Here is a 53437-nt window from a genome sequence, read left to right as displayed (position 1 = left end):
TCGCATAAACAGAGATAACTTTAGTTTAAAGCCGCATTACGGCATCTTCCAATAGATGGCAACCTCTTTCTCGGAGTCATGAGCCGGGTCATTTAAGTCAGGAATGCTGAAACGGACCATATCCCGGGGAAACTCCCCCCTATGATCCTCCGGAACAAGGGCCTGATAAAAATGGTCCAAATATCCTACAAGTCGGACATCGGCCTTGGAACCTAATCTGGCCGATTCTTGAAAATCACTATCATTAGGATGCCCGGCACGGGGCACAACGGGGTCGAGTTCTCTTTTTTTTTTTGGGACCCTGCTGGATGAAGTCCCGGTAGAGAGCTTAACCCTCTTACTTGGAGGTTCTAATTCCTCCAACTCTTCTTCTTCTCCTCCTCTGACTTGTTGCTCCTCCATTTCGGGACTTGTCGTTTCCTCCTCACCTTCTTCAGAAGAGCTCGCCTAACCCGAGGTCGTTGCCTCACTATCATCTTCTGAGCCCGTACCACTACGAGCCTCCCTCACTTGACCTCGTAATTCATGGGGAGGAGGTATCATCGGACCTTTACCACCACCATAACGAGGAGGGGTAAATCGGAACCTAAAGTCCGCCTCTGGGCGACTTCTTCAGTCGACCGAGCTGGAGAGGCTTCTTGGAAAAAAAGACCCAGGGGCTATCGGATGAACCAGCCATGTCACTAGGTTATAAGACAGTAGAGGAACTGGTTTACTTCGATGTAAAGATGAACAAGTATGCTTTACGATAATTACATGGTTCGGGTCGGGTACTCCATACTTACTAAGGGTTCAAACTCGCAAGTGGAGGAACTTAACAAAAATATGGAAAATACGGGTTAGTAAAGAAAGTATTACCTCGAAGAAATGAGATCCGGGATCACTCGTTCGATGCGACCTGTAACCAAAAAGCTCTACTGACTGTTTCTCCGAGATAAGCAGTACGCAGGAAAGTAAAATGTTAACTAACGGGGGATAAAGGCCTTTATATAGTTCTGCCGCACAATTACGGCACGAACTTTGAGGACATGAATGTATAACATCTCCTCGGCGAACTCAGTGTACACGTGTCCCATCCGTATTGATAATACCGGTTGGCACGTGGCACTCCTTAACTCACCGTTGCAATAGCAATGACTCCTCCTCCTCGAGTTATGCATCGCGTCCTCTGATAGTTTGACTAATGCTTGATTGGACAGAGATTAACCTAACGCGCCCTTTAGAGTTCCCAAAGGCACAATTATATAAACACATCTTCCAAAAGTGAACTTCGACTCGAACCTTTCCTCTTATAAGAAATATACGTTTCCGGGATGAGTAACCCTAACCGACAACCCAACCATAACAGAGAGAAATGGAGGGCTTTCTTCGACTTTATCCTCGCGGGAGGTCCGGAGAATTGCCAAAAAGTGTTCAACACATTGTGCAAGATAGGGCATTCCGAGTTAGTGGTCGCCCAGGACCAGGGAGATGCTCCAGCCCCGGAAGTAATAGAGGAGGGGCAACATTAAGGATGTCCAGAGAACCTTCCTCGGGTAGAGATGGCGAGGACACTGGTCACCTCGGAAGTCACCGATCCGATGAATTTGAATAAATGCGCCCATTGTAAGTTAAGATGGCATTACCGGGATATGTTCACATGTGAGGGGTGTGAAAATAGCTTTCATCCCGGATGTGTTTTCGAGCAACTGCCCCGAGATAGGAATGATCCACGTTTTGGCACTAACTTGTGCCCGACTTGTGTCTCCCAGCGCCACCTCTTCCCTCCTTATAGTTTTGAGTAACTATATGTAATCCACTAAGCTTCAGTTTTTGATATGTAAACATAAGAAGCAATATATTTCGTTTTTCTGAATGTAAGCTCATTATCTTGAAATATATGCCAGGATGTACCCCGGGTTTACTTTATTTCGGTTGTACTTAGCTGTTGTGATTAGATACACACATTTCCCATCGTTATATTAATTTAATGCACAATGCTTCGATTTCTGAGTTCATTAAATACTTTCTGATAAACAGTCAAGTCAAACCTCAAAAATACGGAAACCTATTAAATCAATTTAATGTCGTCGCCTGGGAAAATTAAAAAGGTGACGTCTCGCTTCGATGCGACGATTGGGCATAGCTAGGTCCCACCACATTTATTACCAGCACAGTACCATTTTTTGCCTATAAATACCTCCTGCAACATCCCTCAAACTCGCACTAATCCTTTTCTTCCTATCTACATCTCGCACATTCCCACCTTATGACTTTCAAGCGCTTAGCCTGCAAAGGCAAATGCCTTGCGACAGAGCTCTAGAATCCCGTTCCCTCTCCTCTCGGGATAAGAGTGCGAATAACCCCAGAGAAGAAGAAGGGGTTATTACAATACTGGGATCCCGAGACCCTAGAATGGGTATTGGATAACGAGAATCTCCGACTAGGAGATCTCGTTGAATGGGGGATGGCAATAAATGAGGCCATCGACAATGATGAGATCGACTGGGCTGAACTCGAGAAAAGTAGCTCGGACGAAGCCAAGACCCCGAGTTCTGGCCCATGGGATGTTTATGGTGTCCCCATGGACACCTATGAAGTTTGTGGGAAGACCGATAGTCGAACCCGCATACCTTCCTGCTGGTTTTTTCACAAGAAGGCACATATCTCGTGCTTACGGTGGGTCGCTAGGGAAGATCCCCGCAAGCCGGGGCATTTTCTTTGGCAATGTCCACCCCCTTCGCGGGTTTGGTTCCTTGAAGGGTAAATGTGCCTTCATGCAACCTTCCCCTGTTATGCTCTTCTTGTCCGGTGTGTTTTTTTTTTGTTGTGCAAAAACGACATCACACTCGTCTTTTTGCTGACCATGGAAATCGTAGTGCATACGGAGTCTAATTATAGTCACTTTTGTTGTAGGCTAATAGGATTAGTCATTTTCTTTTATTGTAGGCTAATATGATTCCTCAAATGTATAGTGCAAATTATGACATAAGAATTTCTTTCTCTTATCGGTTTTGATCTGACTTATTAACGCTAAGTGACTATATAAGGCCCTTCTTTTCACAAGAAAAGGGCAAACCAAGAGATATAGACGCTTACCCTCTTACACACACACACATACACACACTCTCCGAGATATCAGACAGGAAAGAGTACGATATCTCTGAGGCTCATTCCCTTCTCTCCGAGGTAATCTATCGACTTCCGAGATTTGGGATCCGAGATCATCTCTTGATCTCCTCGAGTTGTTCATTTCTCAGCCTGCGACTTCTAGTAGGACGAGCCCAGTTCAGCCCATCAATAGCATACGGCCTGCTACCTCACATAGCCCGTATCAAAGTCATACAGAAGTTGAATGGTGTTATAGCAAGGTTCTTTTGGGGTAAAGTGGATAGCCCGATATATTTGGCATATTTGGCATATGTGACATGGGTTTAAAAATCTCAAAGCCATGAATAAAGCAATGCTACTAAAGCTATTATGGAAGCTAGCTTCGAGCTCAGAATCACAATGGGCATTATTGGTAAGAGCAAAGTACTTGCCAAGAAGCTCTCTTTGGACCTCCAAGAGAACCTATAACTGCACACTGTTTTGGAGATGTCTCATGGGGATTCGAGAAATACTGCTTCCAATGGTCAATTGGCAATTGGGGATGGTTGTACATGTTATGCAGTAAATGAGCCATGGTGCAATTTGGGGTTAATTCCACCATCCCAAACAGGTTAGAGAGGAAGGCTCAGAATAGTTGATCTGGTACAGAAAAGCACGGGTCAATGGGATATCGAAAAAAATCATCTAATTGGTGGGGCATGTCGACTGCCTTTACATAGTGGAAAAAATCAATCCTCCAAGAGTTGAAGCGGGTCCAGATAAGTTGATCTTTAAATTATACCCAAATGGTGAATATGTAGTTAATAGAGCATATAAGAGTATTATTGGTACAGAAAGGCAGCGAAATGCACCAGGGGCTAAGTTCTGGTCACTAATTTGGGATAAGGGAGACATTTTACCAAGGGTAAGAATCTTCATTTGGAAATTATGCAACAAGGCCCTCCCACTATCTGCTATTCTCGCTTCAAGATTAGGAGGTCCTAAATTGCAATGTGCCACTTGTGGGGAAGGAAAGGAAGACATACCTCATCTCATTTTCAATTGCCCGTTTTCTAGAAGCTGCTGGTTCGCTAGCCCTCTAGCAGTCAGATCAAACAGGATGTGGGAATTGTTTCAGGAAAATCCATAGCGGCAAATAGAACATCTATCAGACGACCAGTAGACCTCCATCAGATGACAAATGGACCTCCTTTGCGAATATATGCTGGGCAATTTGGAGATGCCAAAATGACAGGGCCTATGCGGACAAGAATCCAAATGTCAAGGTTTTTTTCAGGTACTTGAACCAAGTATCGGTGGAAACCCAGATGGCAAGCACAAAGAAATTGTCGGTTAATCAATGTAGGGCTGTACAACAGAGGCTCTCTTCAATCACATGCTTCTCAAATGGATCTTGGGTACGAAATTGGAAATGAGGTATTAGGGTTGTATTCAAAGAAGGGGATACTCTGAAACGGTACACCTCAAAGAGCGGTATAAGTATGCTGCTCAATGCAAGCAGAGGCGCAGGCTTTGAAATTAGGGATACAGCAGGCATCTAAATTGGGTATATCTCAATGTGATTTTTTCACTGATTGTAAGGAGCTGCAGGAAATAGTAACCAAATTGCAACCACCGACACAACTGGATTGGAGGGCCTGTAAGGAAGTTCTAGAGGTATGGAAGCTGTTGATGGATAACAAGGAGTACCAATGCCTTTTTGTGGATAGAGGCCACAATGAGATGGCTGATTATCTAGCAAAAAAGGGTAGAAAGGAGAAGTGGAATGTAACGGGTTTTACTTTACCATTGTTTCTGGAATAGGTTGTTTTTTCTATTTTGGTAGAAAGGGATTTAGGCAAATTGCATAACCAATCAGGGGAATGTAATACTATTAATGTATCTGGCCTACGGGCTTTTAAATGATAAAAAAAAAGAAGCATCAAAGTATTTATCTTGAATTTGCCAAGTATTAATCCCTTTGCAATGATCTCTATTTATGAAAGAATAAATCAATCCATCAATTGTCCCCGCACAAATTTTTTTTTTTTTAATCGTCCCCGCACAACTGGGGACCATTAAATAAACAATCCCCTCATAAATACTTGTCAGTTATCCCCGCATAAATTTTTTTTTTTTTCTAGATTGTCCCCGCACAACTGGAGACTATTAAATAAACAATCCCCTCACCCAATGATAAATACTCTTAGACATAAGGATAAATACTTTATGTTACATGGATAAATAATTTATGTTACATGGATAAATACTTCTCAGACATAACTGCAACTTTTAGTAAAACATCAATGATAAATACTCTCAAGAATAATGATAAATACTTTATATTAAATGGATAAATACTTTATGTTACATGGGTAAATACTTCTCAGACATAACTGCAATTTTTAGTAAAGCATCAATGATAAATACTCTCAAGCATAATGATAAATACTTTATGTTACATGGATAAATACTTTATGTTACATGGGTAAATACTTCTCAGACATAATTGCAATTTTCTTATGTATAAATATTTTTTTATAATTTTAGATGAAAATTTCAACTGAAATTTTTTATTCTCTATTATGTATGTATATATGCACATTATAATTTTCTTATGTATATATGCACATATATGTTGATCTTGTATTTTTTTCATTGGAGATGCAATTTTGTTGGAGACCTTTAACCAAGAGGTATCATGTCATGTATCACATGCACACTCCTTTTTTGATATGTTGGATCTAATACAACTAAGTATGTATGAAATTTTGGGCCAAACCTTGATCACATGGTTACTAAGTGGTAAGGACATAATTTTTATACAAACATTATATTGGATCTTGAGGAGTATATGTTATATGGATCATATAGAATTGCATGTGTACAAAATGCAATATGTGTATATGTTGCATGAATTGAAATCTGTTATGGTTTCATATGTTTTATATGAATTCATATATAATAATCGGTCCAACGGAAGTCTAATATATATTTTTCATATAAATAATTTAAACCATATAACGTTATTTTTTTTAATAATTGGTTGTCATCAATTTTTATCAACTTTAAATTGTAATTTTCAGTAAAATATATGTATGTTAAAGACAACGATAAATACATTTCAGAAGCAATGATAAATACTTTATGTTACATGGATAAATACTTTGCATTATATGGATAAATATTTTATGTTACATGGATAAATACTTTTCAGACATAATTATAACTTTTAGTAAAACATCAATGATAAATATTTCTCAAACATAATGAAAAATACTTTATGTTATATGGATAAATACTTCTCAGACATAATTGTAACTTACATTAAAACATCAATGATAAATACTCTCATATATAATGATAAATACTGTATGTTACATAGATAAATACTTTACATTACATGGGTAAATACTTCTCAGACATAATTGCAATTTTCAGTAAAACATCAATGATAAATACTCTTAGACATAATAATAATAAATACTTTATGTTACATGAATAAATATTTTATGTTACACAGATAAATACTTCTCAGACATAATTGCAACTTATAGTAAAATATCAATGATAAATACTCTTAGACATAATAATAAATAATTTATGTTACATGGATAAATACTTCTCAGACATAACTGCAATTTTTAGTAAAACATCAATGATAAATACTCTCAAGCATAATGATAAATAGTTTCTTGAACATCAATCAACAGATAAGCATTTATTAACGGGGATTATTATTAGATAACAGTATAATTAATGCGGGGATTGTTTTTAAAAGATAATATAATTAATGTGGGGATTCTTATTAGAGGAAAGCATAATTAATGCAGGGATTGATATTAAATGACAGTCTAATTTAATGCGAGGATAAATAAAATGTTTTAGCGAAATAAATAAGGAGATATATGACAATTAAGAAAGAGAGAGTGCAGGAAAAAATGGGAGACAGGGATGAGGGACTCCTTATAATTATTCTAAAATTTTAGAGGAATGAAGAGGCTATCTTTCTAGAGAAAATCATAGCTTTATATTCAATCAATCTCAAACGCATTAAACACTGTTTGATTGTATACAACTATTTTTATGTAGTCAAGAAGTATAAAATTAATTAAAAAATTATCCATTTTAATTCAAAGTGTAATCTCAACTATTGATAGTCGTTCACATTTTTTCCATTTTTTTTCTCTGTTACTGTGCATTTCCATGCGCGTGTTCATCTTTCTCCTTCTCCACACTGCGCTTTTTTTTTATCCTTCCCCGCGCGGAACCGACCTACGCGAGTAGCCCATCGATTCTTTCGCTTTCTCGTTTTCTGCTCCGTCGCTCGCCCTCTGTCGCTCTCTCACCTTGCTCTCCTCTGACCTCGCTGCTCCGTCGCTCGCTGGGTCGCTGCTCTTGCTCTCTCGCTGGGTCTCTAAGCTCTTCTCGCTCGGTCGCTCTTCTCTCGCTCAGGTGCGTTCTCTCTCTTTCTCTCTTTATCTGAGTTGTGGTAAATTGGTACTGGAATCGATCAGCTCTCGGTTCTGGTTCTGATTCCGTGAATTCATTTTGGGCTTGGTTCAATTTGAGGTTTTGGGTCTTTAGCGTTGTGTGATTTGGTTTAGTATCAATTTGGGTACCAGCTTGGTACCAGTTGGGTCAATTTCTCTTTCGTTTCTATTTACTTCATCACTTAGAAGTATTTGGTTGCATATAACAATTGATGCTGAAAGGCACATCAATTTTTGTTTGGCATGGTACCAGTTGGAAGTGTTCTATTTGCTTGCTAGGAAGTGTTCTATTTGCTTGGTTTAGCAAAAAATACTCTCACAAATCACATGACAGAAGTATCTGTTTTTCAATTTAGAACACCAGAATGTTAGTAAATTATGATGTAATGACGAGGTCTTGCCGAAATACTTTTTATTTTTATTTTTATTTTATTGAATTATTATAGCTTTATAAGACAAATTTTATACGTGCCTTTGAATCTACAATCTATATTAAGAAAGTGAAAATTAATAATTGTATCCTTTCGCAAATGTTATTTTTGATTTGCTATACAACTGTATCTTTTCATGAGTAAAGATACAAAGAAATTAAGGAATGAGTAAAGACACAAATATATAAGAGAATGAGAACTTTTCATGAGAAAAGACAAAGAATTGGTTTGCTTCAATTTAACATGAGTGGTCTAGGAAAAGGTATGAATACAGCTCAAACTTTCCTAAGTAAGCTACCTCGAGAAGTTACTTTTATCTGATACACTTAAAATAATTTTATTAGATAAATTGATTTTGTATATATGTGCAGAACTATATTGGACTGAGTGGAAGGCACCGGCTTCTTGTATCGGCAAGTGAGAAATATGGTATAGAGTTATTATTCTCCATTCTTTTACTGTTTAGTTTTAGTTTGCAATACCTAGCTTATATACTGGTGGGACCTGCCATTAGTACTTGCACGCCCATAATATCCCTTTCTCAGTTCTCCGTTAAATTTTTTCATTTTTTTACTAAAAATGCCCATAATTTTTGTGTTTGCAGAAGGTCCCCTGTATTTTTTAATAATTGTTAAAATTTATCACCTTACTGTATATGACCAGTTCATCAGTATAATCCTCTAGCCATGAACTACTGATACTGTTGTATTGTATTTGATTGATCTTTTCAATGACGAATTTGATCAAGCTTGACTTTCTGTACAATGGTCAATCTTAACTGCCTATGCAGTTTGAAAGAGTCTTATTTGTGGGTTTTTAGAAAAATAACTTTACACCGAGCTGCTGATTACATATTGACACTTCAAATGAGTTTTACATATTGACACTTCAAATATTTCTTCATTAGTAGACATTTGATTAACTCCGTTTGTACTTCATGCGTATATTTTAATTTCTTAATGGGTTTAAAGTGGTATTGTGTGCATCACTGTTTCAGTGTTTTGCCTTAGCAAGGATCAATTGAACGTTTTTTCTTTCTTTTTTGAAGGTTAGCCTTGCAAATTGCCAACTCACAATTTGTATTAAATTTTTTTGAAAGAAGGATCAGTAGACGTATCTTTTCCATGAGATGTATTGTGCACTGATAGGTTTTTCTCGTGTTTTATTGTCAAATATGACTTGGCACGATTGATTATTGAAAGTGAAGGCACGTTCTCATGCTATCTTACAGGTAATAATTACCTGCATCTTACTGCTCCATATGAAATAAATACCAGTACAACAATGATGCCATAATAATCTAAATTTTTTTTGGTTGAACTCCCTGACATTTTGGTCTCATTTAAATGTAAGCAAGATTATACTACAAATCTTGTTTAAGGCGAAGAACTTTTTTCTCCCTTTCTTCTATTTTAGGTTATTGCAGAGTACAAGGTAGAAGACCCAGCTACAAATGCCATATTAACCCGGGTTGGGAAGCTCTCTCTAATCGATCTTGCGGGGTCAGAGCGGGCACTGGCAACCGACCAGCGAAGTCTCCAGTCCATTGAGGGTGCCAACATAAACCGCTTGTTACTTGCCCTGAGTAGTTGCATCAATGCCTTGGTTAAAGGGAAGAAGCACATACTGTACCGCAACTCCAAGCTGACACAGCTGCTCAAGGACTCGCTTGGGGGTGCGTGCAACACAGTGATGATTGCAAATGTCAGCCCATCAAATCTGGTGTTTGGTGACACGCAAAACACACTGCACTGGGCTGACCGGGCCAAGGAGATCAAGAGTAAGGTATTATCTACATCATGTCCAGTTCGGTGATTAGGTCAAAACACCCTTTCAAGATAGATCCAGACTTGGATTGTGAGGTGGATAGAGAAGAGGAAGGGGAAGAGGTCAATATTTAGTGAACTGAATGATTATTTATATATTATCTGGAGTGTAGCTATAGTACTATGCATAACACGGATTGGTCCGTACTATGGATTAATATCTTTATTTTCAAAGTTCAAATAGTTCATCTCAACAATTAGATTTTTTAGATTTTTTAGAGTTCTTTTACTAATTTTCCAGATAGGTAAAAAATCATTACTTTTGAATTGTCTAGATGAAGTGATTTTCTATATATCTAAAAAATAAAAAATAGTAAAAAATTATAGATAGATATAAAATTGGATCTGCATGTACCATTAACATCACTCCTATTATATGTTATTTGTTGATGGAGTAATTAATTTGTAGCTTTCTCTTGATTTAGGAGGATTCTGACGAGAGTCTATTGGACTGTGAGAAGGATTAGGAAGAGGAATTAGAGGAAAAAACTCCGAAGGCCGAAGAAGAAGAGAGTGAGGATAGCTTTGTAGTACGGGATGGTTATCTCTCCGGAAGATGAGGTAGATTATTGTTCTTAAATCAAATATATGTATATTTTTTGTTTTATGTTTATATTTGATGCTGCAATTGACTTGCCTGTAACTCAAGCTACAGCAGTTGAGGATGGGGTGGTTTCTGAGTTACATGGAAAGAGTGTTACTACACCTTCAGCTTTCTGTGGTGGCAACTGGTTGAATTGTAATTTTGTTTTTCATATACGACTGGCCCCAAAAGAATAAGAAAAAATATCTTATAATCCCCCTCATAAATGAGTCCCTATCCTTTGAGATATCTCAAATTTTCAGTTTATCTAAAGTCGGGCCAACTTTATTTCTGTCTATTCGTAATACAGGGGGTCAGTATTATTTACTTTGAGATTCATGCAGAAAGTATTTAAACAGTTTGGATTTTCCACATATCTACACAAAGTTGGAGATATCTCAGGAGATGTTAATTCCTCATAAATAGGGACTGTTTTGTCCAATTAATTCCTTTAAACGTACCAACATTCGGTCTGATTTCTCACATATTATGCGGTTAACTTGTGAAGTGTTGCTTAGGTAGTATTAGAATGAGAAAAAAGATAAAGGATTTTTTCTCTTTATATTTGGTATTATGGTTTTTTGCTATGGTGTATTGAAAAGTGCCTGTATTGAAAAACAGTTTAGATAAAATATATTTAATTTTTTCATTTTGTTTTTATGGGTTCCGCTGATCAAATCCTACCCCCATGGGTTGAATAAAGTGGTTGATGCATTGCAACAAAAATTCACAAGCATTTCCAAGACAATTGAGAAACAAAGTGTGTGAAACTTCAAGTTTGTTGATAATCACTGGGAGGTAATAAATTTATTAAAAGTATTCAGTTTTATATTCATATGCTGACATAAATGCAGTCTTTTCACTCATTTGAAGTTATCGGCGATGTTTTTCTTGGGAAAATTGATTTTATATGTTAAAAGGAGGTGTCTTAGATGCCCTTGGATTACCTGTTGTTACTACATGTATCTTGATTATACATCGATACTATACTTTTATTGACCACATTAAGTTTTACATGTGTTAACAAAAGTAGAAATACCACTGCAGCAGGGGTCGAAATAGGCATAAAGAAAAGGGTGCCCATCCCCATTGGTTTTTTTTTATTTCTAACGGATATTTTTTCTTGTTTTGTTTATTCAGGTGATTTGTGATACAAATGTGAACCAATATATGGAGTGAAATGAGAAAAGAAACAAATTGGCGAATTAACAAAGGCAATGGTATGTTGTCCACTACAAGCTGATGCAACAATATTTAGAGAGGCTATCTCGAAGGTGTTGAAAACAAGGATATCAGTGTGTTGCTTCTATATTGTTAATAAATCTTGGAATTATGAGAGGTTTAGATATTCGTTGTTTAAGGATTATGATAGCTTTTAAATGAATTTTAGGGGATCTTTTATATTTACAATCAAATATGTGTATTCAAAATGGATTTAAGCCTCTTACGAATGTTTATAAGATCTCCTGATTTATATGTAATGGGGTACAAATTATCGATTTATGAGATTATAATTAGTTGAGATTAATTACTATGATATAATAATATCAATTCTCACTGCAACATGGACACTTGACTAGTACGTATATTGGGAGTCATACGAGCTGTCTATAGAACAAGTATACTTGTATTGAGGTTGTCTATGATATCCATTTAGAAGCCCAAACAGCAGTTTTATGAAATTTATTTATCAATAATTGGATTTTATAACTGGGTCAAGTGGGCAGGCCCAACTCGGTCCGTTTCTTTCTTTCTTTCTCCAAAGAAGAGCAATCTCTGACCTAACTTCACCGACTCCAGACCTGTGCGGTACCCTACCGTATAGAATGAGATCTCCATCGTTTGTTTTAACCTGACATGAATCTTAAAGCGTACCCCTATCATACAAATAGGCACTGTAATGATTCATTCTACTTTGGTACTCTCTCGTTTTGCTCTTTTCTTTTTTTTTTCCTCTGTGACATTTCCACAAACACCTTCCGCGCAAGCTATTGAACCTTTCTTTTGAATAATGCCAGTTCGAGTTCGAGCTCCCTTGAGGTCTACCAAGAAGAGAACAACATCTGCTACTGATTCTGGTAAAACCAAGTTCAGAGAAAACAAGAGAGATACAGATGAAACACTGAGTCAATCCACCAAGAGAGTCTCAAGGGAGAGAAAAGTAGAGAGAACCCACCACACTGACTCACCGGCTTTCGATTTCGATGACGAGGTTTTACAAACTGTCAAAGTAAAGTATTAAAGGGGGCAACAAGGTTGATTTCAAAAATAAAGAATTTTCAAAAAGGGATGTTCATTCAAAGAAACAAATTTCAGAAAAGGAGGATAGAGATAAAGAGAATCAGGGTTCTGCTACTGATACTGATACTGAACCAAAAGTTCGGAGGTTGCCATCTAGGGTTTTAGATAAATCTGGGAAGAAAGTTAGGGTTATTAGGAAGGAGTTAATAAGGGGTTCTGTTGAAAAAGGCGACCAAGTAAAGAGGAAACGGGCCATGAAAATCGATCCCTACGATGCATCAAACAAACGGCTCGATGATACCCCTTACCAGAAAGGTGAGAATTTCAAATAAATATCAGTAGTTTTTATCTAAAACCCTAAACCCTAAACAATATGCTGAAGTGAAGTCAGTAGTTTTTAATATCAGTAGCTAAATTTTATCTATGAACTTATATTGTATAATTTTTCCTAAGCCCTTTCTCAATTTGCAGTTGGTAATTGTTTTTCTTTTTTTTTCATGTGTGCCAGAAAATGTTGAAGAAAATGCTGAAGAAAATGTGGCCGAGATATCAAAGAATGCTCAGTTTCGTGCTATACAGCCTAGCACATCCATCCTTTCATTTGTTGAAGAAAATGTATGTAATTTACTTTATAATTTTAAGAGAAAATTTCGCAAAAAGTGGTTGCCAGTTACTGGTATTTGAATTAGGTGCCAGTGGTTTGTCTTATTTGCAGAGACATCTGACAATAAGCATTTTAGACTAAAAGAATGACCACATTACCCTTGAGTTGATAATCCAAACAAAAACTGTAAATCATTTGGATATCTTGTTGTAGTAAACAGAAGTGATTCTTCTCAATATCTAATTATCTTTTTAATTTCTTTTTTCCCCTTTAAGTTTGTCTTGTTTTTCTAAAAATTGTAACTCTGATCGCTTATAGTATGAGAACAAATTGAAACAAATAAAGGTTTTGTGCAATGATGATGAAATATGTGATTTTTTGCAAGAAAAATGGTTTCAAAGAGATATAAATAATTAATTAGAATATCAATCATAAATTCAGAACTTTGCAATGGCCAGTAACTATGTTTCTAGCAAATTCTGGTTGGTTGCGTTTGAACCATTCATTTGCATTTTGCTATATTATTTAGTTTCAATACCAAAGGGTAAATTCGGTATTACCCAGAACCTTTTACTACAAAATATTCAAAAAAATGAGTGAGGCTATGGTACTATCCTTAGCAATGATTCCTCCATGATATGGATCAATATCTTTGTTTTCAAAGTTCAAATAGTTGATATAAACCGTTCAAATGTTCTCTATATGAAAATGTACTTGCAAACTAAATTTTACATTTTTTGGAATTTTTTTTTTTTAGATAGGTAGAGATCACTACTTTTGAATGGTCTAGAATTTTAGATCAAGTGATTTTCTTCCTATAATAAAAATAGTAAAAAATTCTAAAAAATGTAAAATTTGATATACAAGTACTTTTTTATATGGAGACCATGTTGCACGGTTCAGATCGATTGTTTGGACTTTGAAAATGAAGATCAATATCCTTAGTACGGACCATTATGCGCTATGCATAGTACCATAGACTCCAAATAAAAATATATAAATATTAGAAAAGCTGCATTGAGACAAAACACCTGTTTCATTCAATTATGAAATGCCCTAATTAAACTGGACCAAACACTAAGACAACCATCACCTGCACCTGCACCAATCTTTCTAATTATTGTTCAGACCTGATTATTGTTTTTTTAAACTTTGGATAAAAATGCCGATCTAACTTGTACCACTAACCTGTGGTACAGTACTACCCACCAGAGTTACAAAATTGTGACCTAGATTTTACTGACAGCTTTTGGGGCGTAGACGGCTGAATGAATTAACAAATGCCGGTTACAATGTGAAGCTTTCTGCTCCTCTTGACAACATTCCCTTCTCTAAAAGCATCGAAAGAGAGCGAATTGAACACGCTGTATGTATTTCTTGTCTTTTTTTTATTTCTTCATAATTAAAAATAATGTTTTTTGGATTTGAAATCAGTTCCGAGTTAAGAGTTATTTGGGTTTTCGGGAAAATGGTTTAAACAAAATCTGTATTTATGATTTTGATAAATAAATTGTCAGGCATGCATCCATATTATATAGAACTTATACTGTTTACTTATGGACACCTCCATTGATTATGTAATTTGATTTCTTGAATATATTACAGGTATTTAGAAATAAGTTGGAGTTCTTTGCAGCTGCTAAGATTTCATCATCATTTCCTCCTCCTGTTCTTCCAGAAATAGCATTTGCTGGTAATCTTATAATGCAGACAAATTTCTTATATTATCTTCATATAGTTATAACTTAAATTTATATATATATATATTTTTTGGGATTAATTTGTGATGATCTGAAGTAACTTACTGCCTTGTTTTCTACCATGTTGCTTTCTTTCAATGCGTGCCTTTATCATATACAGTTTGATTAACAAATGTGATACTGATTTGTACTGGCTGTTTAGAATTCAAGCTATTTTTTTTTTCTATTTTTTTGGCTTTTTCTTTTTTTGTTTTTGTTTTTGTTTTAAGGTGCATATATAAGGACTATAATGCTCAACACAAGCCTTTACATATAATATTAGTGGAACATGTAAATATTCAATTTTGAGTTGAACTATGCTAGTTTTGCATAATATATAAAAAAATACTGTTAGAATCTTTAATTTGATGTTTGGTTTGTTTAGGTAGGTCAAATGTTGGAAAATCTTCTCTTCTGAATGCACTAACGAGGCAATGGGGTGTCGTTAGAACCTCAGATAAGCCAGGTCTTACTCAGGTATATAATAAATAATGAGGTGGGCTACGGTGAGTTGCGAAGTAAAACACGTTTCTACTTCACGCCATATTTTTATTTTGAAAGTCCAAACGATTGATCCGAACCGTTAGATGTTTAATCCATATTGAAATGTGCTTGGAGACCAAATTTTACATTTTTTGGAATTTTTTTACTATTTATTAAGCATTTTTGAAAATTTCTGTTTTGCTGTGAACAGTAAAATTTTCTGGACCATCAGATCAGTGACTTTCAAAATTACTTAATAAATAGTAAAAAAATTCGAAAAAATGTAAAATTTGGACTCCAAGCACATTTCAATATGGAGAACAAGATGAACGGTTCGGATCGACGTTTTGAACTTAAAAATCGCAAAATATGAGCATGAAGTAAAATAGTCGCTTTACTTCGCAACTCACCGTAGCCCATCTCATAAATAATTGTCAATAGTAATTGAAAAAAAAAATCATTCGACTCTTTAGTTGGTTTTATCTGGGATTTGTAAGTTGATTTAGACTCTTTAGTGAACTGATTGAATTCAATTTTACTTTGTACAGACTGTAAACTTTTTCAGACTTGCTTCTAAGCTTTGTATGGTCGATTTGCCGGGGTATGGTTTTGCATATGCTAAAGAAGAAGTTAAAGAATCATGGGAAGAACTTGTAAGTAATCTAAAATGTGTATGTGAGAACAACAAGCTGTGCAAATTTTTCATTGATTCTATTTTTCATTGTTTTTGTTTTTTTGTAGGTGAAGGAGTATGTGTCAACTCGGGTTGGATTACAAAGAGTGTGCCTCTTGGTTGATACCAAGTGGGGTATGAAACCAAGGGATCATGAGCTGATTGATCTTATGGAAAGGTAATTTTATTTTCATCTCATACAGTTGTTACAAAAGGTATTGTTTTTTGAGTGAGGCTACGGTAATATGCATAGCGCATATTGGTATGTACTATGGATCAATATCTCCATTTTCAAAGTCCAAACAATAGATTTGAACCGTTCAACATGATCTCCGACGGAAAATACACTTGTAGATCAAATTTTACATTTTTCTTAAAAAAAATTTTTACTATTTTTTTAGATTGGTAAAAAATCAATTTATCTAAAAAGATACCATTAAAAAGTAGTGATTTTCTATCTATTTAAAAAAATAGTAAACAAATTCTAAAAAATGTAAAATTTAGTTTGCAAGTACATTTTCATTGAAAATCATGTTTAATAGTTCAGATTGGCTATTTGGACTTTGTAAACGGAGATATTGATCCATAGTACAGACCAATGTGCGTTTGAATATAGTTAAAAAAAAAGTCGTGTTAAGTTCTCTTCTAGTTTCTATGATGAAAAGGAGAGAAAATGTTACATTTCTAATAGCTTGTATAAATTTTTTTTAACTCATCAGATCACAAACACCATACCAGATTGTATTAACAAAGAGTGACATAGTTTTCCCTATTGATGTGGCTCGCCGAGCTATGCAAATCCAAGAGGTATTTACCTCCTATAAATGTAGGCTGCCTATGTTGAAATTTTAATTATGTATATTGAAATTTAATTGAGCCAAACCGGTATTTACCTCCAACCAGTTAAAATCGAGCCAAACAAAATTTTTAAATCCATCTTTAACAAAATTCCAAAAATTAACAAAAAAATGTTTATTTTTATGATTAATATCCTATTTCAGTTCAACCAAACAAACTGAAATTTACTTCGGTTTGTTTGGGACTAAAGGCTTTGTTGTTGTTGTAGTTGTTCGGTTCTTATTCTATTTTGGTTCGGTTCGTTTCGGTTCGGTTTGATTTTTGAAAACTGGAAAAAACTTTAATTTGCCTATTTTAATTTGGTTTGGACCGAACCTATGAACACCCCTAGTTGTAGAAACTTAGGTTCAAACCCTACCTACTGTCTACTGTGCATTTTATGTTTCAGTCCCTCAATCTAAATTTTCTAGTTACGCCCCTGTTAATACCTTTACCTAGCCTAGAAATGGTTACCTTCTGGAGTATTCTTAAACTATTTTTATTTGAATTATATTTTGACATCATCTTATCAAATGCAGAGTTTGAAGAAAAACAAATCAGTTGTTAATCCTGTGGTAAGTCTTAATCTCCCCATGTTTAGAAGTTTTAGTTTCAAAAAATTATGTCGAAATTTCATATCTAATTTATATAATAAATGTAGATGATGGTGAGTTCAAAGACTGGAGGCGGCATCAGATGCCTTAGATCTGTTCTCAGTAAATTGGCTCGCTTTACCAAGCCGTAAAATTTCCAATGCAATTTGATACCCAAAAAAAAAATGATGGTCACTATCATATAACCTCAGCTATTAAATGACATTGATAATCTCCTACAGTTAGGAAGGATACTTGGAGATTTTTATGTGCTTTATATCTCATATCTTATTAAGAACTAAGAGAAATACTGTTAGTGTTTGTTTTGTTGTTCAATTAAAGGATGTGGGATTGAAATGTAAAGGCTTTTGCACCTTTTTTGAATAACGTACTTTTGAATGTGCAAATAGTTTGGCAAACTTTAAAGAAAATAAATTTTTGGAACAAACTTTTTTTTTTTTACTTGTAAAGTTTGAAGGAACTAGAAGTATTGCATTTTTTTTTCTTATGGAGTTGCAATTGTTGTCAACTGTTGTTTAGTAGCTCAAATTTATTGTTCTTGATCTAATTTAAGCTATATTTTAAAACAACAACGCAGCACATAGCATGCTGCTAGAGGACCAACAATTTTGGATATTTTAAAAAAGTTCAACGCAGGAGACCTGGGCTGTAGACACGGAAATATGAATTGAAGCCAAGACGTGATGTCCATAAAATTTGCAACGTTATCACCTTGACATTCCCTTGGAAATACTCATTAAATTTATAGAAACAAAAAAGGAATTAAGAAAAAGAATAATGAAAGAACGTGGCAACCATAAAGAGATGGCGTCTAAAGGAACAGCCGAACAGGTTTGCACCTTCAAATTTCAAAGAATTCAAAGTGTGAGATTAAAGTGTGAAGTATGTTAGAATTATCTAACTTTAATTTATTTAATTCATCAATCAAATTGTCACAACCAATCATACAATTATTTTTATATAAACTAAAGTATTTAGATTCAAATTTAAATACATAACCACAATCATCCAACTTAGATACAGATAATAAGTTGCGAGAAAACAAAGGTACATATAGTGTATCATACAAATCAACAATATTGTCATAACATAATACAAGTCGGTATGTACCGACACCTTCTACTGGCACCTTGTCTTTATTGCCCATAATTACATATCTTTCACTTTGTCGACTTTGGCTTGTGCTTTGGATCGTAAGAAATCCCAGTAAATTGTTTGAAATATGAGTTGTAGAGCCTGAGTCAATCCACCAAGTATTATTAGAAACATTAATAAAATTTGACTCAAAATAACAAAAGTATGAGTCGTATCTTTCTTTTCGAACCAAAAATGACACTTTTGCTTGTTCCCTTCTTTCTTGAAGTTTGCATTAGAAAACACTTGAAAGACTTTTCCCTTCTTCTTGGTCTTAGCTTTCCCTAGTTTAGCATTAGAACCCGACCCAGCTTTTAAGTTTGAAAAATGAACAGTGTTAGGTTTTAATTCCTTAAGCCTTGTTTCTTCCTGAACAAGTTTGCTAGTCAATTCATTTATGTTCCATTTCTTTTCTTGAGCATTATAATTAATTTGGAACGGATTATAAAATCATTCGGCAGAGAATTCAAGATAAATTGAACTAGAAACCCTTCGTAAATTGTCATTCCCAAACTCTTAAGTTTTGCGAAGAGATGTCATTTGTACGATATGTGCATGTATAGTGCGACTACCATCATACTTCATGGTGATAAGTTTTGCCATAAGCACACCGCCAATTAAGATGTAGATTCACATGGAGATTTTTTTATTCTGTTTTTTCTAATATTGTGATACTTACAGAAACTATTTAATAGTGAAAGTCATGAGATATTTAATTTGCCACTTATATATTTGTACATTGTAGATGCCCAAAATGCAGCAGAAAACAAACTAATTTCAGTCAAAAATAAGACTAAAATTCAAGGAATGTGAATCAATTTAAACTTGCATTGCATAACTTGGCCATCACATTATAATATCTTAATTGGCTAAGGGACCTATGATTAAACAAAGCAAATTAATTATTAGCTGGTTCTATCTGTAGTGTTTCCCATTCCCAAATCCTAATACAGTACTTGTCATATTTCAAAGTTCAAACAACACCTTGCTGAACCTTGCAACAGAGATTAATATTTATGTTGCGGTATTCGTCTTATATATATTGTGATAGGATAATTACATGATCAAGTTTTGACCATTTAGATAAGATTTAAAAATAAAGTCAAGGCTTTCTTTCTACATATAAAGATCGTGGCCCGTCCTCTATAAATAGCGCAGGCAAACTCTTCTCTTCCATCACCTCAAAGGCGCTTCTCCTCTACCATAGTTAACAAAGTTTAACAAGCCAAGTTAACAATGGTGAGCCGGGCAACCATTATAACTCTGCTTGTGTTTGGTCTCATCAGTTCTTGCTATGGCCAGGTTAAAGTAGGCTATTACAAAGGCAAATGCGGGACCAAGGATGTCGAGTCTATTATCAAGGGTATCGTCAATGCCCGCTTTGCATATGACCCAGATATCGTTGCATTCCTCCTACGCCTCCAGTTCCATGATTGCTTGGGAGATAAGGTTAAATATAAAATATCAACAGCCTTGTTTTTGTATACATAGTTTAGTTTATACAATATTTTCACAGCTTTAACCAAGTCATCCTTCAAAATCTTATTTTTGATATATTTTTGTGCAATATCTTTCTAAGAAATATCGATAACCCAAATACAGAAATGTGATGCATCACTACTGTTGCGGGGCCCAAACAGTGAGCAAACTGCCGTCCCAAACTTCACTGTTAAAGGCTATGACCTGGTTGATACCATCAAGGCAGCATTAGAGCAGGAATGCCCAGGTGTAGTCTCTTGTTCTGACATCATTGCAGCTGCTACTCGAGATGCAGTTGTCGCGGTATGTTAAACTAAAAGTTTTGGTGGATCTACATTATACCAATTAATATTACTAGTGAGATCTTCTAACAACTGCTATATATTATGTTGTCTAATTTTTTTTTTGCTTCTCATTTCTCATATTTATCAATAAATATAAGGCTAAAGGAAAGTACTTTGACGTACCAATGGGAAGACGGGATGGCATGGTTGGACTTGCATCTTATGTTGATCTCCCAGCACCAGATATCCCTGTTTCTAAAGCACTTAAATATTATGGAGACCAGGGCTTCAGCCCCTTTGAAACAGTTGTTTTGCTAGGTAACTAATCCTTAAATTTCAAAAAGGAAATTTGAAAACAAAAAGTATTAAAGAATATATACTAAAGGGTAAAGAAACTCATTAATTACATAGTTGACATCTTCATTTCTTACTTTTAGGTGGACACACAGTTGGAGTGACGCACTGCAATGTCATCAAGGACAGGCTGTACAACTACAAGGGCACTAATAAGCCCGACCCAAGCTTGAATGCCTTCTATGTTTTTTTCATCAGCAGCTTTATTTGCAAAAATGACGCTTCAACCGACACCAATGTTGTCTTCTTAGACGGTCCTGACAGTGTACGCACAGTTGACAACTTGTTTTACCAGAAGCTGCTCGAAGGCAAGGGTGTTCTGCCGATCGATAATGCTTTGGCGTTCGATTCAAGTACCTCTTCATTTGTTAAGACCTTGGCTGGCAATAATGATTACTTCTTGGACCTCTTCGGCAAGGCATTGGTAAAGATGGGTTTGCTCGGTGTGTATACCGGAAACCAGGGTCAAATCAGAAAAGTATGCTACAAAACAAACTAAGTCTCCATCATCAATTTATCTCTTCCTCATCTTTTGGAGACCTTTCTTTTTGTTGTTGGATCATGTTTTGATTATGCATTCTTTGTATGTGCGGTGTTCTTTCATTTTTTTTATGTAACATTTAATTTCCATGAAATTTTATCTCGGGATTAAGTCTTTAATTGAGTAAGCATGCATGGACTGAATGGGATCTTTTGGAAAATATTGAGTTGAAACAGCTAATGAAATTGAGAAAATTGTGCAAATGTTAAAAAGTAAGAAACTTTTTCTTTCTGAAAATTAGTTCGAAATGATGAAATAACCTGCCAAGTAGGGATTTCACTGCACAAATAGTACAATTTCGATAAAAGAATGGAAAATTGAAAAACTTGAAGGACCCACAAGTCCTGTTTGAAAGTTGTCATCTAGATCTAAAGGGGCGGCCTGCATGTGGTTCTCAACGTTGTCAACGGTGAGGATTATACAAATTTAAATCTATTACTTGTGAAATATATCGATTTTAACAGTTTAGATTGGTCATTATGAAATCTATTAATAGATTTTCAAAACGATAGCACAAAACATCTTATATTAATAAAAAGCTAGCCAAACTCTCTCTCTCTCTCTCTCTCTCTCTATATATAGAGAGAGAGGTTGGCTAATATCAAAACATTTCTTCTGGAGCTGTGGTGCAACCAATTAGTTTTAAAATTTTTAATGTTCAAATAATCGATTCAAACCATTAGAAATGATCTCTATATTAAATTGTATTTGGAGATCAAATTATATATTTTTTGGATTCTTTTTACTATTTATTAAGCTATCTTTAAAATTGCAGATTATAATAAATTGGAAACAAAGGTTTTAAGAAATTGGTGTCAAAAGGATTTAAGAAATTGGAATGCTCAAAGAAATTGGAAACAAATTAATGTCAAAAGCTTTTTTTTTTTGGGGGGCAGTAGCTGAGGTATGATTTGGTGTATTGAAATTGCTAACAAATTTGGGTATACCTTTTTTTTCTTACCAAATTGGAATACTCAACGGAATTAGAAAATATGAAGATATGCATGTCCAAGTACAAAATGTTTAAAGAATATATTTAAAAATCATGATATAACAATTTTTATAATTTCCTTGTAATCTTATTGTTGTTATGTTTTGAGATGATAGATTGATGTGTAGTTCTTTTGTTGTAGGGTATGCATGTTTAGTGGCGAAGTCAGAAATTGTATCAGAGGTAGGCAAATGTATATAGAAGAACATGTATAGTTACAAAAAAAAATCACAAATTGATACATATTCTAGATTACATATTATTAATAACTAATTGGTACGAAATTAGAGTTACCTTACTAATTGGTCCAACTAAATGCTAAGCAAACAATTTCAGCAATCAAAAGATTTGCGACAACAATTGAAGAAGCTCAGATTGTATTTTCTATATCGGTTTCTTTAACTTCTAAAACATGGGATCGATCAATAAAAACCAATACAATCCCAGTTCTGTATTCTACCCTTTCTAGCTAAGTAGTCCGCCAATTCATTTTGGCCTCTCCAAACAATAAGTAGAAGTATCCCTGATTCTTGCTCCAGCCTCCCAAGATTGGTAAATTTTCTTAAAAGCCTTCCAGTCTTCCTCAATTAGAGGCTAGATCCTGGAGCATTTGATGGCTTAGATAGGAGCTCAGGCTCGAAGAATGTATATATGTCCTCATGCTAGAAACATACCAATACATAATTAATACGGGCTCCAGATTGACATCAGCATACACCTTTGCATAATTACCTAATTTGAAGGTCTCACATCCTAGGAATACAGTTCTTAAATTAGTCCTCTAAATGAAGAATTGTCTTTAATTAATGGACCTCTATCAAGTTAATTAATATAATCTTTGCCCCAATTTCGGTTCAATCAGGGCAACTTATGATGTGTACTGAAAAAAAAAGAGTTCTTTATTAAGTTTTAAGAGAGAAAGAAGTAGATTATACACCCAAAATCAAATCCACTAAAAAGATAGATTTCTATTCTTCAAATCGTACCAGTACATGATTGGACTGGTAGTCTAGTAGTGAATTAGTGAGTGCCCAAAAGCTTCAAATCTTGCTCAATTCAAAATGTATATCAATTGTTCTTCCAAAAAAACAAATTACGAGCTGACATCATATATAAATTCTCCAAAAGAAGTAGATTATATGTTGTCCGTTTTGGTTGAAGCACTTTATTTATACTAGAAATAGATTTAAGAAATTGGTATCGTACCAGTGGAAGTGAGGTGAGAAGACGCTATTGACACACGGGCACAACAGGGATCCGCGAGCTTCGAGAATCTCCTCAACGGTCTCTTCATATCGCCTCTTTTTCTACTCCGAGGCACGACCTCATATGAATCAGTGGTTTTCTAAATCACCTCAGATTCTCTTTTCTACGCCTCTGTCTATTTGGATTTAGTTTAGTTAGCGGGTACGGGCAGCCTAGTGGGTGGGATGCTAGAATTAGTTTGGGTTATCTATGTTAGAAGGTAGAGGACTGGGCCAGGGATAGGCATGTTTTATTTTCAGAGTAAGCATCTTTCAGACCTAAGACCATAAAAAAAAAAAAAAAAAAAATTCCAGGGTAGGCAAGTGCCTACCCCTCTAGTATACAACCTGCGCCCCTATGCTTATTGGTACTTGGATGCTAATGGTTTACTTTTTTTTTTTTTTTAAATATTCGAGTTGTAAAAACAATTCATAGGTGATTGATACCATTTTGGTACCAACACCTATGAGTGTCACAGATTTCTAATGAATCGGTGGGTTATTTCACTTTCTAAAAAAAAAAGAAGGATAAAACAATGGAAATTTTAATTTGATTTCTCTATGTTTTCCGATGGAGTTGCAATTGTTGTCAACTGCTGTTTAGTAGCCCAAATTTCTTGTTCTTGAGAAAAATGTTCTAGTCCCCTGAGCTATCATACATGAACGCGCTACCCAAGTAGTTCAAATTCTAAGAAATTTTTTTTTCAATATTTGTCTGACTTTAATTTCCAATGCTAATATCCAAACATTTAAAGCATTATTTATAACCATTTAAAATTCTACTCGTAAACATTTAAACCTCTATCTGAAAGTATTCAAATTCTAAATATAGATAGTTTTAACTCCTAACTACTTTTGTCTTCAAACCAAAAAAAGGAAAGATTTCTTTCACCTTTTTTTTTTTTAATTTTTTCTCTGATCATTCTCAATTCATTTTTCTGAATCTAAAAATACGGAAGTTTTCTATTCAATTTTATCTTTAATATAAGATCCATGATGAAATACTTTTAAGTTATTTTAAAGTCATTTGTTTTTTTTAAAGTAAAGCTAGTGAGCACTTTACATTTTAGCTTTTAAATCTCAGCCAACAACAATTAAAATTTTCAAGGCTTCGTAAATGAGGTTTATATGATTTGTACATGAAGTGTTACTGTTGAATTTTATACGCTTTGATGTGTTATTGTTGAGATTTAAATTCTTTGTACATTAGATTATACGCTTTATTCTATAGTTTTGAAGTGTTATTAATGAGGTTTATATTATTTTGAAACAAAATATAAAAACTGAAAGTTATAGAGATTTGAAGTGGTAAAAAATAACGACACAAATATAACTAAATTTTTTTTCTCCATAGATCTCATTTGAAAGAGAAAATTGAGTAAAAAATGTTTGTATTTTTATATTTGCAAAATTTAGAGGAAAAAAAAAAGTGGGTGAAAGGAATATTTTAAAAGTTTTTTCAATACCATATTAAACTAGTTAGGAGTTGGTAGGAAACTACTCATGATTTAGGGGTTAGACAAAAATATAGTTAGAAGTTAAAACTACTCAGATTTAGGATTTTAAAAGCTTGTAGATAGAGGTTTCAAAATTAGCTTTTTCAGTTCCATTGTAAAGGTTATAAATAAATTTTAAATTCTTAAATATGAGCGCTGGATATAGAAGTTAGACATCAAGTACTTGAGGGGGATGCTCGGGGATTTTTTTAAGAGTCAATTATCAGTCTCTATATTTTAAAACAACAACAGCGCACATATCTTGCTAATTGAAGATGTATCTTAATCTTATTAATATAATGACTCTGTAAAACTACGACAAGCATAGCAAGCTGCTAGACGACCAACTATTTTGGATATTTTAAAGAAGTTCAACGCAGGAGACCACAACTGGGCTGTAGACAAGGATATATGAATTGAATCCAAGACGTAATGTCCATAAAATTTGCGACGTGATCACCTTGACATTTCTCTTGGAAATAGCCATTAAATTTATAGAAACAAAAAAAAAATTAACAAAAAGAATAATGAAAGGATCAAGTTGCAAATTTTATGGACATCACGTCTTGTTTCTTATTCAATCCTTTCATTATTCTTTTTCTAAATTCCTCTTATAGTGATAGGAGGATATATAGATCGTGGCCCGTCCACTATAAATAGCGCAGGCAAACTCTTCTCTTCCATCACCTCAAGGCGCTCCTCCTCTACCATATTTAACAAAGTTTAACAAGCCAAGTTAACAATGGTGAGCCGGGCAACCATTATTACTCTGCTTGTGTTTGGTTTCATCAGTTCCTGCTATGGCCAGGTGAAAGTAGGCTATTACAAAGGCAAATGCGGGACCAAGGATGTCGAGTCTATTATCAAGGGTATCGTCAATGCCCGCTTTGCATATGACCCAGATATCGTTGCATTCCTCCTACGCCTCCAGTTCCATGATTGCTTGGGTGATAAGGTTAAATATCAACTGCTTTATTTTTACAGACAGTTTAGTTTATACAATATTTTCACACCTTTTACCAAGTCATCCTTCGAAATCTTATTTTGGTTCTGGAGAAAATATCTATCTGAGAAATATCGATAACCCAAATACAGAAATGTGATGCATCACTAATGTTACGGGGCCCGAACAGTGAGCAAACTGCCGTCCCGAACTTCACTGTTAAAGGCTATGACCTGGTTGATACCATCAAGGCAGCATTAGAGCAGGAATGCCCAGGTGTCGTCTCTTGTTCTGACATCATTGCCGCTGCTACTCGAGATGCAGTTGTCGCGGTATGATCAACTTAAAAGTTTTGGTTCATCTACTTTATTACTAGGGAGATCTTCTAACAACTGTTATATATTATGTTGTCTAATTTTTTTTTTCTTCTTTTCATTTACCTTTTTTATCAATAAATATAAGGCTAAAGGAAAGTACTTTGAGGTACCAATGGGAAGAAGGGATGGCATGGTTGGACTTGCATCTTATGTTGATCTCCCAGCACCAGATATCCCTGTTTCTAAAGCACTTAAATATTATGGAGACCAGGGCTTCAGCCCCTTTGAAACAGTTGTTTTGCTAGGTAACTAATCGTTAAATTTCAAAAAAAAAAAATTGAAAACAAAAACTATTAAAGAATATATATTAAAGGGTAAAGAAACTCATCAATTACATAGTTGACATCTTCCTTTCTTATTTTTAGGTGGACACACAGTTGGAGTGACACACTGCAATGTCATTAAGGACAGGCTGTACAACTACAAGGGCACTAATAAGCCCGACCCAAGCTTGAATGCCTTCTATGTTTTTTTCATCAGCAGCTTTATTTGCAAAAATGACGCTTCAACCGACACCAATGTTGTCTTCTTAGACGGTCCTGACAGTGTACGCACAGTTGACAACTTGTTTTACCAGAAGCTGCTCGAAGGCAAGGGTGTTCTGCCGATCGATAATGCTTTGGCGTTCGATTCAAGTACCTCTTCATTTGTTAAGACCTTGGCTGGCAATAATGATTACTTCTTGGACCTCTTCGGCAAGGCATTGATAAAGATGGGCTTGCTCGGTGTGTACACCGGAAACCAGGGTCAAATCAGAAAAGTATGCTACAAAACAAACTAAGTCTCCATCATCAATTTATCTCTTCCTCATCTTTTAGAGACCTTTCTTTTTGTTGTTGGATCATGTTTTGATTATGCATTCTTTGTATGTGCGGTGTTCTTTCATTTTTTTTATGTAACATTTAATTTCCATGAAATTTTATCTCGGGATTAATTCTTTAATCAAGTAATCATGCATATACTGAATGGGATCTTTTGGAAAATATTGAGTTGAAACAGCTAATGAAACTGAGAAAATTGAGCAAATGTCTTCATATATACATGTTTAAGACTTTTTTTTAATGAAATTTGAGGATCTAGTTTACTGGAATGAGACTGTATAGAAAATTGCTTGGAACTTCATGTTTATTTCTATAAATTTAATGACTATTTCCAAGGTAATGTTAAGGTGATCACGTTGCAAATTTTATGGACATCACTTCTTGGCTTCATTTAATATTTCCGTGTCTACTGCCCTGTTGTGGTCTCCTGCGCTGAAAATCTTTAAAATATCCAAAATTGTTGGTCGTCTAACACCTTGCTATGATTTGCGTAATTTTTTTGGGCCTTGTGACTCGGATTGTGCTGTTAGGGCCGTGTGACTTCTCAGAAGAATTGTAAGGACTCACCGGTTCCACCTTGTACTCTTTTCTCATTGGGTAAAGAAAGGCGCGTCATCTAGAAGGTCGTGGGCTCCGGACACGTAGGCGTTAGTGCCGAACTCCGTAAACAACTCTCGTATCAAGTGTCTTTAAACTCTACTATTTACTTTACTTATTTTATATTTAGTTTATTACAAAGTTATTCTAGTTTCCACCAAATAACTTATAGACACGTTATAATATTATCACTCAGACCAAAAATATAAAATAACCTATTAACCCCCCCCCCCCCCCCCCCCCCTCCCCACTCTCTTGGTGACAGGAGTTTGACAACACCGATCGAATTGTACATGCAAGCAGCATTCACTAATTTATCTAATTATGTAATTAATCCACATAAAAAGTTACTGAGCTATGCATGCAATGGGTAAACAATATATATACCTATGAATCATAAAGATTGTGTGAATATTATATATTATGTGAATATGTTTTATTGATATTTCTTATAAATTGATATTTTGTAGTGATTTGTCAATTCTATTGAACTTTATAGTTACTAATTTAATACGTTGAGCTTGACAACACCAATCGAATTGTACATACAAGCAACATTCACTAATTTATCTAAATATGCAATTAATCTACATAAAAGTTACGGAGTTGTGCATGTAACATAAAGTAAGGTATCTACTCAAATAAATTATATCCATAAAATTTGTCTGCTTATTTAAAATTACAACACAACAATTACAATACGTCATATGCCTAGCTTCTTTTGATTTTGCCAATTCATTATGTTTTATTTGACACTTCAAAAGAACAATTAATTTAACTCGGCTAGGCTCCAAAGAAATGAGTCAAAACCTTCAACTATTGAAACATTTTATGAACATAAAATAAAATCATGTTTTAATCTCAAGTCTAAGGCAGTGCAAAAATGGACATATGACAGTAGACTTACGTTGTTGTTTAAACTCTTTCGCAAACTATCACTTAATTCAAAGAGAGTTTGTGTAAGAGATTAAACAACAATTCACTATTACATTCTATTCACGATCCAAACCGTTCAACATTCAATATATAATAAAAATTGCTTGGAGACCAAATTTTATATTTTTTGGATTTTTTTTACTATTTATTAAACTAGTTTTAATATCACTTTTTCAATGATCTAGAAATTTTTCATTGTTTATTAAAATCATGGGTTTTTAAATTGGCTTAATAAAAAAATTCTAAAAAAAATAAAATTTGATCTCCAAACACATTTTAATATAGAGATCATATCTAATAGTTTAGATCGACCGTTTGAACATTGAAAATCGGAAAAACAAATGGTTGCACCACGGCTCCGGAACAAATGTTTTGATATTAGCCAACCCCTCTCTCTCTACCTATCTATCTATCGATCTATATATATATATATAGAGAGAGAAAGAGAGAGAGTTCGGCTAGCTTTATTAATATAAGATGTTTTGTGCTATCTTTTTCAAAATATATTAAATAGATTTCAATCGATGAATCTAAACCATTAAAAACGATATACTTCAGAAGTAATAGGTTTACGTATAAATTTTGAATTTTTTTAATTGTATAACCCTCACCGTTGACATAGTTGAGCAGACCAGATTTATTCATATCCCAGCTGCCTTATGGGTCCTTCAAGTTTTTCAATTTTCCATTCTTTTATCTAAATACTATTTGTGCAGTGAAATCCTTACTTGGCAGGTTATTTAATCATTTCGAACTAATTTTCAGAAAGAAAAAGTTTCTGATTTTTTAACATTTGCTCAATTTTCTCAAATTCATTAGCTGTTTCAACTCAATATTTTCCAAAAGATCCCATTCAGTACATGCATGATTACTTTATTAAAGACTTAATCCCGAGATAAAATTTCATGGAAATTAAAAGTTACATAAAAAAAATTAAAGAACACCGCACATACAAAGAATGCATAATCAAAACTTCATCCAACAACAAAAAGAAAGGTCTCCAAAAGATGAGGAAGAGATAAATTGATGATGGAGACTTAGTTTGTTTTGTAGCATACTTTTCTGATTTGACCCTGGTTTCCGGTATACACACCGAGCAAGCCCATCTTTACCAATGCCTTGCCAAAGAGGTCCAAGAAGTAATCATTATTGCCAGCCAAGGTCTTCACAAATGAAGAGGTACTTGAATCGAATGCCAATGCATTATCAATCGGCAGAACACCCTTGCCTTCGAGCAGCTTCTGGTAAAACAAGTTGTCAACTGTGCGTACACTGTCAGGACCATCTAAGAAGACAACATTAGTGTCGGTTGAAGCGTCATTTTTGCAAATAAAGCTGCTGATGAAAAAAACATAGAAGGCATTCAAGCTTGGGTCGGGCTTATTAGTGCCCTTGTAGTTGTACAGCCTGTCCTTAATGACATTGCAGTGTGTCACTCCAACTGTGTGTCCACCTAAAAATAAGAAATGAAGATGTCAATTATGTAATTGATGAGTTTCTTTACCCTTTAATATATATTCTTTAATAGTTTTTGTTTTCAAATTTTTTTTTTTAAATTTAACGATTAGTTACCTAGCAAAACAACTGTTTCAAAGGGGCTGAAGCCCTGGTCTCCATAATATTTAAGTGCTTTAGAAACAGGGATATCTGGTGCTGGGAGATCAACATAAGATGCAAGTCCAACCATGCCATCCCTTCTTCCCATTGGTACCTCAAAGTACTTTCCTTTAGCCTGATATTTATTGATAAAAAGAGAAATGAGAAGAAAAAAAATTAGACAACATAATAATAGCAGTTGTTAGAAGATCTCCCTAGTAATATTAATTGGTATAAAGTAGATGCACCAAAACTTTTAAGTTTAACATACCGCGACAACTGCATCTCGAGTAGCAGCTGCAATGATGTCAGAACAAGAGACGACACCTGGGCATTCCTGCTCTAGTGCTGCCTTGATGGTATCAACCAGGTCATAGCCTTTAACAGTGAAGTTTGGGACAGCAGTTTGCTCACTGTTTGGGCCCCGCAACAGTAGTGATGCATCACATTTCTGTATTTGGGTTATCGATATTTCTTAGATAGATATTTTCCAAAGAACCAAAATAAGATTTTGAAGGATGACTTGGTAAAACCGTAAAAGGTGTGAAAATATTGTATAAGCTAAACTATTTCTGTAAAAATAATGCAGTTGATATTTAACCTTATCTCCCAAGCAATCATGGAACTGGAGGCGTAGGAGGAATGCAACGATATCTGGGTCATATGCAAAGCGGGCATTGACAATACCCTTGATAATGGACTCGACATCCTTGGTGCCGCATTTTCCTTTGTAATAGCCTACTTTCACCTGGCCATAGCAGGAACTGATGAGACCAAACACAAGCAGAGTAATAATGGTTGCCCGGCTCACCATTGTTAACTTAGCTTGTTAAACTTTGTTAACTATGGTAGAGGAGGAGCGCCTTGAGGTGATGGAAGAGAAGAGTTTGCATGCGCTATTTATACAGGACAGGCCACGATCTATGTAGAAAGAAATTAAGCCTTGAATTTATTTAATCCAATTTCTCAGTTTATTTATTATTTTATTTTTTTTGAATAAAAGGTAGGCGGAAGACCCTTTAATTTTCCAAGCAAAGATATATCCTCCTATCACTATAAGAGGAATTAAGAAAAAAAAATAATGAAAGGATTGAATAAGAAACAAGACGTGATGTCCATAAAATTGGCAACTTGGTCCTTTCATTATTCTTTTTCTTAATTCTTTTTTTGTTTCTATAAATTTAATGACTATTTCCAAGGGAATGTGAAGGTGATCACGTTGCAAATTTTATGGACATCACGTCTTGGCTTCAACTCATATTTCCGTGTCTCCTGGGTTGAACTTCTTTAAAAATATCCAAAATTATTGGTAGTCTAGCAGCTTGCTATGATTTATGTAATTTTAAAGGGTCATTATATTAATATAATAAGGTGCAACATCAATTAGCAAGATATGTGTGCTGTTGCTGTTTTAAAATATAGCTCCGATGAAATTTTTTGCAACTCGAATATTAAAAAAAAAAAAAAAAAAAAACAAGTACCAACAAAAGAACTACATCAATCTATCATCTCAAAACGTAACAAAAAGAAGATAACAACACAAGGAATTATAAAAATTGGTAACAAAAAATGTATACCCAAATTCGTTACCAAAATTCGCTACTTCAAAAAAAAAAGCTTTCGACATCAATTTGTTTGCAATTCCTTTGAGCATGCATTCCAATTTATTTATACCTTTTGACATCAATTTGGAATGTCACTGGCACTATTTTGTGTATCATGCACACACAAAATAATGAAATTTAAAATACTTTTGAAAAATTAAAGAAATTTTTTAATTTTTTTTGCCGTTTATTAGACAACTTGATATTCGCAATCGTTCATATTAAATATATTGTCACTAATAGGATTATCTAAATTGCTTGAAATTGGTATAGTCTTTTGCAACCAATTTAAAAGGCCTAATATCCATTAGAGATGTCAATAACACCCTTTTAACCGTTTAACCTACCCGTATCGTATTCGATAAGATGGGTATGGGTCGGTTTCCTCATATAACCGATCCAGATAAGCCGATCTTGATTCCTATTTTTCCACTAGTGTTAACTTATTGGGTATGGTTATGGTTAAGGTTTTTTTTTCGTTAGATTAACAGATATGGTTACGGGTAAAGGTTATTTTGTACCCGTTGGGTAACGGATAATTATATAAAATAAATTATATCATAAGAAGAATATTGTGCTAAACATTATACTATTTTATTTGAATGTTTTATTATTTAGTTACGGAATTGAATTTGTTAGAAGAGATATTTGTGATTTTGATTTTTTGCTTAATAAAAAAACTATTATTTGAAATTAATTGCATATTTATATTTCGATTTTATATTAGCAATTGTGATTGCATATATATGACATGATATGTTTTGATGATTTATTTATAAAAATAATAAAACTACTATATTTGTATTATTTGTTATTCGCCCGTATCGTTTCGTTACCCACTATTCTTAACTGGTATGGGTAGGGTAGGGTAAGAAAAACTCTTAACGGATATGGTTCCACCCTATCCGTATCGTACCCATTGACACCCCTAATTTGCATGGTTTGGAAACATGGCCGATTCCGAGTCAACTCGGTATCGGTCGGGTCCGATCCAATTTTCACTCGAGTCTTGTGCCCATGCGAGTTTTACAGCAAATTTTCACTCGGCCGAGTCAACCGATTTTCTGGCCGAGTCAAGCCGAGTTTCACCCGAGTCAGGCCGAGTCAATACCACGGCAGTGATTAAAACTGTTTTCTCATAAAAAGATGTTTGCTGGTATTGCTAGTAAGTGTCTGTCAGGCCGAGTCATGTAAGAACTCAGTTGCTTAATTAGTTCTTTTTAGCTTTATATGAATCTTATAAAGTGTCTGTAAACTTAGTTAGTTCTTTTGTTGGTATATTGCTAGTAGGTGCTTGTTTTTTTTTTAGTAAAGGCCCTTAGGCAAATGTATTAAAAGAAATACTTTCTACATTGCTTTATTCACTGGTTATGTATACGTATGCGCTATCATAATTGGCACAGCCAATAGCTTTTACCAGTAAGGCTGAATTCAAATTCTAAAACAGTAGAATTAAACGAAAATATGAAAAAGAAGTAAACAGTGCCTGTTATCACTTATCATATTATAAATAGCTCATATAAGTAGAAACTAGAAAGGAAGCTTTTTATTTGATTTGACTAAAGTTCTCCAAAGGAGAGTTGCATACAAATTTTTTCCTACTTTTTTACTACAAAACAAGTTTTTGTCAAAAAAATCCGAGTTGCCGATTCTATTCTTCCGACACTGGCAGATTCATCCTATTCCAATTCCGAATTTCAGAACCATGGTAATATGTCTATATTAGTGACAACCAGTAAAGTTTCTCTATGCGCTATTAACTTTGTAATTAATGTCAGAGTACTTCCCTTTTTCAGATTAATATAATTTGACGACGACTTCATTGTCCATTTTTCTATTTATATAAATATATACTTAGTTGGGGATGAATACACAGACACCTACCTTTTATTTAAAAAAAAATTAAACTGAGAAATTGGATTAAATAAAGTCATGGCTTTCTACATAGATCGTGGCCTGTCTTCTATAAATTGCGCATACAAACACTTCTCTTCCATCACCTCAAGGCGCTCGTCCTCTACCATAGTTAACAAAGTTTAACAAGCTAAGTTAACAATGGTGAGCCGGGAAACCATTATTACTCTGCTTGTGTTTGGTCTCATCAGTTCCTGCTACGGCCAGCTGAAAGTAGGCCATTACACAGGCAAATGTGGGACCAAAGATGTCGAGTCTATTATCAAGGGAATCGTCAATGCCCGCTTTGCATATGACCCAGATATCGTTGCATTCCTCCTACGCCTCCAGTTCCATGATTGCTTGGGAGATAAGGTTAAATATCAACTGCCTTGTTTTCACACACTTAGTTTACTTTATACAATATTTTCACTGCTTTAACCAAGTCATCCTTCAAAATCTTATTTTGGATATATTTTTGTTCAATATCTTTCTAATAAATGTCGATAACCCAAATACAGAAATGTGATGCATCAATACTGATGCGGGGCCCGAACAGTGAGCAAACTGCCGTCCCGAACTTCACTGTTAAAGGCTATGAGCTGATTGATACCATCAAAGCAGCATTAGAGCAGGAATGCCCAGGTGTGGTCTCTTGTTCTGACATCATTGCAGCTGCTACTCGAGATGCAGTTGTCGCGGTATGTTAAACTTAAAAGTTTTGGTGCATCTACTTTATACCAATTAATATATATTACTAGGGAGATCTTCTAACAACTGCTATATATTATGTTGTCTAATGTTTTTTTTATTCTCATTTCCCATTTTTATCAATAAATATAAGGCTAAAGGAAAGTACTTTGAGGTACCAATGGGACACTAGTGGAAAATATGGAATCAGGATCGGTTATATACACATATCAGTATCGGAATCCAACCGATCCTGTTGAAGGCGATACTGATACTATCAGGATCGGTTTTATATTTTTTAAAGAACCGATCCAAATAGAAACTATTAGGATCGGTTTTTTAACAAAACTGATCTTAATAGTTGTTATCTAGATCGGTTTTTGACTAAGAACCGATCCAGATACGTACTATCAAGATCGGTTTTTATAAAAAAACCGATCTTGATAGTACGTATCTGGATCGGTTTTTATATAAAAACCGATCTTGATAGTATTTTCGATTTTTTTTTTTTAAATTACATATCTAGATCGGTTTTTGAATAAAAACCGATCCAGATACGTACTATCAAGATCGGTTTTTATATAAAACCGATCCTGATGTTTTATTGAGGCTAAAAAAAATATTTTTATTTATTTGACCAGCTTCCATATATATTTTGCTGGCAAGCATCCTAAATTTTTTTTTTTTGCAGAGTAAGAAGCAATAATCAATTAAATATCATATACACATTCTAAATTAATTATCATACACATCTTAAACTATTACAAAAAATTCATGTACTTCATACAAAGTTTTGTGAAGCATTACATATTATAACAAGAAATTTAAATCCAAAAAAAAAATTAATTAACAAACATACAAGTGACTAATTGGGCTATTTCTTCAATTACCACACATTTATGCAATATACACATTTATGCAATTAATGTAAAGCACAACAATAAAAAAATCAATAATTACCTCTTTTGCAATCACATCACTTGAGATTAAAAAAAATCCTAAAAACAAAAACAAAGGTAACAATTAGATGGAAAAACATTTTCCAATAAAAAATACAAAAAAATGTGTTTTAAAAGTATAATAATGAGAAAATTAGATAAAGCTAATACCATGATAGTTGATCGGCCGGATGATTAAGTAACTTGAGAGAGATGTCCTCAAAACTGTAAAACAATATACAAACACCATTAATTCATTTTTGAAACAATAAAAAAAAATAAAAACTGGCACAATTGAGCCGGAGGTGCGAGAGGCTCGGATTTGAGAGGAAGAGACGGAGAGAAAGAGAGAGAGAGACACGGAGGAGAGGGAGAGACGGAGACAGAGAGAGAGAGAGTACTGAGGATTTGAGAGGGAGATACGGAGACAGAGACAGAGACGCTAAATTGAAAATGAGAGGCGCGAAATGAAAATAAGAAGAACCCTAGCTAAGCTGGTTATATAGGAAGTTATCATTAGGATCGGTTGTTTATGAAGAACCGATCCTAATAGTATCAGGATCGGTTTTTATAAAAAAACCGATCCTGATACTAATTTTTTTGAAAACAAATTTCTGCAAAAAAAAAAAAAAAAAAAAAAAAAAAAAAATCAGGATCGGTTTTTAATAAAAAACCGATTCTAATAGTATTAGGATCGGTTTTTTATTAAAAACCGACCCTGATTTTTTTTTTTTTTTTTTTTTTTTTTTTGCAGAAATTTTTTTGAAAAAAAAAATTGTATCAGGATCGGTTTTATTGCTAAAAACCGATCCTGATAGTATCTGGATCGGTTTTTAGCAATAAAACCGATCCAGATAGTTTTTTTTTTTATTTGGAAAATCTTTTCATATGGTTATGTTTAAATAAATATAAAAAATTACATATTAGAAATATAAGTTAATTATTTAATAAAAAAATTATTTAATTTTCAAATTCTACTTAAATAATATTAAACAGCAGATAGGTACTATTTGACATTGATATTTCATTAATGTAATTTCGATGAAAATTAATGTAATTTATATTATTAAAATTTATGTGATAATATAATTAATTATTTGACATTGATATTTCATTTTGAAGTCATTTTGACTATTGAATTTTTTTATACAATCATGCATGATGCATCAATGACTTGTGCCATATAATAATATACATAGGACTTGAACCCTTGTTGTGTGGGGTTGTGAAGGAACGAATACGAACATTAGCATTTGGTCGATCGAAACCGTTAAAATGAAAGAATGTCATATTAATTTTACCATTATAAAATTTGATACAATTCGGGATTCATTTACTAGTTCATCAAAGCAAAACAATATAGCAACATCACACGGCCGTAAATAGTTTACGTTGGATCAAGACTTACAGTTGTCGGGCCTTCGGCACTTTTACATTATTAATGTTCCATGTTATATCTTGATCATTTTAAAAATTATTACATGTCATTTAATTACAGATCCACCGTTGGATGATCATGCAGAAATGAACGGTCTGCATTCCATTCAGTGATGTTTCTCATATAAAGTATTAGGATCGGTTTTTTATAAAAAAACCGATCTTGATACTATTTTTTTTTTTAAAGTTGGTTAGTCAAAAATCAACTCTACCATGAACACATAAATTTTAATAATATAAATTACATTAATATTATTTAAGTAGAATTTGAAAATTGAATAAAATTTCTATTAAATAATTTACTTATATTTCTAAATTTGTGACCAATGATTTATTAATTCATTCAAAGTTCAATTCAATAGCTAATAATAATTAATTGTGGAACCAAACAGATAGGGATCCAATTGTTGGTATTATCGATCACTTCTATATATCTACTGTAATATTATATATTGGAATTTGTGCATCCTTCTAATTAATAAATATATATAACCACAAGAGGTGAATTTTATAATAGTCTTGGAAAAATATATATACAAGTGGACCAGCTGCAAAAAGGTGTAATTAATTAATCCAGCGATTAAATCTAATTTATGTCATAATTAAATTTAACTATCACATTCCAAATTTATACTAATGTATGTAAACTCTGAATAAACATATTGTTTTAAAATAAAGATTATTTATATTTTCTCATTTAGTTTACTCTATATTTGACTTTCAATCTTTCAAATTTGGAGTCTCATCATGAGCCTTGTAATTTAATTTGATGTTTGAATCTTTCATATTAACAATTAACATTTCAAAGTTATTATAATCTGTATAAGTATTATATTTGACTATATAACAATTTCTGTGAGATAATAAGTAACGCAAGTGTGATCAAATTAAAATTAATCATTCCTGATTGCTCTAGTTCTTAAGCTTTTGACCGAATCAAATTGTAAAATTATAATATCCACACTATCATAATATGCTTCCAGTTTACAATTAGCTAGCTAGAGCATGAAATTTTGAAAATGATGATCAATCCATATTCTATTCTAACTAACAGTTCCATAATAGCAGCAATACTATAGGAAATAGAGGGTATATATATAAGAAGAAAATGCAATCAGGATTTAAAGAAAAGGCTTAGCCCATCACCGATCATCTTCACATAATTATATGAAAAGATGTTTCAAATAAAAGAAAAAAACTATCTGGATCGGTTTTATTGCTAAAAACCGATCCAGATACTATCAGGATCGGTTTTATTGCTAAAAACCGATCCATATACTATCAGGATCGGTTTTTAGCAATAAAACCGATCCTGATACAATTTTTTTTTTCAAAAAAATTTCTGCAAAAAAAAAAAAAAAAAAAAAAAAAATTAGGGTCGGTTTTTAATAAAAAACCGATCCTAATAGTATTAGGATCGGTTTTTTATTAAAAACCGACCCTGATTTTTTTTTTTTTTTTTTTTTTTTTTTTTTTTTGTGCAGAACCAATTTTGAAAAAAAAAATTGTATCAGGATCGGTTTTATAAAAAAACCGATCATAATAATTAAACTATTAGGATCGGTTTTATAAAAAACCGATCCTGATAGTATCAGGATCGGTTGTTCTAAACAACCGATCCTAATAGTTTAACTATTAGGATCGGTTTTTTAGAACAACCGATCCTGATAGTTCACAAATTTGGATCGGTTGACTAAAAAACCCGATCTAACTAGTTTTTAGGATCGGTTTTGTTCAGAAAACCGATCCAGATAGGTATTAGTATCGGTTGTTTTATATAACCGATCCAGATAGGCCGATCCTGATTCATGTTTTTCCACTAGTGGGAAGAAGGGATGGCATCGTTGGACTTGCATCTTATGTTGATCTCCCAGCACCAGATATCCCTGTTTCTAAGGCACTTAAATATTATGGAGACCAGGGCTTCAGCCCCTTTGAAACAGTTTGTTTGCTAGGTAACTAATCGTTAAATTTCAAACAAAAACTGTTACAGAATATATATTAAAGAATAAAGAAACTCATTAATTACATAGTTGACATCTTCATTTCTTATTTTTAGGTGGACACACAGTTGGAGTGACGCACTGCAATGTCATCAAGGACAGGCTGTACAACTACAAGGGCACTAATAAGCCCGACCCAAGCTTGAATGCCTTCTATGTTTTTTTCATCAGCAGCTTTATTTGCAAAAATGACACCTCAACCGACACCAATGTTGTCTTCTTAGACGGTCCTGACAGTGTCCGCACTGTTGACAACTTGTATTACAAGAAGCTGCTCGAAGGCAAGGGTGTTCTGCCGATCGATAATGCATTGGCATTCGATTCAAGTACCTCTTCATTTGTTAAGGCCTTGGCTGACAATAATGATTACTTTTTGGACAACTTCGGCAAGGTATTGGTAAAGATGGGCTCGCTCGGTGTGTATACCGGAAACCAGGGTCAAATCAGGAAAGTATGCTACAAAACAAACTAAGTCTCCAGCATCAATATAATTTATCTCTTCCTCATCTTTTGGAGACCTTTCTTTTTGTTGTTCGATCATGTTTTAATTATGCATTCTTTGTATGTGCGGTGTTCTTTCATTTTTTTATGTAACTTTTAATTTCCATGAACTTTTTGTCTCGGGATTATGTATTTGATCGAGTAATCATGCATGTACTGAATGGGACCTTTCGGAAAATATGGAGTTGAAACAGCTCATTAAATTGAGAAAATTGAGCAAATGTCTTCATATATACATGTTCGGAAATTCAGAACAGAATTCACGATTAAGTTTTTTTTTTTTGATGAAAATTGTGGATTTAGTTTACTGCAATGAGACTGTACAGAAAATTGCTTGTAACTTCGTGTTTATTTCTATAAATTTAATGACTATTTCCAAGGAAATGTTAAGGTGATCCCCTTGCAAATTTTATGGACATCACGTCTTGGCTTCGATCATTTAATATTTCCCTGTTGTGGTCTTGTGCGCTGAAAATCTTTAAAATATCCAAAATTGTGGGTCGTCTAGCACCTTGCGTAATTTTATTGGGCCATTAATTATATTAAGATAATAAGATACTTCTATAATTAGTAAGATATATGTGCTGTTGTTGTTTAAATATATAGGTTAACTTAGATCAAGAACAAGAAATTTGGGCTACTAATTAAATACACTCCTAGAATTTGGATGTTTTACATGGGCAACACTTTGGTTGTTGCATGGGAACACTCTTGCAACAAGCCCGAAAAATGGCAGTCACATGGGTTACTCATGTAAGAACTATCCATGTTACAAGCCTACAAACAACGACTCAATTTCCGACTTGTTACATGGGCTACCCATGTAATAACTTTTTGAATTCTTTTTACATGAGCATGTGCATTTAAAAAGCACCCATGCAACAAATCTGAGATTTGGCACCTGTAGTAAGTATTTGCAACGATTAGGGGTGTCAATGGGTACGGTACAGATCAGGTGGATGCATTTTCATACTCATACCCATTAAAATTGACTTTACTCATACTGTACCCTTACCCATTAAAATTTGGAAAAATTTATGGTGTACCCATTTAAACTTCTGAAATAGCCAATTTTTCCATCAAACTACTATAATATCCAATCTATCCATACAAATTTAACACTCTTCCTTTGATCCCCTTTTATTTATTTTATTTTTTATTTAATTATTTTAAAAATCTAATTGACCATTATACCCTTTGAGGTGTCCAATGAAACGTCCAGTGCTTTTAACATTTGTTCTTCTTCTACAAACGCTACCCATCTCTTCTTACGCTACTAATCGCAATTCACTAGAATCTATCCCCTTGTTGTCCTCCTCCGCCGGACCCCTCATCTCACACACCAAAGCCATCTCACTCCCTAATGTCGATACATCTCGCGCACCGAATTCCATCTCACTCTCTAATGCCGCTACATCTTGCATTGTATAAATATTGTACTGTACAGTAAATGCATTTTTACTACAAACAACTGAAATCTAGTACAATGTTCTTGATTGAGATATTTTATCGAACACTGAGCACTCAAGAGTAATTTTTTTTAAAAATTGGATTCGCTGAGAAAGTTGGTGCAGATATTCTTACCGGCATCAATAGAAAAAGTAATCTAAAATACGTTTATGTCCAAATGCTAAAGGTATATTTAGTAGTGAATTCTTTTCACCTTAAATGATGATGTCGCTCAGGTCATTAATTGGAGTTCAGGTTCTAATTGGAGTTTGAGTTCATGCGCATAAACCGCTACTTGACATCATTATAACTCATTGCATTCCCAAATGGAATCTAGTGAATTCTGTTTCATTTCCTCTCCTCTTGTTCTATAAAATTCTTACCACTGGATTCATATCATAAGATGGTGGTTCCACAATGAACTTTTCATCTCAAGCCAATTAGCATTCTTTTTGTAAACCTGAACGATGAAGAGATAGTGATTTTTAATGGTGATGTTAGAAAAAAAGAAGAGATGAAATATTTGAGGATGAAGAGACGATAACCCATTACCGAGTAGTTAGTTTAGAATGTTATAAAGAGACACAGGACCGGGAGAGAGAGAGAGAGAGAGAGAGTGAATCGCACAAGAAGGAGGCCATGAAAATTTGGTGTGATTAGCGCTGAAGGATGTTGAAGCATCTCAAAAGAAAACGAAAGTTCTTCTTAGATCCTGTTAAAATTTTAATGGACCTCTTCCTTTAATTTTAATGGATACAATGGTCCATTGAACTTTTTTAATAGTTAAATAAAATAGGGAAAAAATAACAGGGGATATAAGAAAGAAAGTTAATTTTTAATGGGGATATTGGATATTATAGTAGTTTGACGGAGAAATTGGCTATTTCAAAAGTTTAGATGGGTACACTGGAAATTTTCCTTAAAATTTTACCTTATCCTACCCTACCTTACCCATTAATATGTTATTACATTTGTAACAAAAAAAATAAAAATAAATGTGCAATCAATTCAAACTAAATTGTTTTTTATAAAGAAAGAAAATTCAAAAACACGAATATATATATTTAAGTGGGTTGGAAATTGAATTGTATATATATGTAGATTTTATAGTTACCCTATAGGGTAATGGGTATAAAATAATCATTATCCATACCCTTACCCATTTGGTTAACAAATTTTTTTTTATCCATTCACATACCTAATAAGCTAACGGAAAAAAAATCTTACCCATACTCGCCTCATCGAATACAATACGGGTCAGGTAAATGGCTAAAGAGGTACCATTGACACCCCCAACAACGATATAAAGTGTGGGCCCCATCTAGTATTTGCAAGGATAGAGAATTGAGTAATTGCAAGGGTAGACTTGAATTTTAATAGCCAATTGTAAAAGTGTCTTGCATCATATGTTTTATTTGAATTGGCATTGGCTCAAGTTTTCTAGCAGTCATTAATTTTCAAGCCGATGGTGATGTATATGTAATTATTATGTTTTATTCTTAATTCTTGTATTTCATGCTGGCCTCCATCATATATTTGTTAATCATTTTTAAAACCCAACTAGGAAAGCAACAATAAACTTGCATGCATTCATTTTATACCCATTTTTTAAACAACAAATATTATAGACATCAACAACATATTTATACATATACAAGTACTCGACATATATATTAATTCATGCAACAAGCAATATATATATATATATATATATATATATATATATATAGAGAGAGAGAGAGAGAGAGAGAGATAGGCTATGGTGCATTGCAATGCATGGAGGGGTTTGTGCATTGGACCATAAATATAAATTTCAAAATCCAAATGACCGATCCAAACCGTTCAACTTGTTCTCCATATTAATATGTGCTTGGAGACCAAATTTTATATTTTTCTGAATTTTTTTACTATTTATTAAGTATTTTACAAAATTGTTGATCCAACGGTGGCTGCTGATTTTACTATTTTGTTAAGCCACCGTTGGATCAACAATTTTGTAAAATACTTAATAAATAGTAAACAAATTGAGAAAAATATAAAATTTGGTCTCCAAGCACATATTAATATGAAGAACAAGATGAACGGTTTGGATCGGCCATTTAGATTTCGAATTTTAGATTTATGATCCAATGCACAAACCCTTCCATGCAATGCAATGCACCATAGCCCATCTCTCTCTCTCTCTCTCTTTATATATATATATAGAGTAAGGCTTGGGTGCTATGGATAGCATAGAGGCCTCTATGCTACGGCTCAATATTCAAGTTTTCAAAATTCAAACGGTCGATCCGAACCGTTCATCTTCTTCTCCATATTAATATCTGCTTGGAGACCAAATTTTACATTTTTCTGAATTTTTTTACTATTTATTAAGTATTTTACAAAATTATTGATCCAACGGTGGCTGCACAAAACAGTAAAACCGTTGGATTAGCGATTTTCAAAGTGGCTTAATAAATAGTAAAAAAATTCAGAAAAATGTAAAATTTGATCTCCAAGCAGATATTAATATGGAGAATAAGATGAACGGTTCGGATCGACCGTTTGGATTTTGAAAACTTGAATATTGAGCCGTAGCATAGAGGCCTCTATGCTATCCATAGCACCCAAGCCTTACTTTATATATATATATAAAGAGAGAGAGAGAGAGTAGATGCACAAAATGCAGGAGAAAACAAATTAATTTCAGTAAAAAATAAGACTAAAATTCAAGGAATGTGAATCAATTTAAACTTGCATTGCATAACTTGGCCATCACAATTATAATATCTTAATTGTCTAAACGACCTATGATTAAAACATGGAGACACTCATAAAAAATTGTGCATGTTCTTTTTTAAAGGTTTGTCAATTACTTGTTTATATTGTGCTTTTAGATTAAGTTCTTAATTATGTATGTTATTCATATTTTTTTCATTTATTCATGCAGTGTCATCTGTCAATAATGCCGTATGAAGAGAACAATTTTCATGACATCCGTATCCAATGGTGTAAGCTCTTATTGCAATTATTTGTTTAATTGTCATGCAAGTACTTGACGATGGGAGGATTTGGTGCTGATATATTGTTGTTTGTGGTTTAAAACAGTTCTTGTTTACGGGTTTTTGCATTGAGACACTTTGGTGTTGGTTTTAATAATGATGTGGTAAAAACAGTTGTTAGTTTTCGGGTACAATGAAATATTGCTCTATATATTGGCTGTATGTGTGATATTGCCAGCTTGTTGGCTAATAATTGTTGTATACTTTATATATATATATATATATATATATATATAGAGTTAGGCTGGGGTGCTATGGATAGCATAGTGGCCTCCCGTGCTACGGCTCAATATTCAAGTTTTCAAAATTCAAACGGTCGATCCGAACCGTTCATTGTTTAATCCATATTGAAATGTGCTTGGAGACCAAATTTTACATTTTTTGGAATTTGTTTACTATTTATTAAGCATTTTTGAAACCGCTGTTTTCCAGTGGTGCAGAATTTTAATAAAAACAGCGATTTTGAAACTATCTTAATAAATAGCAAAAAATTCCAAAAAATGTAAAATTTGGTCTCCAGGCACATTTCAATATGGATTAAACAATGAACGGTTCGGATCGACCGTTTGGATTTTGAAAACTTGAAGATTGAGCCGTAGCACGGGAGGCCACTATGCTATCCATAGCACCCCAGCCTAACTCTATATATATATATAACTCTATATATATATATATATAGAGGTTGGCTAAGATCAAAGTGGTAGTTCCTGAGCTTTAGTGCTACCGATTTGTTATTCAATTTTTAAAGTTCAAAACGTCGATCCGAACCGTTCAAGTTGTTCTCCATATTAAATTGTGCTTGGAGACCAAATTTTATATTTTTCTGAATTTGTTTACTATTTATTAAGCCACTTTGAAAACAGCTGATCCAACGGTGGCTTCTGATTTTACTGTTTATTTGTTGATAGTAGATGCACAAAATGCAGGAGAAAACAAATTAATTTCAGTAAAAAATAAGACTAAAATTCAAGGAATGTGAATCAATTTAAACTTGCATTGCATAACTTGGCCATCACAATTATAATATCTTAATTGTCTAAACGACCTATGATTAAAACATGGAGACACTCATAAAAAATTGTGCATGTTCTTTTTTAAAGGTTTGTCAATTACTTGTTTATATTGTGCTTTTAGATTAAGTTCTTAATTATGTATGTTATTCATATTTTTTTCATTTATTCATGCAGTGTCATCTGTCAATAATGCCGTATGAAGATAACAATTTTCATGACATCCGTATCCAATGGTGTAAGCTCTTATTGCAATTATTAGTTCAATTGTCATGCAAGTACTTGACGATGGGAGGATTTGGTGCTGATATATTGTTGTTTGTGGTTTAAAACAGTTCTTGTTTACGGGTTTTTGCATTGAGACACTTTGGTGTTGGTTTTAATAATGATGTGGTAAAAACAGTTGTTAGTTTTCGGGTACAATGAAATATTGCTCTATATATTGGCTGTATGTGTGATATTGCCAGCTTGTTGGCTAATAATTGTTGTATACTTTATATATATATATATATATATATATATATATATATATATATATATAGAGTTAGGCTGGGGTGCTATGGATAGCATAGTGGCCTCCCGTGCTACGGCTCAATATTCAAGTTTTCAAAATTCAAACGGTCGATCCGAACCGTTCATTGTTTAATCCATATTGAAATGTGCTTGGAGACCAAATTTTACATTTTTTGGAATTTGTTTACTATTTATTAAGCATTTTTGAAACCGCTGTTTTCCAGTGGTGCAGAATTTTAATAAAAACAGCGATTTTGAAACTATCTTAATAAATAGCAAAAAATTCCAAAAAATGTAAAATTTGGTCTCCAGGCACATTTCAATATGGATTAAACAATGAACGGTTCGGATCGACCGTTTGGATTTTGAAAACTTGAATATTGAGCCGTAGCATGGGAGGCCACTATGCTATCCATAGCACCCCAGCCTAACTCTATATATATATATAACTCTATATATATATATATATAGAGGTTGGCTAAGATCAAAGTGGTAGTTCCTGAGCTTTAGTGCTACCGATTTGTTATTCAATTTTTAAAGTTCAAAACGTCGATCCGAACCGTTCAAGTTGTTCTCCATATTAAATTGTGCTTGGAGACCAAATTTTATATTTTTCTGAATTTGTTTACTATTTATTAAGCCACTTTGAAAACAGCTGATCCAACGGTGGCTTCTGATTTTACTGTTTTATTAAGCCACCGTTGGATCAGCGATTTTCAAAGTGGCTTAATAAATAGTAAAAAAATTCAGAAAAATGTAAAATTTGGTCTCCAAGCACAATTTAATATGGAGAACAACTTGAACGGTTCCGATCGACATTTTGAAATTTGAAAATTGAAAAACGAATTGGTAGCACCAAAGCTTAGGAACTACCACTTTGATCTTAGCCAACCTCTATATATATATATATATATAGAGTTATATATATATATATAGTTAGGCTGGGGTGCTATGGATAGCATAGTGGCCTCCCGTGCTACGGCTCAATATTCAAGTTTTCAAAATCCAAACGGTCGATCCGAACCGTTCATTGTTTAATCCATATTGAAATGTGCCTGGAGACCAAATTTTACATTTTTTGGAATTTTTTGCTATTTATTAAGATAGTTTCAAAATCGCTGTTTTTATTAAAATTCTGCACCACTGGAAGACAGCGGTTTCAAAAATGCTTAATAAATAGTAAACAAATTCCAAAAAATGTAAAATTTGGTCTCCAAGCACATTTCAATATGGATTAAATAATGAACGGTTCGGATCGACCGTTTGAATTTTGAAAACTTGAATATTGAGCCGTAGCACGGGAGGCCACTATGCTATCCATAGCACCCCAGCCTAACTCTATATATATATATATATATATATATATATATATAAAGTATACAACAATTATTAGCCAACAAGCTGGCAATATCACACATACAACCAATATATAGAGCAATATTTCATTGTACCCGAAAACTAACAACTGTTTTTACCACATCATTATTAAAACCAACACCAAAGTGTCTCAATGCAAAAACCCGTAAACAAGAACTGTTTTAAACCACAAACAACAATATATCAGCACCAAATCCTCCCATCGTCAAGTACTTGCATGACAATTAAACTAATAATTGCAATAAGAGCTTACACCATTGGATACGGATGTCATGAAAATTGTTCTCTTCATACGGCATTATTGACAGATGACACTGCATGAATAAATGAAAAAAATATGAATAACATACATAATTAAGAACTTAATCTAAAAGCACAATATAAACAAGTAATTGACAAACCTTTAAAAAAGAACATGCACAATTTTTTATGAGTGTCTCCATGTTTTAATCATAGGTCGTTTAGACAATTAAGATATTATAATTGTGATGGCCAAGTTATGCAATGCAAGTTTAAATTGATTCACATTCCTTGAATTTTAGTCTTATTTTTTACTGAAATTAATTTGTTTTCTCCTGCATTTTGTGCATCTACTATCAACAAATAAATATGTGGCAGATTAAATATCTCATGACTTTCACAATTAAATATTTTCTGCAAGTATCACAATATTAGAAAAAACGGAATAAAAAAACTCTCTGTGAATCTACATCTTCACTGGTTATTTTTGCTTATAGCACAAGCTAGGTTTTTCTTTCATAATTTTATGGAAAATACTGAAATAGAAGAGGGCATATTATTAGTGACACATAATAACGTGGTATACATGAAATCGTCACATCTGTTTTTCAAATACTAGGTGCTATCCCAGTAATGGGGCATGCCTTAGAATAAGAAATATCATTTGGTATAGAATACAGATTGAGTATTTATCCCCAACAAAGTATATATTATATAATTTGAAAAATGGGACAGTGAAGTCTTTGTCAAATTTTATTAATCTGAAAAATGAAACTACTCTGACATTAATTTAATAGCGCGCGCGCATAGAGGAACTTGACTGGTTGGCACTAATATAGACATATTAGTCCTTTTAATAAATTGGTTGCAGAAAACTATACCAAATTCGAGCAATTAAGATAATCCTATTAGTGACCATATATTAAATATGAACGATTTCGAATATCTTTTTTTTTTTGAAAACCGGATAGTAGCTATCAGGATTGTGTACAAAATACAGCAGACTACAAAACAACTAAAACAGAAATAAAAACAACAACTAGGACTGTTAGCAGTATTTCAACCACAGCCTTGCTTCTTTATATGCCTGTTCAGATAGTAAAGATGGCGGGATACATTTATTTTCAAACACATTGCTATTGCGCTCCTTCCACAGTAACCAGCATGCGGCAAAGAACCACACGCCCCATTTCGATCTTGGTATCAGGTGAAGGCTTCCTCTATATGACCTGATAACTGTCTGCTTAATGGAATCACCTCTATGCAAAATACTGTAACCCAGATACACTCTATATTTGCTCCAGAAAGAAACCGCATATTCACATTGAAATAGCAAGTGTTGTGCTGTTTCAAGCAAACAACGTTGACACTGCACACAGTTCCGGTTACTCTGTATTCCCCGACGCATCAGGACATCCTGGGTTAAAAGCCTCTCTTGTATGCATAGGTAAGCAAATATTTTGACAGTAGGTGGGATTTTCAAGTGCCATGTGAAAGGAAGGCCCTCAATTGTTCTTCCAAGAGTAGAAATGACCTTGTATAGTGATCCAGCAGAATAAGTTTTGGTAGGTGTCAGATTCCACCTATACTGTCAAAATATGGTAATCCCCTTGATGCTGCAACCTGGAGGGACCATGTGCGGTTTTCTTGAAGTGGCGCCATGAGTGAGGACATAGTTGGCATGGTCCAGTTATCAAACCAATAGGATATAGACGCCCCGGAACCGATCAGTCAAGAGGTGCATAAATCGAACAGTGGTTTCAATTTAAGTAATTGATTCCAAGAAAATGAACCGCTGACCTTCCATACCTGATGTGTATGCCTTTGTGCCGTGATTGAACAAATGGTAATAATAGTGCGAGCCCATAGAGAGTCTTGTTGCCGGTATAATTTCCACCACCATCTGAGAAGGAGAGCCCAATTCCTCTTTTCCAAATCTGCCCCTCCCATACCACCATATTGTTTTGGAGTACATACAGCATCCCAATTGATTAAGGATATTCCTCTGTTACCATGAGACCTCCCCCATAAGAATGACCTTCTAATTTTGTCAATTCTTTTAAGGACCCAATTTGGCAATAGGAAGGATCCCATGAAATAGATAGGGACCGAGCTTAGAACAGCATTCATCAACAGGAGGCGGCCTCCTCTTGAGATGAGATTGGCTTTTCATCCTTCTAACTTTGACTAAAGCCTTTCAATTAACGGCATAAAAGCTGCATTTGTCGGTCGATTAATCGTCAGTGGTAGGCCTAGATAAGTAACAGGAAAATATGTTTTAGTGCAGCCCAATAATGCCGATATGATTGTCATCTGGTCAGACCCCTGATTGATCGGTATCCAGGAGCTTTTGTTGAAATTGATATGGCGTAAAATTAAAGATTGATCAAAACACATAGAACCATCAATTTCTAAACTACCAATAGTATTTTTTCTTTTTCCTATTTGATGCAACTACATGAAAAAATTTGGTATTAAGATCATCTTCTAAAAACCATTGTAATCTTGACCGTTGTTGCCAGTATTGTTCTTCTTCTAAACAGAGCTTATATAAATCATGTTGACAAGTCTTTAAAAAAGAACGTGCATAATTTTTTATGAGTGTCTCCATGTTTTAATCATAGGTTGCTTAGACAATTAAGATATTATAATTGTGATGGCCAAGTTATGCAATGCAAGTTTAAATTGATTCACATTCCTTGAATTTTAGTCTTATTTTTTACTGAAATTAATTTGTTTTCTCCTGCATTTTATGCATCTACTATCTACAAATATATATGTGGCAGATTAAATATCTCATGGCTTTCACAATTAAATAGTTTCTGCAACTATCACAATATTAGAGAAAACAGAATAAAAAAATCTCGCTGCGAATCTACATCTTCATTGATTATTTTTGCTTCTAGCACAAAGCTAGGTTTTTCTTTCATAATTTTATGGAAAATACTGAAATAAAAGAGGGCATATTATTAGTGACACATAATAACGTGGTATACATGAAATCGTCACATCTGTTTTTCAAATACTAGGTGCCATCCCAGTAATGGGGCATGCCATAGAATAAGAAATATCATTTGGTATAGAATACAGATTGAGTATTTATCCCCAACTAATATATTATACAATTTGAAAAATGGGACAGTGAATTCTTTGTCAAATTTTTTTAATCTGAAAAATGAAACTACTCTGACATTAATTTAATAGCGCGCGCGCATAGAGGAACTTGACTGGTTGGCACTAATATAGACATATTGGTCCTTTTAATAAATTGATTGCAGAAAACTATACCAAATTCGAGCAATTAAGATAATCCTATTAGTGACCATATATTAAATATGAACGATTTCGAATATCAAGCTGTCTCTAATAAATGGCAAAAAAAAAGGGAAAATTAGATCCATGCCACTCTAAATCTCTGAATTTAGAAAAATGTCATCCCAAAGTTTTATTTTTGTTAAATGTCACTCCAAATCTCATATATTAAGAAAAATGCCACCCTATACAAATTATTATACATTTGTATTAAAAATAAACATAATATATTGTATTTTGAGTAGTATTTTCATATATTCCAAAAATATCCTCACCTTTTCATTTCTACACCCTTAATGAGTCCGATCCTAAACAGTATCCATAAAAAACCTCACCCGTCTCCTCTCTTCCCCGTCTCCTCTCCTCCCAGTCGCAGCCACCCCAGTCGATCCCCTCCTCTCTTCCGTCGAGCATCTCCTCCCAGTCGCAGCCAGACCATGTTCTCCCAGTCGTTGTCGTCCGCCTCTGCTCCCAGTCACAGCCACCCAATCGATTCCTCCTTGCCAAGGGTATATGGGTAATCTGTTGAAGACATATTTCTCTATTTCTAACAATACCGAGATATCTGATTGGGTAGAGGAATGTAGATTTTTCTTTGGCCTATATCAAACTTGTGAAATCTACAAACCAAAATTGAGCTGTCATACTAAATTCAAAGAGGAAGCTGATTTGAGCAGTGATGAAACAGAGGTGAAGTTGTGTGAATCAGCATTGGTGGGGGAAGGTACAGGGAAGAACACGCGTACTGGTACAAGAAAGAAATCTGTGAGTAACAAGGGTAAAGAAATGATCGAGATTGAGTTTGTGAAGAATATCCAAATAAAGAATCAGAAACCGTATCTCAATTGGGTACAAGATAAAGAAATCTGCTTCAAATTGTATCAAACGTGTGAAATTTACAAGGATAAATCCAAGCAAGAGGAGGGACAGGGTGTGAAAAGTCAATCAATTAAGAAAACATATGGTATGAAAGATACTAGTGAGATGAATCTAATTTGGATTAAGGTTATTTCGGTAAATTCAGTTATTATGTAAATTGTTAAATTAAAATTATACATTAATATTTTATTGGTGGCATTTTTCTTAATATATGAGATTTGTGATGGCATTTAGCAAAAGGATACTAGCATATGTTTCATACCATATGTTTCATACCATATGTTACATAATAACTGAATTTACCGAAATAACCTTAATCCAAATTTTCTTTTCTCCTCAGCAGTATCCAATAAAACATATGAAAGATATTAGCAAAAGGAAAACTTTGATGTGACATTTTTCTAAATTCAGAGATTTGGAGTGGCATGAATCTAATTTCCCAAAAAAAAATCATTAATTTTTCAAAAATTTCTTAATTTTCATTATTTTTGTGTGTGCATGATACACAAATAGTGCCAGTCACATTCCAGATTGTTGTCAAAAGGTTTAAAGAAATTGGAATGCTCAAAGGAATTGGAGACAAATTGATGTCAAAAGTTTTTTTTGGCATTAGCTGCGGTATGATTTGGTGTCTTGAAATTGGTAACAAATTTTGATATACTTTTTTTTTGTTACCAATTTGGAATACTCAAAGGAATTGGAAAATCTGAAGATATGTATGTTCAAGTACAAAATGTTTGAAGAATATATTAAAAACTGATGATATATCAATTTTTTTAATTTTCTTGTGTTGTTATCTTATTCTTTATGTTATGTTTTGAGATGATAGATTGATGTAGTTCTTTTGTTGGTACTTGAATGCTATTGGTTTGCTTTTCTTTTTTAATATTCGAATTGTAAAAACATTTCATAGGTGATTGATACTGTTTTGGTACCAGCACCTGTGAGTATCATGTATTTCAAATGAAAGCGGTGGGTTATTCCACTTTCTAAAAAAAAAGAGAGAGAAAGAATAAAACAATGGAAATTTTAATTTGAATTCTTTGTTTTCTTGTTCTTGCTCAAATTTAAGCTATATTTTAAAACAACAACAGCGCACATATCTTGCTAATTGAAGATATATCTTATTATCTTAATATAATGACCGTGTAAAATTAAGAAAATCATATATAGCAAGCTGCTAGACAGCCAATAATTTTGGATATTTTAAAGAAGTTTGAGACCACAACTTCGTTGTAGACACGGAAATATGAATTGAATCCAAGACATAGGGTGATGATATTAAAACAATTCAATTTTATATTAACACAACATTATCTAAATATTTTACTGTATAGACAATGTTACCCTTTATTAAGTGTTTCCTTTAAAAACTAATTCTCTCTCATATATTAGCACGTAATTGTATTTTCTTAAAAGTTATGTTTTATAAACAATGTTATTTTGTTTAAAATATGTCTTTCTGCCATATATTATTTTAAAATATGTTCTTTAAAAGTTACTATAAAACATGTTTATAAAATTTATGTTATCATAAAATATGTATCCATTATTTATTTTCATCAAATCTTTAAGATTTTTTAAGGGAATTACAACAGTGAATTGATTTTATTATATTATTAAAATCTATCAACATTGTATATATCGATTTATTATATACAACTTCACAATTTTTTTTAACAATCTATTAAAAAAAATATTTTGTCTATTAACATTTTATCTTCTTTTTTTACGCAATAACACTAATAAAATGACAAGATTATTATATAAAAATAGTTAATTACAAAACATCAATAAAAAATTTCTAACAATTTTAATTTAAATAGATTAATATATTATAAGTAAAAAAAAATCACGTATTAAAGCGAGTGTATCTTAATATAAAAAAAATTACAAAAAGAGAGAGTCAAATACGTACTTGGACTTGATTGCTTAAAACCTTAATTGAATTGAATGTTCCCTTTTGTAAATTAAACAACTACATTTTCATTAAAAAAAAAAGGTAAGATCAACGAAATTTTGTAGCTTTTGATTTTACATGAATGCAAAATATAAAAAAGAAAAGAAAAAAAAACTAGCAATTATAAAAACCAAATAACTTAATGATCACTGTATCAATTACATTATGAAAAAATATAGTAGTTAGGAAGACATTTAATGAGGG

The 53437-nt window shown here is 33.6% G+C and overlaps 5 protein-coding genes across 15 annotated transcripts; all 5 read left to right on the top strand.

Moving 5' to 3' along the window:
- Window positions 1–7278: 7278 nt before the first annotated feature.
- Window positions 7279–11883, top strand: LOC144554831 (kinesin-like protein KIN-8A). Of its 10 annotated transcripts, XR_013511772.1 has the most exons (7): window positions 7282–7524; window positions 8365–8422; window positions 9093–9224; window positions 9410–9778; window positions 10245–10380; window positions 11106–11200; window positions 11543–11883. XR_013511772.1 is itself a non-coding variant. In XM_078303177.1 (6 exons), the coding sequence occupies exons 2-4, from the start codon at window positions 8420–8422 to the stop codon at window positions 10284–10286; spliced, it is 414 nt and encodes a 137-aa protein (XP_078159303.1). In that variant the 5' UTR covers window positions 7279–7524; window positions 8365–8419; the 3' UTR covers window positions 10287–10380; window positions 11106–11200; window positions 11543–11883. The 10 variants fall into 10 exon arrangements, 7 of the variants coding, with proteins under 7 accessions (XP_078159303.1, XP_078159304.1, XP_078159308.1 ...); XM_078303177.1 differs by lacking the exon at window positions 9093–9224 and having other exon boundaries at window positions 7279–7524; XR_013511771.1 differs by lacking the exon at window positions 7282–7524 and having other exon boundaries at window positions 7847–8422.
- A 425-nt stretch (window positions 11884–12308) lies between these two features.
- Window positions 12309–18063, top strand: LOC144554509 (P-loop containing nucleoside triphosphate hydrolases superfamily protein). Of its 2 annotated transcripts, XM_078302822.1 has the most exons (10): window positions 12311–12958; window positions 13152–13258; window positions 14494–14613; window positions 14853–14940; window positions 15372–15463; window positions 16018–16122; window positions 16211–16320; window positions 16862–16949; window positions 17519–17554; window positions 17641–18063. In XM_078302822.1, the coding sequence occupies exons 1-10, from the start codon at window positions 12898–12900 to the stop codon at window positions 17722–17724; spliced, it is 891 nt and encodes a 296-aa protein (XP_078158948.1). In that variant the 5' UTR covers window positions 12311–12897; the 3' UTR covers window positions 17725–18063. The 2 variants fall into 2 exon arrangements, with proteins under 2 accessions (XP_078158949.1, XP_078158948.1); XM_078302823.1 differs by lacking the exon at window positions 17519–17554 and having other exon boundaries at window positions 12309–12958.
- Window positions 18064–19907: 1844 nt separating this feature from the next.
- LOC144554345 (peroxidase 60-like) lies at window positions 19908–20518 on the top strand. The gene is made up of 2 exons (XM_078302671.1): window positions 19908–20176; window positions 20330–20518. Exons 1-2 carry the CDS (start codon window positions 19964–19966, stop codon window positions 20516–20518), a joined length of 402 nt encoding a protein of 133 aa, XP_078158797.1. The 5' UTR covers window positions 19908–19963.
- Window positions 20519–20654: 136 nt separating this feature from the next.
- LOC144554582 (peroxidase 60-like) lies at window positions 20655–21562 on the top strand. Its single transcript, XM_078302893.1, has 2 exons — window positions 20655–20808; window positions 20928–21562. Exons 1-2 carry the CDS (start codon window positions 20676–20678, stop codon window positions 21341–21343), a joined length of 549 nt encoding a protein of 182 aa, XP_078159019.1. The 5' UTR covers window positions 20655–20675; the 3' UTR covers window positions 21344–21562.
- A 4243-nt stretch (window positions 21563–25805) lies between these two features.
- LOC144554343 (peroxidase 57-like) lies at window positions 25806–27217 on the top strand. Its single transcript, XM_078302669.1, has 4 exons — window positions 25806–26071; window positions 26212–26391; window positions 26522–26681; window positions 26802–27217. The coding sequence occupies exons 1-4, from the start codon at window positions 25859–25861 to the stop codon at window positions 27215–27217; spliced, it is 969 nt and encodes a 322-aa protein (XP_078158795.1). The 5' UTR covers window positions 25806–25858.
- Window positions 27218–53437: the final 26220 nt, after the last annotated feature.

Source organism: Carex rostrata, chromosome 5 (genome assembly GCF_964058835.1).
Source record: "Carex rostrata chromosome 5, lpCarRost1.2, whole genome shotgun sequence".
NCBI classification, from domain to species: domain Eukaryota; kingdom Viridiplantae; phylum Streptophyta; class Magnoliopsida; order Poales; family Cyperaceae; genus Carex; species Carex rostrata.
Note: the sequence above shows the minus strand (reverse complement) of the source record. Positions and strands in the feature narration are given on the sequence as shown.

What these genes read in the sequence shown, in the direction of transcription:
- LOC144554509 (XM_078302822.1), top strand. Translation starts at nt 12,898, where the DNA reads ATGAAAATCGATCCCTACGATGCATCAAACAAACGGCTCGATGATACC. An exon ending in TGATACCCCTTACCAGAAAG is followed by an intron (nt 12,959 to 13,151) that starts GTGAGAATTTCA and finishes CATGTGTGCCAG; the next exon opens with AAAATGTTGAAGAAAATGCT. An exon ending in GAGAGCGAATTGAACACGCT is followed by an intron (nt 14,614 to 14,852) that starts GTATGTATTTCT and finishes AATATATTACAG; the next exon opens with GTATTTAGAAATAAGTTGGA.
- LOC144554343 (XM_078302669.1), top strand. Translation starts at nt 25,859, where the DNA reads ATGGTGAGCCGGGCAACCATTATTACTCTGCTTGTGTTTGGTTTCATC. An exon ending in ATGATTGCTTGGGTGATAAG is followed by an intron (nt 26,072 to 26,211) that starts GTTAAATATCAA and finishes ACCCAAATACAG; the next exon opens with AAATGTGATGCATCACTAAT. An exon ending in TGAAACAGTTGTTTTGCTAG is followed by an intron (nt 26,682 to 26,801) that starts GTAACTAATCGT and finishes TCTTATTTTTAG; the next exon opens with GTGGACACACAGTTGGAGTG.
- LOC144554582 (XM_078302893.1), top strand. Translation starts at nt 20,676, where the DNA reads ATGGGAAGACGGGATGGCATGGTTGGACTTGCATCTTATGTTGATCTC. An exon ending in TGAAACAGTTGTTTTGCTAG is followed by an intron (nt 20,809 to 20,927) that starts GTAACTAATCCT and finishes TCTTACTTTTAG; the next exon opens with GTGGACACACAGTTGGAGTG.
- LOC144554345 (XM_078302671.1), top strand. Translation starts at nt 19,964, where the DNA reads ATGGTGAGCCGGGCAACCATTATAACTCTGCTTGTGTTTGGTCTCATC. An exon ending in ATGATTGCTTGGGAGATAAG is followed by an intron (nt 20,177 to 20,329) that starts GTTAAATATAAA and finishes ACCCAAATACAG; the next exon opens with AAATGTGATGCATCACTACT.
- LOC144554831 (XM_078303177.1), top strand. An exon ending in CCAAGGAGATCAAGAGTAAG is followed by an intron (nt 9,779 to 10,244) that starts GTATTATCTACA and finishes CTCTTGATTTAG; the next exon opens with GAGGATTCTGACGAGAGTCT.